Raw genomic sequence first — 72089 nt, forward strand, 5'->3', positions numbered from 1 at the left:
TCCATACTATTAATGATGAGAGTGATTATGCTTATGATATGAAAAGGCCCAAGCTTGGGGATGCTATGTATGATGAGAATGACATGTTTGAGAATTTATTTGTTGCAATTAATGTTTGTCCCAAGCTTGGGGATGTTATGTTTCATGAAGATGATATACTTAACCTTCCCAGTTTTGATATGCAAATTTATTATGATGATAGCATGCCTCCTATTTATGATGGTTATATTGATGAAAGTGGGTTTGGAAGAGTGTCAACTTTAGGAAGTAATGATCCCACTATTTTGGAGGGTGTTGAATCTTATTGTGACAATTATGAAAGTGGATTTGGAGAGGTCGTGACTTTATTTAGTAATGATTCCACTATCTTGGAAGAGGTTTCAATTGATTATGATGAGAACAAAGTTGTTACTTATGATGATTATTGTGATGACACTTATGCTATACAAAGTAGTGATGATTATATTTATAAAACTTTTCATGATTATGATTACCCTTTTTCTGAACATTACTCTTTTAATGTGGAAACAATTTATATTATTCGAGTTTCTTATGATACTCCCACTATTCCGAATGAGAAGAATTCTGCTTATGTGGAGAGTAGTAAAATTTCTATGCTTGTAGATCATGAAAAGAATGCTTTTATGTGATGGTTATATTGTTGAATTCATTCATGATTCTACTGAAAATTATTATGAGGGAGGAATATATGCTTGTAGAAATTGCAATAATATCAAGTTTCCTCTCTATGTGCTTAAAATCTTGAAGTTATCCTTGTTTTACCTTCCTATGCAAGTTGATTCTTGTTCCCAGAAGTTGTTTGCTCACAAATTCTATATGCATAGGAAGTGGGTTAGACTTAAATGTGCTAGTCATATTCTTCATGATGCTATCTTTATGTTTCAATTCTTATCTTTTATGTGAGCATCATTGAAATCATCATGCCTAGCTAGGGGCGTTAAACGATAGCGCTTGTTGGGAGGTAACCCAATTTTATTTTTGTCCCTTGTTGTTTGTTCCTGTTTAGTAATAAATAATTCATCTAGCCTCTGTTAAGATTGTGTTTTTTATGTTTTAATTAGTGTTTGTGCCAAGTAAAGCCTTTAGGATCTTCTTGGGTGATTATCGTTTGATCTTGCCGATAAAAACAGAAAGTGTGCGCTCACGAAAATAATTTTCATATTTTAATAGAGAGCGATGAAATACCAACTACAACTGATGTAGATCAATATACAAATTTTCCTCGTCTTCCTAATTTTCCAGAATTTTTTGAGTTACATAAGTATTCCAAACCTCCAGATTGCTATAGACTGTTCTATTTTCGACAGATTCTGTTTTCTATGTGTTGTTTGCTTATTTTGATGAATCTATGAGTAGTATCGGATGGTATGAACCATAGAGAAGTTGGAATACAGTAGATCTTACACCACTATGAGTTTAGAAAGAGTTCACAACAATACCTAAGTGGTGATTTATTTTCTTATACTAACGGAGCTTACGAATTTTCTGTTGAGTTTTCTGTTGTGAAGTTTTCAAGTTTTGGGTAAAGATTGATGGACTATGGAACAAGGTGTGGCAAGAGCCTAAGCTTGGGGATTCCCAAGGCACCCCAAGGTAATATTCAAGGACAACCAAGAGCCTAAGCTTGGGGATGCCCCGGAAGGCATCCCCTCTTTCATCTTCGTTCATCGGTAACTTTACTTGAGGCTATAATTTTATTCAGCACATGATATGTGTTTTGCTTGGAGCGTAATTTTATTTTTGTTTTGTTTTGCTTGCTGTTTGAATAAAATACCAAGATCTGAAATTTTTAAATGTTAGCGAGTCTTCACATAGTTACATAATTATTCGACTACTCATTGATCTTCACTTATATCTTTTGGAGTAGTTTGTCGTTTGCTCTAGTACTTCACTTATATATTCTTAGAGCATGGTGGTAGTTTTATTTTGAAGAAATTCTTGAACTCTCATGCTTCACTTATATTATTTTGAGAGTCTTAAACAGCATGGTAATTTGCTTTGGTTATGAAACTAGTCCTAATATGATGGGCATCCAAGTTGGGTATAATAAAAACTTCCATGTAAAGTGCATTGAATACTATGAGAAGTTTGATTCCTTATGATTGTTTTGAGATATGAAGATGGTGATATTAGAGTCATGCTAGTTGAGTAGTTGTGGATTTGAGAGATACTTGTGTTAAAGTTTGTGATTCCCGTAGCATGCACGTATGGTGAACCGTTATGTGATGAAGTCGGAGCATGATTTATTTATTGATTGTCTTCCTTATGAGTGGCGGTTGGGGACGAGCGATTGTCTTTTCCTACCAATCTACCCCCCCCCCTAGGAGCATGCGTGTAGTACTTTGTTTCGATAACTAATAGATTTTTGCAATAAGTTTGTGAGTTCTTTATGACTAATGTTGAGACCATGGATTATACACACTCTCACCCTTCCACCATTGCTAGCCTCTCTAGTACCGCACAAATTTCGCCGGTACCATAAACCCACCATTTACCTTCCTCAAAACAGCCACCATACCTACCTATTATGGCATTTCCATAGCCATTCCAATATATATTGCCATGCAACTTTCCACCGTTCCGTTTATTATGACACGCTCCATCATTGTCATATTTATTTGCATGATAATGTAGTTGACATCGTATTTGTGGCAAAGCCACCTTTCATAATTCTGTCATACATGTCACTCTTGATTCATTGCACATCCCGGTACACCGCCAGAGGCATTCACATAGAGTCATATTTTGTTCTAAGTATAGAGTTGTAATTCTTGAGTTGTAAGTAAATAAAAGTGTGATGGTCATCATTATTAGAGCATTGTCCCATGTGAGGAAAGGATTATGGAGACTATGATTCCCCCATAAGTCGGGATGAGACTCTGGATGAAAAATAAAAAAAGAGAAAATAGTGGCCATAAAAAAGAGAAGGCCCAAAAAACAAAAAATGAGAGAAAAAGAGAGAAGGGGCAATCCTACTATCCTTTTACCACACTTGTGCTTCAGAGTAGCACCATGATCTTCATGATAGAGAGTCTCCTATGTTGTCACTTTCATATACTAGTGGGAATTTTTCATTATAGAACTTGGCTTGTATATTCCAATGATGGGCTTCCTCAAAGTGCCCTAGGTCTTCGTGAGCAAGCAAGTTGGATGCACACCCACTTAGTTTCTTTTTGAGCTTTAATACACTTATAGCTCTAGTGCATCCGTTGCAGAGCAATTCCTACTCATTCACATTGATATCTATGGATGGGCATCTCCACAGCCCATTGAGACGCCTAGTTGATGTGAGACTGTCTTCTCCTTTTTGTCTTCTCCACAACCACCATTCTATTCCACCTATAGTGCTATGTCCATGGCTCATGCTCATGTATTGCGTGAAAGTTGAAAAGGTTTGAGAATATCAAAAGTATGAAACAATTTCTTGGCCTATCATCGGGGTTGTGCATGATTTAAATATTTTATGTGATGAAGATAGAGCATGGCCAGACTATATGATTTTGTAGGGATAACTTTCTTTGGCCATGTTATTTTGAGAAGACGTGATTGCTTTGTTAGTATGCTTGAAGTATTATTATTTTCATGTCAATATTAAAATTTTGTCTTGAATCTTATGGATCTGGATATTCTTGCCACAATAGATAAGATTACATTGATGAATATGTTAGGTAGCATTCCACATCAAAAATTCTGTTTTTATCATTTACCTACTCGAGGACGAGCAGGAATTAAGCTTGGGGATGCTTGATACATCTCCAACATATCTATAATTTTTTATTATTCCATGCTATTATATTATCCATCTTGGATGTTTTATATGAATTTATATGCTATTTTATATGATTTTTGGGACTAACCTATTAACCTAGAGCCAAGTGCCAGTTTCTGTTTTTTCCTTGTTTTTGAGTTCTACAGAAAAGGAATACCAAACGGAGTCCAATTGATGTGCCAATTTTTGATGATTTATTATGGACCAAAAGAAGCCCCCGGAATAAAAGAGTTGGGCCAGAAGAGTCTCGGGCCGTCCACAAGGGTGGGGGCGCGCCCTACCCCCCGGGCGCCCCGCCCTATCTCTTGGACGACTCGGGGACCCCCTGACTTGTTCCCGACGCCAAAACTTCCTGTAAATACATAAACCTCTTTAAAATAACCTAGATCGGGAGTTCTGCCGCCGCAAGCCTCCGTAGTCACCGAAAACCAATCTAGACCCGTTCCGGCACCCTGTTGGTGGGGGGAATCCCTCTCCGGTAGCCATCGTCATCATCCCGGCGCTCTCCATGACGAGGAGGGAGTAGTTCACCCTCGGGGCTGAGGGTATGTACCTGTAGCTATATGTTTGATCTCTCTCTCTCTCGTGTTCTTGATTCGCATGATCTTGATGTATCGCGAGCTTTGCTATTATAGTTGGATATTATGATGTTTCTCCCCCTCTACTCCCTTGTAATGGATTGAGTTTTCCCTTTGAAGTTATCTTATCGAATTGAGTCTTTAAGGATTTGAGAACACTTGATGTATGTCTTTCATGTGCTTATCTGTGGTGACAATGGGATATTCACATGATCTACTTGATGTATGTTTTGGTGATCAACTTGCGGGTTCCGTGACCTCATGAACTTATGCATAGGGGTCGGCACACGTTTTCATATTGACTCTCCGGTACAAACTTTGGGGCACTCTTTGAAGTTCTTTGTGTTGGTTGAATATATGAGTCTGAGATTGTGTGATACATGTCGTATAATCATACCCACGGATACATGAGGTGACATTGGAGTATCTAGGTGACATTATGGTTTTGGTTGATTTGTGTCTTAAGGTGTTATTCTAGTACGAACTCTAGGATAGATTGAACGGAAAGAATAGCTTCGTGTTATTTTACTACGGACTCTTGAATAGATCGATCAGAAAGGATAACTTTGAGGTGGTTTCGTACCCTACAATAATCTCTTCGTTTGTTCTCCGCTATTAGTGACTTTAGAGTGACTCTTTGTTGCATGTTGAGGGATTGTTATGTGATCCAATTATGTTATTATTGTTGAGATAACTTGCACTAGTGAAAGTATGAACCCTAGGCCTTGTTTCCTGGCATTGCAATACCGTTTACGCTCACTTTAACCACTTGCTACCTTGCTTTTTTATATTTTCAGATTACAAAAACCTTTATCCACCATCCGTATTGCACTTGTATCACTATCTCTTCGCCGAACTAGTGCACCTATACAATTTACCATTGTATTGGGTGTGTTGGGGACACAAGAGACTCTTTGTTATTTGGTTGCAGGGTTGTTTGAGAGAGACCATCTTCATCCTACACCTCCCACAGATTGATAAACCTTAGGTCATCCACTTGAGGGAAATTTGCTACTATCCTACAAACCTTTGCACTTGGAGGCCCAACAACATCTACAGGAAGAAGGTTGTGTAGTAGACATCAACAATCTCCTTCTAGCTACCCCCCTCTCTCACTCTTCCCCTATATCCCCGAAACCAATAAGACCATCCCTTCGTTTAATTCCCGCCTACATGCACCATCGATATATAGTAGTCTTCCTCGGTGTCTCTCGAACAAACACATTCTCTAGATGTCGACTCCTCTCACAGACACACGCCTTCTCTTCCCTCTCTACGGGCCTTCTCTCTCTCGCACCCCCTCGTTGGTGGCCCCTGTCATACACTATCATGAAGCCACACACACTTAAATTACATCCGCCACTGTGGACCCCGCGTCACACACACAAACACACGCACCCCCCACCCCCCACCCCCCACACACACACACTAAGACTCCATCTCACACACACATGCTCTAGGCGGAGCATTTGTTCCTACCACCCTTCGTCCAACCTTACCTGTATGATAAGCAATCACCTTAATTTACTTGTATAACATGGACAAATTCCACTTTACTTCAGTAGTTAGCAAACTTATCATCTCTACTCTTATAAAAACGAGTTGGTGGTGATGGTGTGCCTGCCATATTGTAATATAGACCGTCTGATCTATATCTGACGGATAGAAAGCAAACTATGACAATTTTACAAAAGATACCCGCACCTCTCTCCACATTTACAGACAAGGCCTTGCCTCGTTCATTGTCCTTATCTCCCACAACCTCATTGCTGAGCAAGTAAAAAAGGAAGTCTCTGGAACAATCTAGCATGGTGGCCGTTGCCGCCTGCCGGCGCCGTCCATCCCCATGCCTCCGCCCAGTCCGACCACCAATCACCACCATGCTTCACTCCTCCTCACCTTATCTCTCATCTTTCATTTGTTTGATGATATTGTCGAGATACCAGTTTTCCGATAAAATTCTCGTGATATCATTAGTTTTTACACATGGAATTACTCCTGCATGGGTCAATCACAACAGGTGTTTTGTAAAAAAATGCATATTGATGTTCCGTGCAATGCACGAGCATCTTGCTAGTAATTATATAACACAAATCATGAGCAGGAAGTGACATTTTTTACACAACCACGTTAACATGGCCACGTAAATCACTAGCTAAAGTGTAATACCATTATACTTATAACCCGATGCAAAAGGTTGAGTATATGTCCGAAGACTAGAGTCGCACACACGCACTCTGTCTCTCAGAATCTCTCACACACACCAGTTACGTGACGCCCACTTAAGCAGATACGTATGTTACAATTTGTGCACCCGCGGGTACACGTGATGGTGCGCATTTATTTAAGCCAGATGGCGAACCCAAACAGTAGCTGCATTCGCCTCTTCTCTAGTCGTTGTAGCCCGGTAGCCATGGCCCGGCCAAAGGTAACGACATACGCCATACTCCGGACGGAGCGACGCTTTAATCTGGAAATTTTAGTGGTCATGCATGCATCTTTTTGTGCTAGCACTCCTATATAAGGGTTAACCGGTCGCTTCCCGCAGAAGTGCGCGGGCGGTGGAAGAGGAAGGATAAGGGAAGCGGGCTGTGGAGTACCTTTTTTACCACATTTTCTTAGGAAACTAAGTGCAATAATTGAGTAGTTTTGCAAACTACCAGTACTACACCTGAAATGATTCAAAACCAATACCACCACCACGCCCGCGTCTGACCGCCTTGGCTGCCCCAACCCCCCTCCCTTGCTGACGTGCGCTTCCTGCGTGAAACGGTCAGCGTCACCCCGGAATGTCAGCACAGCATTAATGCCCGGCCAGAGCGAAGGCGACCTCTCACCGGCATCGTCTTTGAAGCAGCGCGACGGTCGAGAGAGCGTTGCTTCCCGGTGCACGCGACTGCTCTGCGTCGAGGCTGGCCATAGTTTGGATGAGTCCCCATCATGGGGAGCCACACTAACTGCCATGATATGGACTCCCGTTGCCCACAGTTATGGATCGTTCCATTTATGAAGAACACGTGGGACTGGAACTACGAGACGGGCATGTACCCAGGAGTGGACGTACGAACCTGAGTAATGTAGCGCAGTAAGTGAAGTAGAAAGGCACAAATAGTATGAACATGCGTGGCATATAGGCATTTGTCTCTTACTACCACTAAATGTTGTACATGCAATGCCCGGTGATGTTATGGGGTACGTGCCTAAGTACTCTACTACTACTATATTAATTGGAGACACATATTAGGTTTTATATTTGTTTACCTGTATGCCCCGAGACCTTCCAACTAGACATCTCTTTCTCTCCGGTTCGCACTTTGTATCGTTCATACCACTAGTACTACTACGTGTGGTCTCCGACCCAGAAGTGGAGATGCTCTACCACGTTGTTCATGTCCCACTCCTTTCGCTGACGTGTGGGACATCCAGCACGTGTCGTGTTTGGCACTACTTCGTCGTAAGAGTTGAAACGCTAGCATTCATCAGAAATAAAAAATAAATATAAATCAGCAGTGATACTATACCACGCGGTTTCCTTGCTCCTCGATATCGGAAAGAATACTTCCGTTCGCCGACATGTGGGACGTCAACCATTCTGGTCCACTTGCCATGCCCGCAGAACTCCAAGGAGAGTCACCCCAGTCGTCGCGCCGCAGTAATTACTAATGAGCCATCAAATCACAGGTCCAACCTTTCCCACTGTGAAGTTGCTCGGACGAAGGAACCATCATGACTTCGTTGAATTCCACTTATTGAAGAAAACTACTGTACCAACAGTACTGCTATCTATAGTAGTTACTCCAGCAGAGGCCTCCTTTGGTTCATAGGATAGGAATTTTATAGGAATATGAAAATCATAGGAAGTGATATGACATGCATCTCAATTCCTATAGAGAAAGAGATGCCATTTGATGCATAGGATAGGAATTTTTCCATTGAGTCTAGGCTAATGTATTGGTAATTTGCTCTAAAAACTACAGTAGTAACTAGTAGTACTAGTACATGCTCGTAATTAATTAAACAAACGTACGGGCGACACAGACACAGACACACACTAACTACTAGTACTACTACTTCTCACATGCTGGCCAGACGCCGTCGTTCTCCTTCCCGGCTTTGTCGGCGACACCCCACCATTCTTGGATCTCCGTCGACCTCTCCGTAGCAGCGCATGCGTCCTTTTCTTTCTTGAGGTGGCGGGCCTCTCTTTTCTTGAGTGCTTTCTGACTTTTCCGCTCCCTCTGTGTGGCTTTGGCCACCTATTTCTCTACCGCCCATTCAGCCTTAGCAGCTTCAAATTTCGCCCACATAGGTGTGAGGTCGCGAGCGGCGATGAACTCGACACGGCGGGATGCCATCGCTTCCTTACCATTCTGTGTGCGGTCGTGGGCGGCGAGGAACTCGGCACGGCGTGATGCCATTGCTTCCTTACCGGTTAGTGTGCGGCGCGGTGGCATGAACGGCGCTTGGTGATAGCTCTAGGTTGGAGTGGCCGGACAACCGTAAAGTGCATTGGTTTGTCAAGAGCTCAAGGACAGAAGACGAAGGAAATTTGGATTCCCCTTCAATCTTGGTCATTTATTACCGAGTAAAATGCATTGGCGGTCATCGAACTTGTCTTGATTGCTCACTTTGATCATTGTATACGAGATATGGTGATTATACGGTCACTGGCTTAGCGTATAGCTCCGTATTTGTCTGGTTGACCAGTCAAACAGTCCGCATGCGCCTCATCATCTCGTGTTCTTTATCTATCCATATATGCGGGCCTACCTGTCAGTGGAGAAAGAAAGAAAAACCAAAATTATGCTTATGTGAGGAATCAAACCACGGACTCGTCGCTGCAACGCACACCCGTCAGCCAAATGAAAATGAAATACTTTGCGTTAAATGCACAAACAAATTTTTTATATTACACGTGATGCATAGATTAGTGCACACCGTCCATAGAGGCAAGTAGCATGTACGTGTGCAGACAGCCAGACACTCATGCTCACACTGTCAAACCATGCTAGTGCATGCATGTCGCCCTCTCAATCAATGTCCTGCTCATGGCGCAACGCAAACAACGAGCTCGTCACCTGCGTGCCCCGGCAGTGCGTGACATTAGTGTTTATACGTTTGTTGGAGGCCTCCGTGAACACCGAGCATGTATTCACCTGGATCAACACCAACGGTCATACTCGTGACTCGGCGCCTTGCTCATGTATATCGTCCATCAGAACGACAAACTATAAAACAGCCTAGCTAGAGAGGGTACTATGGTACGGAGTATGTACTATCATGAGCAACCGATCATAGTGCCACTTCACACGAGTATGTGTCTGATCGATTCGTCCATTATTCGTAAGTTATGCATGGTTGTCTGGTGTCTAATGGTGGTCGTCGAAGGCTAGCTGGCAACTAGAGTGGTTGCAGGGACGCCTGGTTGTCAATACGTGCAGCATACGCTTCAAAGGCTCGTCATCCATGAGTTCACATTTTACCACCACGCCAGCGTCTGACCGCCCTGGCCTACCGAAACCCCTTTCATCGCTAGCGCGTGCTTCCCGCCTGAAACGGTCACCGTCTCTCCAGAACGTCAATGCCGCATTCACCGGACTTAAATGCAGGTGAAGTTGGTGTGTCACTCACATGCGGGCCAGATGCCCGTTGGGCCCACATGTCAGTGATCCAATGCACCTGTAGTTAAGTCACTAAAGCAGCGTCCGCATTCACGCCCTACGCAACCTCTCACTGGCGCCGGCATTGCAGCAGCGCGACGGCCGAGAGAGCGCCACCCGCGCGGCATCCCGGTGCAAGTGATTGTTCTGCGTTAACGACACCACGGCTATCCTTCCATCTGCCGGCCACATTAATGACACGCGACTGCCGACGAACCTACTCCGGCGCCAGCCGTCCATCTGTCTGCCGCGGCTCATTACCATTCGCCTGCTATATTAACTTGAGCCCCAACTCCCAGCCATAGCCAAAGACCCACACTCATTCTCCTTCTGTTGGCACCAATACAACCATGGCCTCCTGGCGCTCCAAAGCTCTCTTGGACATACTATCGCAGGAGTAGATGAAGGACATCGGCGGCTCCGCTCCGGGCGCACTCCACAGCTCTCTTGGACGTACTATCACAGGAGCAGACAAAGGAGATCGCCGGCTCCCCCCGGCCGTCCTCCGCCGCCACGACCATGAAGCCGATGCGCGTGTGCGGGCGTAGCTAGCAGCGAGGAAGAGTAGTACACTGTAGATGGCCGCCGCTCTGGTCCCAGGAAGGCCACTGCTCCTCCACTCATACGACGCCAAGCTTGGTGGGATAAACATCGGCGGCCGATTAGCCTCTTGACGGCGACGTGGAGGCAGAAATCTTCAGAACCTTGTGCTCCGAAGGAGGAGGTTATCGAGGCGGATGAGGAGGGGGCAAAGGCAATGGCCGGCTTTCTCGGGTTCATGGCCGGACATGGTGGTCGGGCGCCGGCGATTGTTTAGATTAGGTTTACAGTAGGTTTTAGTATGGTTTGTGCGAAATATGTAATGAATTTCGTCCAGTTTATAGGAAAAGTTTTCGTAATGTAATGAATTTCATACGGTTAATTTGAAAATTGCTTTGTTTGCATGAATTTCATCCGGTTAGTTCATATAGTTGTCGAAAGGTATGCGGGCAGCATTGGATGGCATCCATCAGTGTCCTCGGACAGATGCCGGTGTAAATTTGAGGGCCAGCGCTGGAGATGCCCTAACTTTCATGCTATAATCGCTAACAGTGCTCCATTATTTCGCAGGAACAATTATCCCTCGATCAAAATCAGATCCGCCAAGTTTCGCACTCCTCCCACGTAAGAGTGTAGACTCTCGCTTACATAAAAAAGGAGCAAGTGTACGGCTCTATAGCACGTCATATCACTCAAACTAGCCCGCCTAACCCACGGGAAAGCACCGCCCTCGTCATTTTGTTCTGGATTTCTATGATCGAGCACAGGAAACAAGAAATCAAGCCCGCATGCAGCGGTGTGAGCCTGCGCTCCTCTCCTTTCCACCAACGAGCATGTGTCTTGTTTCCTTCTTTCACATGCAAGCATTAAATGCCAGTAGTTAGTTTATAGCCCATCTATTATATGGCAATTAATAGGTTAGTATCTTAGGTGGCCTTATTAATTGCCATGCATGACACAAAGTAGTACAACATTTAATATGATACGGTATCATGATATGATACCACACCCTCTTTTTCCTTATTTAATTGTGTGCCACATCATCCAAAAAGTCTAGTTGGCTTGCATGATACCGCTTGGACTAGTCACAATGGAGAGTAACATACACTAGTAACATACACATATTTCTAGACTATGTTACTACCTTCATAGTGGGTAGTAACATAAGTGTAGTGTCATGCAAAGGTTCATTTATTAGATTATAGACTCATATTGCATTGGAACATGTGATGTTACAGTAACTAGCTAAGTTACTGTAACTATCTCTCTCCTCATTAACTCATTGCCACATAAGCAAATTTGTTGAGTTGGACTCGATGTTACTACTCAAGTTACTCCCACTGTGGCTAGTCTTATGATACTTCCATTATGACCAGCCTACTAGTTGGCTATTATGAAGGCTTCATGTGACATGGCAGTGGTATATAGCCAGCAGCAGGCTTTCTTATTAACCATGCTCTAAGTTGGTCGGACGAAGGAGCCATCATGACTTTGTTGAATTCCGCTTCTTCAAGAAAACTTATTGTACCCGCAGTACTGCTACCACACGCGAAGACTGGACGACACTATACTACGTCATATCACTGAAACCCACTAGGCCAAACTAGCCCGCCTAGGATTTGTACTCCCTCCGTTTCAAAGTTAGTAGTACAAAGTTGAGTCATCTATTTTGGAACAGAGGGAGTACGTCTCTGTACTGCTATGATTTTGTGTTGTACATCTCTGTACTTTTGCTACAATTTTCCTACACTATGAACCAAATGAGGCATGAATGTATCTGTGTCGACTATTGTCTGATCGATCACTAAGCCTACAATTTTAGGAGCTTGGGTTATTGGTTGATCGACGATGGATCAGTATAAGCGTACCACAAACTCATCATCCCCGACGTTTCTCTTCGATGGCTGTTTTGCAAGTACTATAGCTCGCACAGTAGCTAGCCTACTAACACCAAGAATCATCAAACAAGCCCTGCTAATATGATAAACAGTTCAAACTTACATCTAAGCATGCCATATATTACATCAAAAGCTGGTGAGGATACATCTGTTTCCACAACTCGGAGAGGGTTCGCATGATTCACTATCAAACAAAAGTAGCAAGTACCACCCACACAAGACAGTGCACTATCCCTAAGAGGGTTTGATAACACGCATCGTTCTCATAATTAAATACAATGCAAACTACCCTAAAGGATTAGCGTGACCAACTATTTCTTGTCATCGATCTCTCGGGCAATGAGCACAGCACGGACAGCGGCATGGGAATCGATCTCTGGGGCGATGTCCACCGTGACATCGGAATCGATCTCCGGGGCGATGTCTGGTACGTCTCCAACGTATCTATAATTTTTTATTGTTCCATGCTATTATATTATTTCTGGGACTAACCTATTAACCTAAGGCCCAATGCGAATTGCTGTTTTTTGCCTATTTCAGTGTTTCGCAGTAAAGGAATATCAAACGGAATCCAAACAAAATGAAACCTTCACGGGGATCTTTTTTGGAACAAACGCAATCCAGGAGACTTGGAGTGGACGTCAAGGAAGCATTGAGGCGGCCATGAGGTAGGGCGGCGCGCCCCCCACACTCGTGGGCCCATCGCAGCTCCACCGACCTACTTCTTTCGCCTATATATACTCTTATACCCTAAAAACATCCAGGGGAGCCACGAAACCACTTTTCCACCGCCGCAACCTTCTGTACTCGTGAGATCCCATCTAGGGACCTTTTTCGGCGATCTGCCATAGGGGGATTCGATCACGAAGGGCTTCTACATCAACAATATAGCCTCTCTGATGATGTGTGCGTAGTTTACCACAGACCTTCGGGTCCATAGTTATTAGCTAGATGGCTTCTTCTCTCTCTTTGGATCTCAATACAAAGTTCTCCTCGATGTTCTTGGAGATCTATTCGATGTAATTCTTTTTGCGGTGTGTTTGCCGAGATTCGATGAATTATGGGTTTATGATTAATATTATCTATGAACAATATTTGATTCTTCTCTGAATTCTTATATGCATGATTTGATATCTTTGCAAGTCTCTTCGAATTATCAGTTTGGTTGGCCTTCTAGATTGATCTTTCTTGCAATGGGAGAAGTGCTTAGCTTTGGGTTCAATCTTGCGGTGTCCTTTCCAGTGACAGCAGGGGCAGCAAGGCACGTATTGTATTGTTGCCATCGAGGATAAAAATAATGGGTTTATATCATATTGCTTGAGTTTATCCCTCTACATCATGTCATCTTTACTAATGCGTTACTATGCTCTTATGAACTTAATACTCTAGATGCATGCTGGATAGCGGTTGATGTGTGGAGTAATAGTAGTAGATGCACAATCGTTTCTATCTACTTGACACGGACGTGATGCCTATGTTCATGATCATGCCTAGATATCATCATAACTATGCGCTTTTCTATCAATTTCTCGGTAGTAATTTGTTCACCCACCATAATATATGCTATCTTGAGAGAAGCCACTCGTGAAACCTATGACCCCCGGGTCTATGTTACATCATATTATTTCCCGTCAACTAGCTATTTCTGTCGTCGTTTATTTTGCAATCTTTAGTTTTCAATCTATACAACAAAAATACCAAAAATATTTATCTTATTATCTCTATCAGATCTCACTTTCATAAGTGACCGTGAAGGGATTGACAACCCCTTTATCGCGTTAGTTGCGAGGTTCTTGTTTGTTTGTGCAGGTACTAGGCGACTTGCTTGTAGTCTCCTACTGGATTGATGCCTTGGTTCTCAAAAAATGAGGGAAATACTTATGCTACTTTGCTGCATCACCCTTTCCTCTTCAAGGGAAAACTAATGCATACTCAAGAGGTAGCAATGTCCACAGGATGGACAGTGGCATTGGAATCGATCTCTGGGGCGATGTCAACAGGACGGACCATGACATCGAAAACGATCTCTGGGGGGTTATCCATAGGACAGGCCACGACATCGGAATCATCAAGGACGTCCACTAGCACCTGCACAACCCTAACATATTAGCAAACACATTGCAAATAATCAAAAACCACAACTATGGTAAGCCATTATTTTTTACCTTGTGCAACTCACCGGGGGATCCCATCCCTCCGGGGGCCATCTCCTCGTCCTCGATGAGGGCCATCACCTTGCCAGGGGAATACTGCTTCTCAACGGCGACTATCTCCTCAAACTCGGCCTTGAGCCTCGCATAGGTGGCCATTAGAGTTTTTGGGGTAGGCACAGTGGGGCCCTTGCTGTTCTTCCAACTTTCTTTGAGGAGTTCGTCCGCCAACGTCGTCAACTCTTTGGCCAGTGCTTGTTTCTTGGAGTTCTTCGTCTCCATGGGTTGGCCCGCCAACATGGTCAACTCGTTGGTCGGTGCTCGCTTCCTGGAGAGTGTTGTATCCAGTGGGTTGTCTGCCGGAAAATCTTTGCCTAGTGCTACAGGATCCATCAATGAACTGACAAACAAAAAGCAATCGAAAGGAAACCACAATTGCAATGAAAATGGGAAAAGAATAGGCTGTGAGAATCGGTCGGTGCTTCGCAAAAATAAGATTCTTGGAATGAAAATATAGTAGAATCACTGATTCACCCACCTTTCCTTCGTCGGTACAGAAGAAAAATGGCAGAAGTGAGTAGCCTGGAGTGAGGTTTTTTCAAGAAAGGGGAGAAAGGGCTTCAACGAGCGTTCCAGTGAAATGATGGTTGCTTCGTCCAGTCCAACTTCGAGGCCACTTTACCACTGCCGGTAAAGGTGTGGGTTTTGTGATATGATGGGTCATGACGGTCACACCGAGGTGACCGGTGAGTCTCGACTATAGCACCTTGTTGTGATTTGGTGGATGGCATGCGGGCCCGGATGCTTTGATGTTTGGTCGGGTGTATGAAGGGTGCATGAGTCCACACTATCTTAACATAAATACACCAGGAGCATGCATGAAGAGGGGTGCTGGGATGAGCATGCACGAAGAGGGAACAACTATGCTGAGATGAGAATGCAACCAAACACACTGTGGCGAGCGTTTGCAACTGCCACGTTCGGGTTGCGCTTGGCTCTTCGCCTCTTCGAGAAGACGAACAATGATGTTACTACTACTTATACAGTATCGAATCCACTGTTGCATGTTCGTCCACCCTGTGTGGCAGGGATAGCTTGTTGTATACTCTATATTTGTTGCAACCTCTAACATTTACCCCACCACAAATTAAAATATATATTCCTGTCTTGATCAGATGAACGTGCAAACTACAATCACTAGGATGACAGGTAGGGGGAGAAGATTATTCTAATAAAAAAAGCATGGAGCCGACCCCAACGATTTTAAGCTTACATGCACGATACACGCTATCCTAGACTACTCTACACATGAAACTGCCACACGAGCGTATGGGCTGCACTTGGCTCTTCGCCTGTTCGGGAAGTCGAACAATGATGAAGTACTACTGTAGTGGAGGAGTACTACAGTATTCTTCTGGCCATCTGGCACCGATTGAACTGCTACATGTCCACCGCGTGCGGGAGGGAGAGCGTGTAGCGAATGAAAGCTTCTCTTAGTCCTGCCAGCCACCACGCTCATGGGCGAGGGAGGGATGCAGCTTCATTGACTTACTGCTCCTGCCTTTGCGTGTATGACAGGTGGGCCCAACAGGTGGGTGGCCCACCTGTCATGCAGCCAAAGGCAGGTGCGCGAGGGAGAGGGCGTTGCAGTAATCAAACTTCTCGGTCTTGTACGAGTTGACGCGACACATCAAAGCACTGGACTCGATATATTTCAATAATTTACGTTTACTGATGCATTAATTACAACTCATGCATGCATGCGGTGACTCTCCTTTTGATACTTGCATGTGTTGATTTAATGCACCTTGCCAAATTTTGACTATAAATTTAACTAACCAAATGTTCATGCATGCCACAAAAAATTACATAATTGAAAACTATGTTCAAATACGAATCAAACGATATAATTTTTGTTAACATGCACTAACATGTTGTCAGTTAAATCTTTGGTCAAATTTTAACACCAATTACAAAGGGGCCTAATAAATATTGTACTCTCACGTTTTGTTTTGAGGATACTCCCACATAGAAAATATAAATAATAATCCATGTTGGGGCAGCCCACGTTTCCCATAATTTTAGTCGTGGGCTTGTTCACAAATTTTACAAGGGGGTGGTTGTTCATTTAATGTAGGGACTTCTATCAGACTTACAAAGTGTGACCTGGCACACCGTAACACCACTTGGAATAAGAGGGTAGCTATCTCAAAAAACAATCAACAACTCAAAAAAACGGCGACCTGGCACGTACATAATTTTAAACGATTGTTTTGATGGAGTGAAAAAGGAAAACTACCCCACTATGTATATATAGGTCGGAGCCTCCACGCTTGCTTGCTAGGGTTGCTCTATTCACACACTCTCATCCTCTCCAAATCTAAACAAGATAGCAGTGGTAACACTGTCTTTCTCCCTTCAAAAAACACTGTCTTTCTATCCTCACTGCTGGTTACAGATCCAGACGGATCCCCCTCCACAGGTGAAGGGGAGGAGGGGCAGCGTTTAGGCCATCGTCAATAGCGAGGGAGGAGACCCACTGCCGGCCACACCGTTATCTCTGGCCGAGCGCCGGCGCGGGAGGTCCTCCAAACCCTTCGTCGTTGCCCTAGTGTGGGCGGATCCAGCCTCCCACCGCCCACATATCCACGTTCCGACGACCTTCAGGTATATCTTCCTTCGAAACCACCCTAGCTCTACTTACCCAGCTCGTTACGTCGCTGCATGTGCATCATTTTCTACCTCTCAGCCCCTCTCGATCGGATGGTCCAACGACACATATTTTTTCTTCTATTGTTAGAGGTAAAGCTACTTCATGGAGTAGAATCTTGTACTTGGTTCAAACAAGAAATAAAGTGGGGGTGGGGGAATTTAGTATGTACATCAGACTTGGTACAAATAGGAAGGAAGGGGTGAAAGTAGCACAGACTGGTCATCCAACCGGTCTCTTGGTCGAAAAGGGGAATATAGGGGAAACGCGATACACAGTGGTGTATGACTAGGACTAGATTTGCTATCCACACATAAGATGGCTGCATGCGTCATTTTTTTGAACATCAGTACAGACGCAAGCGCTCATACATACGTGCAGGCCGAGGGCACGCCTCCATTTCCGAAAAAACATAGGAGTAGGTGGCTAGAGTGAACAAAAATGGGACCAACCCAGATATGTTTCTTGGATGTTTGTTTCTCGGGGCAACAAACTCTGAATCACCACTTTATGCCCCGGTTTAGGTACATGGTGTTGGACTGTTGGTGCACCCACTGTCCCATGCCCTTACACCAAATATTTAGTTGTTCTTAATCTAATGCCCCTGGTAAAATGAAGCCATGCCACTGTTATAAGCCATGACAAGTTTAGCCAAATGTTTTGCCTATAATTGTTTGAGACTCTGACTGTTTCCTCTGTAGCTATTGTGACCTTTTGGTGCACTGCACAAAACAGGGATATCCATTTCACCTGGTTGCTGTTGTGACCTTTTGGTGCACTGCACAAAACACTTCTTAAAAGAAGTGACTTTTGTGTTGTTTAACTGGAATGTCAGAATGGAACAGTTGATTCATTTCGGTGGAACTGCACAAAGGGAGATCTGTGTTCCGATCCTCATCATCCATATTGGCACCATAACCGTCCTTTAGGTAAGAATGATATTTAATGCATGTGTTCATCTCTATTTTGCGACTGCCATGAGAAAATAATGCTATTGTTTACTATAGTACACTTGCACTCCCTCACTGACAAAACCAATTCTGAAATAGAAGACCAATCATGTACTTGGTTTCACCAACTGGTGAGGAGAAAGAGAAACAGGATCATGAAGAGGAAGAAGAAGAGTAAACAGTGCCAAGGTGATATTGCTGAAGCCGATGCCTTAGTCGAGGCCATTCAAGGGCTCCGGCAATGTCTACCTTACATGTGAGACAATCCTCCAGGGAGCCCTTCCACTTCTGCCTATTGTTCATGATGAATTTGATGCTACTGTTAGAGTAATATGCTAATGTCTTTCTATCCTTTCTCACTAAGCTAATGAAGGTTTCAGCTTGTTCCTACTTGTGCAAGCAGGGATCATGTTGTGTTAATCATACATTTTAGTGGAACTACACAAGACAATACAATGAACTGTATCCCAACCAGTGCTTTAACTCTGCTGGAAGTTCTTGATAATCTTTCGATATAATCTCAGCATTGGTAAACAAGAGTGATTTCAACCATACATTTGAAGTGCACAAAAATATATACTATTGTGTGATTCCAGTGAGTGCTTTATCATCTCTTCTGGGACTACATGAATAAGCTTTTTGCTCAGGTTGGTACCGGCCTAAGGCCTTCATCCATGTTAGTTTGTTGTCATCTCTATTTGTATCGTGCTACTGTCATGAGAAACTCCTTTATCTTTGCACGTTAAAGTTTTGCAACCTATGATACATGGAAATGCTTTGAGTGTTGACCTAATTGGCACTGATTAGATAAACTAATACCTCTCTTTAAGCAAGACTACTATGTTGCTAACTTTACCCATTAAGATAATGAGGGTGCTTCTATTTGTTAGTGTATGTTTCATCAACTAGTGCCACTATTATAGTAATCTCACTCTCAATATATGTGCCAATAGCGATGCTCGATTTTGGTGGAACTGCACAAAAACTTTGGGTGCTTCATTGCCTCAACAGCTTCCTTCCTTTCCTGTCAGTCGCTAATCTGGGCTTGCTTCCTTCCTTTGCTGTCAGTCGCTTGGCTTATCTCGGCTTCCTGTCAAAAGAAATAGTAATTGATATGCTACCTCACACGGGTTGGTACTGGTCTTTATCCTGATTATTGTGCTTGTCATATGTATTGGTAATTTGGTATTGTGCTACTGTTTGCGGATTTCATAAAGGAGTAACTTGGAGCCTGAACTTGCAGACAAATCATTACATTGGGTGATTTCAGTAGAACTGCACAAAAAGATCAGATGGACATATACTTATGCTGCTGCTATGTACTCCAAAGTTCACTCAGACAAGCATCGATGTTGACAAGAAGAAGTGCCTATATTCATTCGAGTATCAACCGGCGCCAACCAGTTGTCAAACTCCAAGTATTAGGAGAGTTAATGCCAAAAATATTGCTTGGCGCATAACCTAGAAAAACACAGTCCAGTATTTGGTCCCAACTTGTGCCTTTTGGTTATCGGCACATATGGTAGCGAACTGTATGGCATGGAGTCTAAAGATTCTAGACAAGTTGGTCGACGCGTATATTCATCTGGCACTTAATCAGTCTGCACGCCAGGGATGCGCCATTTCAGTTGAACTGCACAAAAAATTTGGGTGGTTCATTTTCTCAACCGCCGCCTTTCTTGTCTGCAATGTAGAATTTAGGCGAGCTACAGGACCAAGATGAGCCATTAAACTAGTTGGATGAAAGTAGTGGCCAAGTTGCTCAAACCTCCCTCGGCACGAGGCCACTATTTGAGGATAAACCTACAAGCAAAGTTCAGATTGTCTGTGCTGCCTCTTATGTACTCGAAAGTTTACTCGTACAAGCATTAATTTTAGCAAGAAGTACCTCCGACTGAATACCATTTACCAGTCTGTACCCTAGGTAATTAAAGTTTGTCCATGGATGATACTGGTTGTGATCTCAATCATTTGGTTGCATAAACATACTGAACATGTGTATATCTGAATCTTTTTGTGATTTATCTATGAATATTGTTGTGTGATCTATCAATCATTTGGATGCATAGACATGATGAGCTTGCGTACATATGAATCTTTTGAGTTGTTGATTGTGAATGTTGGCTATGAATATGAACGTGTCCCATGAACCTGAGTTTGATACGAATGTTTACCTGTTCTATTGTATTTGTGTGTGAACTTGTTAGTATGTCTACTGTGGGATTTGTGATGTGTGGGTGTCAATGGCACACCTTCTTCCCGAGAAGAATTGCACCTGCTTTGTTAGGGTAGCAACAGCGCATCAGCTCTTTTTAATATTTTTGCTCTGTCTTCCCCCTCCCCCGCTCAACCCCTGCCGTATGTTTTCAGCCTCAAAAGAAGCAAAGTATTGCGTTGTTTTTGGGGCTTGATGAAAAATCGAGTGTTGGTTTCTGTAGGTTGGCCCGCCCAGCAAATGGGCTGCTGGTCCACCATGGACTGGAAGGCTAAAAATACAAGTTGTATGGTGCAAAGGCAAGTAAAAAACGCCATTGAGAGCCATCCACTAAAGAAAAATAAATCGCGTCTGATGTGCTTCTTCAGCGGGGCCGCCGACCCTCTCTTTAATCCAGTTCGCTCGGGGATCTAGCTTTTTTTTAGGGATGAACAAAAAAATTATTCATCAAAAACCACAGCTTGTGGGATACATGCTAGATCGTGGGGGTGTAAAAGCCACATGTGGCGCCCCTGAGCTATTCTAAGGGAGTATTTGTCTAAGCTATGCGCATCGTTATTAGAACGACGCCCTTCATACAAGACATTGCTGTTAAAACTCTTTGCCCTCTTCCTGATCTCATGAATGATCGTGCCATAAGTGCCCCTGGCGTTCTTGTTAATGTCCTCCACTAACTGCTTAGCATCAGAGGCAATGTTGAAATTATGGAGCGCCAGGTCTTCTGCCAGAGCATATGCTTCACGGCAAGCGATTGACTCAAGAATAGTTGGGTCCTGGATACCGAGAACCACCAGTGAGGAACTACCCATGCTCGTCGCGGCAGACTGTTGCGGCCGATCCTTTTCTATGGGCAGTTGAAACACCCGCGTCAACATGAATCTTCACAAAGCCTGTTGGTGGTGCTCTGGGTCTCACCCTCCCTGTAGGGCCTTGCTGGTTGTAGACTCTTGATAATTTCTAGGTCCATCAAGTACATGCTAATGAAAGCATGTGTTGCCGCAGGACTCTGAAATTCCCCTTCGTATATGGATTTCCTTCTAGCTGTCCAAGTTGCCCACAATGTCACAGCCAGCTTTAGGAATGCAGCATGTGATAATGACTGAATCATCGAAAACAACCATGGTTTGGCCGTTGTTTCAGAGGTAGCCCTCAGCTGGTACTATCATTTTTTCCACAGGGCGAACAAGTATCAGCTAGGCCTAGGTATGTGTAGCCCACGACATACGGAGACAGTGGTTTCAGCTTATTTTTTGAGGTCCATACCGGCCTATGGGCCTTCCACCGTAGGTTTTACTTTTTCTTAAAGATCGGCAACATAATGTATTTTCTTAATAAAACGCAGATCTCTGTTCTATTTATCTATATATAAGAATAATAATGTTGTGTCCAATTTATGTTTTCCCTTCTAACCACATTATATATACTTATATTATTACTATTATCGTATATTTTATAGAGACTTATATATACATTATAAAAACATCCCACGTGTTATTAACTCATAAAAGTAAATGTTTAACAGAAGTTGGCAAGGAAAATCCTGGTTGTTTTTGACTCACAGGTAGGAAAATCCTGGTGATTGCGTACAAAAGCTTGCGAAGATTTTAAGGACCAATGTAATAATAACGCGCTCATTTTTATTTTGAGCAATAACTCGCTAATTTGTTGATTTTATATATAAAAATGTGTCACAACGGTTTATTTTTTGATATTAATTGCTCCTTCTAACCTAACATTATATATAGAACGAGCCCAGCTAATTCGTGTATTTTAAGAAAGTACAAATGAGCTGGGATTTATTAGAAAATATTAAATGGGCCGCATTGACATGAAATTATTTGTTCACCCAGCCCAACAAATGGACTGTACATTCTAGAAAACATGGGTTAAATATATGCCAGATTTTTGCAGGCTGACATGTGGGACAATAGGTCGAAGCCTACGTAGGGCGTTGTCAACTTGGTCAACAAATGATTATGACATCCACAGCCATTGGATTTATATGCAATGGCCGACATGCACCTTTAATCTCTCGTCTTCTTCCTCCAGCGTCGCTGGGACCGCCTGGTCCGACCTCCGGCGGCTAGCGGCTCTGCTTAGCACGCATTGCTGCGAAGCGCTACCCCGCCACCAGCCAGGCTATCCCTCCACCCCTCCACACCTCCTGTTATTCTCCACTGACTGCAGCCCCACGCCACACCAGAACCAGTTATAACCTTTGTACTCCTCTCAATCTATGACTCCACTACCGCGTCTTCCCATCTCCGGGTCGTTCCCATCAGGGGCCTCGCCGTCGCCCACTGCCTCACTGCGCTCGGCGCGGTGTGGTCAACAAATGAGAGTCATCGGAAGAGGACTGTACGTGGAGAGCCTGATGGCTGGGACCCACTAGGTCCATGGTCGCACGCAAGGAAAGTTCCTCCTTATTAAGATGAAAAAAATGTTTCCTCCCCCTGACAGCCAGGACCCACCGGCTGTATCTTCGCACGGAAGGAAGTGCCTCCTTGTTATGCGAAAAAACTATTCCTCTCGTTGACAGCTGTGACCCGTCAGATTTGGTGGCTAACTTGTGGGCCTACTAAGCGGATGTGTACACAGGGTTTTGTCAACTTAGTCAATAAATGATTCTACCAGCTGGACCGTTGGATGTTAATCCAACAGTTGTGCTCCTTCTTCAACCTCTGTTCTTGCTCTTGTCTCCCGTGGGCGGCAGTGCTGCCGCGCACCCGAACCAGTCAAGTTTCCCACTCTTCTCCATCTGTGACTCCACTGCCGCGTCTCCCCCATCTTCGGGTCGTTCCAGTCTGGGGCCTCGTCGTCGTCCACCGGCCTTGGTGCGCTCGGCACGGTCTGGTCAACGTGGTCAACAACCGAGAGTCATCGGAAGATGGTTGTACGTGAGAGGCTGACAGTGGGGACGCACCACGCCATGGACGCATGCATGCAACTGCATCCTTTTTACCCTGAAAAGTAATGTTTTCTTCCCCTGACTGTTGGGACCCACCAGCTACATCTTCGCACGCAAGGAAGTGCATCCTTATTACGCCAAAAAGAATGAATACTACCGCTGACAGCTCGGACCCACCAGCTATATCTTCGCACGGAAGGAAGTGCCTCCTTATTACGCAAAAAATGAATACTCCCCCTGCTAGTTGGGACCCAACATAGTGGGAGGCTGACCTGTGGGCCTACTAAGTTGATGGGACGGAGGGCTTTGTCAACTTAGTCAATATGAACGATTCTAGCTCCAGTGACCGTACGATGTCCATCCAACGACCGTAGTGCTTCTTCAACCTCTGGTCTTCTTGCTCCAGCCGCCCAAACAAGTGTCGGCCATGCCGCCTGCTCCTGCCTCCCGTGTCTAGCTGCGCTGCCACCGCTGGCCATGTCATCCCTCTATACTCACCCACACCTCCTGTTATTCTTCGGCGACGGCAGCCTCACATCGGAGCCGAAGCAGTCAACCCACGTACTCCCCTCCGCGTGGGCATCCACTACCGCGTCTTCCCCGGCTCCGCGTCGTCCCCTTCCTAGGCCTCGCCGTCGTCTACCGCCCTGATGCTCTCGGCGCGGCGTGGTCAACGTGGTCAGGGAATGACTTCCATCGGAAGAGTACTATACATGGAGAGGCTGACAACTGGGTCCACGGCAGCAGCAAGTGCCTCCTTATTACACGGAAAAAATGATTCCCACACCTAACAGCAGGGACCCACCGGAAGGGCCACAGTATTTCACGAAAAAAACGTTTCGCCCCTGACTGCTGGGACCCACCAGCTACATCTTCGCACGCAAGGAAGTGCCTGACAGTCGGGACCCACCTGGTCGAAGCGTACGTAGCGTTGTCATTCTGGTCGCGAACATGTACATACATACTGGTCGATGTAGAGGCGTGCATGTGTTGTAGTACAGGCCCGCACGTAGCATGTACATGTACGTACAGCGGTCAGGGTGCAAGAAAGAAAATACGGCCACGTATGTACATACGGGCGGGTCTCGAACGCCTACTCACGCACACGTACGGCCAGGGCTCGTGTACATGGCTGGGTCGGAACGGAGAAGCTACGCCATCGTCGTGTTCATGGGGAGGCAACAGAATGTGTCATGTTCATCGGGAGGCAACGGAACGCGTGCTGTTCATCGGGAGCCAACCGGCTTGGACAGAACAGTCGATGGAAACGAGGCCTGGCGTACCGCAAAACGGAGGAAACGGCCTTGTGTTCGACAGGCCACGATCAAAACGGGATCCAGTTCATCGGGAGGGGTTTGGCGTACCGCAAAACAGAGAAAACAGACCTCCTATGGTGGAAACGGGGTCCTGTTTATCGAGGGGTGTGGCGTACCACAAAACGGAGGAAACTGACTTGTTTTGGAGCGCTACGATCGAAATGGGGGGTCCTATTCATCGGTAGGGGTGTGGTGTATCGCAAAACGGGACTCCACGGGATACTGTTCATCTCCACCGTCGACTGCCTCCATGGGCTATTGTTCATCCACCGTCGACCTCCTCCAGCCTCCACCTGCAAGTGTTCATCCACGGGCTCCTGTTCATCCAGCCTCCACCATGCGCTCCTCCACCGGCTACTGTTCAACCAGCCCTCTCCACGGGGTCCTGTTGAACCACCCCTCCAAGGGCTACTGTTCATCCAGTCCTCCACCGGCTACTGTTCAACCAGCCCTGCACCAGCTACTGTTCATCCAGCCCTCCACGGGGTCCTGTTCATCCAGCCCTCCACGAGGTTCTGTTCATCCACCGGCTCGATCGATCGGGGTATTGTTCATCCAGCGGCAACGGCCTCTACTACCACGGGTCCTGTTCATCCAACCCCCCATTGGGAACTGTTCATCCAACCCCCCCCCCCACCCCAACAACGCTCACTGTTCATCCAGAGGCAGCATCGATCGGCTTCAGTTAGCAGCAGTAGCGAAGGAATCACTTGGGTTTAGTTAATAGCAAGGGATTGATCGATCGCTTGGGTTTAGTAATGCGTAGCCTGCAGTGCAATCGCTCGGGTTTAGTTAGAGCCCAACGCCTCGCTCGGGTTCAGTTAGAGCCCAACGCCTCACACACATGCGCGTACGTATGACAGAAACGTGCATCGCTCGGCCCCTGACCACCCACCGTAACCGGGAACTCCCCGATATTTTCCTCGCCCTCGCTTCTACCATGTTTTTTCCGTCATGGTTGGCCCAAAGAATGTCATGCAACTGCATCTCCAGCCCGCCCAGGACAAAAAGGCCATTTTCTGTCATGATTTTTTGTCATAGAAGTAGGACCCCACCACATCTATGATGATACCGGGTTTTGTCACAATTATCGTCATAAAAGTGTCATAAGTATGACAGAAAAAAATTCGTTCGGCCCAAAATGTCACGGATCTGTCTTTTTTTGTAGTGCGAGGGGGCACAACCCACTAGGGCACGCCTGGCGGCCCACGCGCGCCCAGGTGGCTTGTGTCCACCTCGGTGGCCTCTCGCACCCCCTCTTCGCCCTATAAATTCCTAAATATTCCAAAAACACTCGAGGGGTCAACCTAGATCAAAAGTTCCGCCGCCGCAGGCCTCTATAGCCACCGAAAACCAATCTAGACCCTGTTTCGGCACCCTGCCGGAGGGGCGAATCATCTCCGGTGGCCATCTTCATCATCCCGGCGGCCACCACGATGAGTAGGGAGTAGTCCACCCTCGAGGATGAGGGTTTGTACCAGTAGCTATGTGTTTAATCTCTCTCTCTCTCTCTCGTGTTCTTGAGATGTCATGATCTTGATGTATCGCGGGCTTTGTTAATATAGTCGGATCATATGGTGTTTTCCCATCTCTATCTTGTTGCGATGAATTGAGTTTTTTCCCTTTGATATTTTGTTGTTATTGGATTGAATACATTCATGGATTTGAGAGCACTTGATATATGTCTTGCATATGAATACTCATGGTGACAATGGGGTATCATATTGATTCACTTGATATGTGTTTTGTCATTCAACTCGCAGATTCCCGCGGTGACATTGGGGTAATCTATGCATAGGGGTTGATGCACACTCTCGTCTTTTGTTCCTCCGGTAGAAATATTGGGGCACTCTTTGAGGTTCTTTGTGTCGGATTGAGTATTATGAATCTGAAATTATTTGGTGTTATTTTAGTACGAACTCTTGGATAGATCAATCGGAAAGAACAGCTTCGAGGTGGTTTCGTACCCTAGAAACGATTTCTTCGTATGTTCTCCGCTAGATAGGAACTTTGGAGTGATTCTTCGTTGCATGTTGAGGGACGGTTATATGATCCAATTATATTAGCATTGTTGAGAGATTGCACTAGCGAAAGTACGGACCCTAGGCCTCATTTTCAAGCATTGCAATACCGTTTTTGTGCCCGTTTACTATTTGCTACCTTGCTATTTTTATTTATTCATATTATAAAAATATATTTCTACCATCAATATTACACTTTTATCACCATCTCTTCGCCGAACTAGTGCACCTATACAATTTGCCATTGTATTGGGTGTGTTGGGGACACAAAAGATTTCTTGTATTTGGTTGCAGGGTTGTTTGATAGAGACCATCTTCATACTACATCTCCCACGGATTGATAAATCTTAGGTCATCCACTTGAGGGAAAATTGCTACTGTCCTACAAAACTCTATGCTTGGAGGCCCAACACGAGTCTACAAGAATAAAGTTGCATAGTAAACATCAAGATCTCACAGCAGCTGCGCCTGGGAGAGCTTACAACAACTCGTGGCCAGTCGGAGAGCACCTAGCGTCTTGCACGAGGGATACCAAAGGATGTTGGGGACGGACGGGGAGAAGAGGGAGATGCTCTCATGTGAGTTGTAGCAAGAGGAGTGGCTAAGCTCGCGGAGAAGGGGTGTGAGAGAGAGGAGAGGGTCGGCCAGGCCGGAGAAGAAACTGCAAAAGGGAAGAGAAGCAGAGAGGATAAGGTACGGACCCGAGAGTAAGGATAAGGACGAGGGGCGGAAGCGGTGGCGCATGCCTGCGTCCACAAGGACACGTGTAAGGAGTACGACGCGGCTTATGCGAGGTGAGAAATCAGTCGGTTGGAACGAAGACTTTCCATGTAGTTTATTATTACTAAACTAGTATACGGTAGAAATATAATCTAAATTATTTATTTTGTTCCATGTAGGTCTTATATATAAAATAGTTAGATTATTAATTATTCTCTGTATTTACACATTAACCCTAGAGTTTTTCAGACATAGTTTTTTGGTCCGTAAAACAACTTGGCCCTGATTTTTTTAAATGGCCATAACGTTTTACTCCTTTATCCAAATTAGATGAAACCAAGGACTAGATTTTTGTCTTGATCCCACCTATCTAGTGAAACTATCAAATCAACCTATTGCAACTTCCGAAATTTCAAAATTTGTTCAGGTTCATATTCAAACTTCTTTTGATCATATTGTTTATCCATAGCTCCATTTCCGATGAATCCAATTGCATCACATTTGTATTGAATAAATCTTTCCGTTCATGCAAGTTTCAATAATCCTTTCAACATAAGCTTATATAGCGATAGGTCATCATCCATTTACTCTATTGAGTTGATTCTTTTCACCTTTTCACCTTATCCACCATAAGAACATATTTTATCTATTAAACTTTTTTATGTTGTTCTTGTTTGTGCTATGCCATATATTGTTTTTATGTTCTTTTGGTTCTTCTTTTTAGCGTGGATGTTTATTTTATTTTATTCATTACGATATATATCTTGGAGTGTGACGAGTAGAACTATCAGGATTTGTGAGAGCGATACAACTTCACCAACTACTACCAGGCAAGTTCACTTTGATCATATTTTGCATACCTATGATTTTATTGCATTAGTGCCACTTTTCCTCTTGCATTCAATAGGAATATTGAAACTTGTAGCTTGAGTAGAATCATGAGGTAGGAACTCATACCCTTGTCACCAAGCCCCGAGAATCGTTGTTAAGTTAGTTACAGCTATGCTCCAGTAGACGGGGATTGGCATGAGTGTTTAATGTGAGATGTGAGTGTGATAATAATATTTGGATCAACTTCAAAACTACAAGACTTCAAGAATTCAATACACGTCTAGGTGGATGACTTGCAAGAAGAGGGGATCCTAGGGATTGACTAGTAATCATACGGTTCTACAGATTCAAGAGGGGATCCTAGGGAGTGACTAGTGATCACCCGGATCTACAGGGTATCCTAGGGAGTGACTAGTGATTACCCGTGTCTACAGGGGGGATCCTGGGGACTGACCATTGATCACTCAGTTTTTACCAGGGGATCTGGGGGATTGACCAGTGATCACCCAGTTTTACGGAAGGCCACCCAGGCTCAAAGAGGTTGATAGATCTTTCAAGACCAGAAGCTTCCATGTGCAGACGCAAGCTATTATGGGCTCTAGCATAGTTGAGTACTTCGGAAAGACTGTGTCTCGGACATCCTGTTCTCAAACACCAGGCAGTGCGAGGACTTCAAAGTAGGCGACCGAGTCTTGCGGGTGAAGTGCACAAAACTTTGCAGAGTGTTAAACTAACTAATTAGCCGTGTCCCTGGTTACGGACAATTTGAGCAACTGGAATTGGATGGTCAGGATATCCTCAACACTGTTACCGATTAAATGAATTTTGGTTTTATTAGTAATTGGGATATGAGAATTCGTTTGCGGAACCATTTCATTAACAACCAACTTTTGTAGTAATTTTGCATCGAACTCCTTGGTTGTAAGGGAAAAAATCAGCTTTTCACAAAAAAATATAAACTTAGAACTACCACAAAAACCATATTGCATATAGTATAGTCTTCTCATCTGCTTTCTATTATGATCTTGCCGGTACATTCAATGCACCGACCTACACGGCTGCAACGTCTCATGTTGCGGATACTTTTTCGACGAGTAAGAGTTGCGATATAGGGTTACGGTCTACACTCAACTTGTCGTTGGCGTTGATGGGACTCCACACCGGTTTGACGGTTTTAGCTGAGACATATGAGGTATATATCAGTTTTACATTACTTATACATGTGATTGCACTTTGATATATACATTGATGTACTGTGTGTGCCAGCATATTGATCTAGGGATGGCACAGATACACAGGGACTTGGCCATTTTCGGGGCGGGTCGCTATGTTGGGGAACGTTGCAGAAAACAAAAAATTTCCTACTCGTTTCACCAAGATCTATCTAGGAGTTCATCTAGCAACGAGTCATCAGATGCATCTACATACCTTTTGTAGATCGCGTGCGGAAGCGTTCTAAGAACGGTGATGATGTAGTCGTACACGACGTGATCCAAATCACCGATGACCAAGCGCCGAACGGACGGCACCTCCACGTTCAACACACGTACGGGATGGGAGACGTCTCCTCCTTCTTGATCCAGCAAGGGGAGAGGAGAGGTTGATGAAGATCCAGCAGCACGACGGCGTGGTGGTGGATGCAGGGCGTCACAGTAGCAGGGCTTCGCCTATACTACAAACGGGAGACGTAACGGGGAGAGAGGGAGGCGCCAGGGGCTGGTGTATGAAGTCCCTCCTCTCCCCCACTATATATAGGAGGGCCAAGGGGGGGTGGTGCGCAGCCTAGGAGATCTGATCTCCTAGGTGCGGCGGCCAAGGGGAGGATTCCCTCCCCCCCAAGGCATCCAGAGGTGCCTTCCACCACTTGGACTCCTCCCCCATGGAAACCCTAGGCGCATGGGCCTAGTGGGGCTGGTGACCTTGGCCCATGTAGGCCAAGGCGCACCCCCTACAGCCCATGTGGCCCCCCGGGACAGGTGGCCCCACCCGGTGGGCCCCCGGGACCCCTCCGGTGGTCCCGGTACAATACCGATAACCCCGAAACTTGTCCGATGGCCGAAACAGCATTTCCTATATATAATTCTTTACCTCCGGACCATTCCGGAACTCCTCGTGACGTCCGGGATCTCATCCGGGACCCCGAACAATATTCGGGTTACTGCATATACATATCTTCACAACCCTAGCGTCACCGAACCTTAAGTGTGTAGACCCTACGGGTTCGGGAGACAAGCAGACATGACCGAGACGATCTCCGGTCAATAACCAACAGCGGGATCTGGATACCCATGTTGGCTCCCACATGCTCCACGATGATCTCATCGGATGAACCACGATGTCGAGGATTCAATCAACCCCGTATGCAATTCCCTTTGTCAATCGATATGTTACTTGCCCGAGATTCGATCGTCCGTATCCCAATACCTCGTTCAATCTCGTTACCGGCAAGTCACTTTACTCGTACCGTAATGCATGATCCCGTGACCAGACACTTGGTCACTTTGAGCTCATTATGATGATGCATTACCGAGTGGGCCCGGTGATACCTCTCCGTCATACGGAGTGACAAATCCCAGTCTTGATCCATGTCACCCAATAGACACTTTCGGAGATACCCGTAGTCTACCTTTATAGTCACCCAGTTACGTTGTGACGTTTGGTATACCCAAAGCACTCCTACGGTATCCGGGAGTTACATGATCTCATGGTCCAAGGAAAAGATACTTTGACATTGGAAAACTCTAGCAAACGAACTATACGATCTTATGCTATGTTTAGGATTGGGTCTTGTCCATCACATCATTCTCCTAATGATGTGATCTCGTTATCAATGACATCCAATGTCCATAGTCAGGAAACCATGACTATCTGTTGATCAACGAGCTAGTCAACTAGAGGCTTACTAGGGACATGTTGGTGTCTGTTATTCACACATGTATTACGATTTCCGGATAACACAATTATAGCATGAATAAAGACAATTATCATGAACAAGGAAATATAATAATAATGCTTTTATTATTGCCTCTAGGGCATATTTCCAACAGTCTCCCACTTGCACTAGAGTCAATAATCTAGTTACATTGTGATGAATCGAACACCCATGGAATTCTGGTGTTGATCATGTTTTGCTCTAGGGAGAGGTTTAGTCAACGGATCCGCTACATTCAGGTCCGTATGTACTTTACAAATCTCTATGTCTCCATCTTGAACATTTTCACGAATGGAGTTGAAGCGACGCTTGATGTGCCTTGTCTTCTTGTGAAACCTGGGCTCCTTGGCAAGTGCAATAGCTCCAGTGTTGTCACAGAAGAGCTTGATCGGCCCCGACGCATTGGGTATGACTCCTAGGTCGGTGATGAACTCCTTCACCCATATTGCTTCATGTGCTGCCTCCGAGGCTGCCATGTACTCCGCTTCACATGTAGATCCCGCCACGACGCTTTGCTTGCAACTGCACCAGCTTACTGCCCCACCATTCAAAATATACACGTATCCGGTTTGTGACTTAGAGTCATCCAGATCTGTGTCGAAGCTAGCGTCGACGTAACCCTTTACGACGAGCTCTTCGTCACCTCCATAAACGAGAAACATTTCCTTAGTCCTTTTCAGGTACTTCAGGATATTCTTGACCGCTGTCCAGTGTTCCTTGCCGGGATTACTTTGGTACCTTCCTACCAAACTTACGGCAAGGTTTACATCAGGTCTGGTACACAGCATGGCATACATAATAGAACCTATGGCTGATGCATAGGGGATGATGCTCATCTCTTCTATATCTTCTGCCGTGGTCGGACATTGAGCTGAGCTCAATTTCATACCTTGTAACACAGGCAAGAACCCCTTCTTAGATTGATCCATATTGAACTTCTTCAATATCTTATCAAGGTATGTGCTTTGTGAAAGACCTATGAGGCGTCTCGATCTATCCCTATAGATTTTGATGCCTAATATATAAGCAGCTTCTCCAAGGTCCTTCATTGAAAAACTCTTATTCAAGTAGGCCTTGATGCTGTCCAAGAGTTCTATATCATTTACCATCAAAAGTATGCCATCTACATATAATATGAGAAATGCTACAGAGCTCCCACTCACTTTCTTGTAAACGCAGGCTTCTCCATAAGTCTGCGTAAACCCAAACGCTTTGATCATCTCATCAAAGCGAATGTTCCAACTCCGAGATGCTTGCACCAGCCCATAAATCGAGCGTTGGAGCTTGCACACCTTGTCAGCATTCTTAGGATCGACAAAACCTTCCGGCTGCATCATATACAATTCTTCCTTAAGGAAACCATTAAGGAATGCCGTTTTGACGTCCATTTGCCAAATTTCATAATCATAAAATGCGGCAATTGCTAACATGATTTGGACGGACTTCAGCTTCGCTACTGGTGAGAAAGTCTCATCGTAGTCAACCCCTTGAACTTGTCGATAACCCTTAGCGACAAGTCAAGCTTTATAGATGGTCACATTACCATCCGCGTCTGTCTTCTTCTTAAAGATCCATTTATTTTCTATGGCTCGCCGTTCAACGGGCAAGTCAGTCAAAGTCCATACTTCATTTTCATACATGGATCCTATCTCGGATTTCATGGCTTCTAGCCATTTGTCGGAATCCGGGCCCGCCATCGCTTCTTCATAGTTCGAAGGTTCACCGTTGTCTAACAACATGATTTCCAAGACAGGGTTGCCGTACCACTCTGGTGCGGAACGTGTCCTTGTGGACCTTCGAATTTCAATAGGAGCTTGATCAGAAGTATCTTGATCATTATCATTAACTTCCTCTCTAGTCGGTGCAGGCACCTCAGGAACATATTCTTGAGTTGCGCCTTTTTCCGGTTCAAGAGGTAATACTTCATCAAGCTCTACTTTCCTCCCACTTACTTCTTTCGAGAGAAACTCTTTCTCTAGAAAGGACCCATTCTTGGCAACAAAGATCTTGCCTTCGGATCTGAGGTAGAAGGTGTACCCAATAGTTTCTTTTGGGTATCCTATGAAGACGCATTTTTCTGACTTGGGTTCAAGCTTTTCAGGTTGAAGTTTCTTGACATAAGCATCGCATCCCCAAACTTTTAGAAACGACAGCTTAGGTTTCTTCCCAAACCATAATTCATACGGTGTCGTCTCAACGGATTTCGACGGATCCCTATTTAAAGTGAATGCGGCAGTCTCTAAAGCATAGCCCCAAAAAGATAGCGGTAAATCGGCAAGAGACATCATAGATCGCACCATATCTAATAGAGTGCGATTACGACGTTCGGACACACCGTTACGCTGAGGTGTTCCAGGCGGCGTGAGTTGTGAAACTATTCCATATTTTCTTAAGTGTGCACCAAATTCGTGACTCAAGTATTCTCCTCCACGATCTGATCGTAGAAACTTGATTTTCCTGTCACGTTGATTCTCAACCTCATTCTGAAATTCCTTGAACTTTTCAAAGGTTTCAGACTTGTGTTTCATTAAGTAGACATACCCATATCTACTCAAGTCATCAGTGAGGGTGAGAACATAACGATAGCCACCGCGAGCCTCAACACTCATCGGACCGCACACATCAGTATGTATGATTTCCAATAAGTTGGTTGCTCGCTCCATTGTTCCTGAGAACGGAGTCTTGGTCATTTTACCCATGAGGCATGGTTCGCACGTGTCAAATGATTCGTAATCAAGAGACTCTAAAAGTCCATCTGCATGGAGCTTCTTCATGCGTTTGACACCTATGTGACCAAGGCGGCAGTGCCACAAGTATGTGGGACTATCATTATCAACCTTACATCTTTTGGTACTCACATTATGAACATGTGTAGTAATATGCACGAGATTCATTAAGAATAAACCATTCACCATAGGAGCATGACCATAAAACATATCTCTCATATAAATGGAACAACCATTATTCTCAGATTTAAATGAGTAGCCATCTCGAATTAAACGAGATCCCGATACAATGTTCATGCTCAAAGCTAGCACTAAATAACAATTATTGAGGTTTAAAACTAATCCCGTAGGTAAATGTAGAGGCAGCGTGCCGACGGCGATCACATCGACCTTGGAACCATTCCCGACGCGCATCGTCACCTCGTCCTTCGCCAGTCTCCGTTTATTCCGTAGCTCCTGCTGTGAGTTACAAACAGGAGCAACGGCACCGGTATCAAATACCCAGGAGTCACTACGAGTACTGGTAAGGTACACATCAATTACATGTATATCAAATATACCTTTGGCGTTGCCGGCCTTCTTGTCCGCTAAGTATTTGGGGCAGTTCCGTTTCCAGTGACCCTTCCCTTTGCAATAAAAGCACTCCGTCTCAGGCTTGGGTCCATTCTTTGGCTTCTTCCCGGCAGCTTGCTTGCCGGGCGCGGCAACTTCCTTGCCGTCCTTCTTGAAGTTCTTTTTACCCTTGCCTTTCTTGAACTTAGTGGTTTTATTGACCATCAACACTTGATGCTCCTTCTTGACTTCTACCTCCGCTGACTTCAGCATTGAGAACAACTCAGGAATGGTCTTTTGCATCCCCTGCATGTTGAAGTTCATCACAAAGCTCTTGTAGCTTGGTGGAAGCGACTGGAGGATTCTTTCAATGACCGCATCATCCGGGAGATTAACTCCCAGCTGAGACAAGCGGTTATGCAACCCAGACATAGTGAGTATGTGCTCACTGACAGAACTATTTTCCTCCATCTTATAGCTGAAGAACTTATCGGAGACTTCATATCTCTCGATCCGGGCATGAGCTTGAAAAACCATTTTCAGCTCTTCGAACATCTCATATGCTCCATGTCTCTCAAAACGCTTTTAGAGCCCCGGCTCTAAGCTGTAAAGCATGCCGCACTGAACGAGGGAGTAGTCGTCAACACGTGTCTGCCAAGCGTTCATAACGTCTTGGTTCTGTGGGACGGGTGGATCACCTAGCGGTGCTTGTAGGACATAATCTTTCTTGGCAGCTATGAGGATGATCCTCAGGTTCCGGACCCAGTCTGTATAGTTGCTGCCATCGTCTTTCAGCTTGGTTTTCTCTAGGAACGCGTTGAAGTTGAGGACTACGTTGGCCATTTGATCTACAAGACATATTGCAAAGATTTTAGACTAAGTTCATGATAATTAAGTTCATCTAATCAAATTATTAATGAACTCCCACTTAGATTAGACATCCCTCTAGTCATCTAAGTATTACATGATCCGAGTTGACTAGGCCGTGTCCGATCATCACGTGAGACGGACTAGTCAACGTCGGTGAACATCTTCATGTTGATCGTATCTTCTATACGACTCATACTCGACCTTTCGGTCTTCTGTGTTCCGAGGCCATGTCTGTACATGCTAGGCTCGTCAAGTTAACCCTAAGTGTTTTGCATGTGTTCTGAGGCCATGTCTGTACATGCTAGGCTCGTCAACACCCGTTGTATGTGAACGTAAGGATCCATCACACCCGATCATCACGGCGTGCTTAGAAACGACGAACTTTAGGAACGGTGCACAGTTAGGGGAGAACACTTCTTAAAATTGTTATGAGGGATCATCTTATTTACTACTGTCGTTCTAAGTAAACAAGATGCAAAACATGATAAACATCACATGTAATCAAATAATTAACGTGACATGATATGGCCAATATCACATAGCTCCTTTGATCTCCATCTTGGGGCTCCATGATCATCTTGTCACCGGCTTGACACCATGATCTCCATCATCATGATCTCCATCATCGTGTCTCCATGAAGTTGCTCGCCAACTATTACTTCTACTACTATGGCTAACGCGTTTGGCAATAAAGTAAAGTAATTTACATGGCGTTTCTTGATGACACGCAGGTCATATAAAAGAATAAAGACAACTCCTATGGCTCCTGCCGGTTGTCATACTCATCGACATGCAAGTCGTGATTCCTATTACAATAGCATGAACATCTCATACATCACATATAGATCATTCATCATTCATCACAACTTTGGCCATATCATATCACAAACCACTTGCTGCAAAAACAAGTTAGACGTCCTCTAATTGTTGTTGCAAGTTTTACGTGGCTGAGTTAGGGTTCTAGCAAGAACGTCTTCTTACCTACGTTAAAGCCACAACGTGATTTGTCAACTTCTATTTACCCTTCATAAGGACCCTGTTCATCGAATCCGCTTCAACTAAAGTGGGAGAGACAGACACCCGCCAGCCACCTTATGCAACTAGTGCATGTTAGTCGGTGGAACCGGTCTCACGTAAGCGTACGTGTAAGGTTGGTCCGGGCCGCTTCATCCCACAATACCGCTGAAGCAAGAAAAGACTAGTAATGGCAAGAAAGTTGACAAATCTACGCCCACAACTAATTGTGTTCTACTCGCGCAAGAAGAACTACGCATAGACCTAGCTCATGATGCCACTGTTGGGGAACATTGCAGAAAACAAAAATTTTCCTACTCGTTTCACCAAGATCTATCTAGGAGTTCATCTAGCAACGAGTCATCAGATGCATCTACATACCTTTTGTAGATCGCGTGCAGAAGCGTTCTAAGAACGGTGATGATGTAGTCGTACACGACGTGATCCAAATCACCGATGACCAAGCGCCGAACGGACGGCACCTCCGCGTTCAACACACGTACGGGACGGGAGACGTCTCCTCCTTCTTGATCCAGCAAGGGGAGAGGAGATGTTGATGAAGATCCAGCAGCACGACGGCGTGGTGGTGGATGCAGGGCGTCACAGTAGCAGGGCTTCGCCTATACTATGAACAGGAGACGTAACGGGGAGAGAGGGAGGCGCCAGGGGCTGGTGTATGAAGTCCCTCCTCTCCCCCACTATATATAGGAGGGCCAAGGGGGGGGTGCGCAGCCTAGGAGATCTGATCTCCTAGGTGCGGCGGCCAAGGGGAGGATTCCCTCCCCCCCAAGGCATCCAGAGGTGCCTTCCACCACTTGGACTCCTCCCCCATGGAAACCCTAGGCGCATGGGCCTAGTGGGGCTGGTTCCCTTGGCCCATGTAGGCCAAGGCGCACCCCCTACAGCCCATGTGGCCCCCCGGGACAGGTGGCCCCACCCGGTGGGCCCCCGGGACCCCTCCGGTGGTCCCGGTACAATACCGATAACCCCGAAACTTGTCCGATGGCCGAAACAGCATTTCCTATATATAATTCTTTACCTTCGGACCATTCCGGAACTCCTCGTGACGTCCGGGATCTCATCCGGGACCCCGAACAATATTCGGGTTACTGCATATACATATCTTCACAACCCTAGCGTCACCGAACCTTAAGTGTGTAGACCCTACGGGTTCGGGAGACAAGCAGACATGACCGAGACGATCTCCAGTCAATAACCAACAGCGGGATCTGGATACCCATGTTGGCTCCCACATGCTCCACGATGATCTCATCGGATGAACCACGATGTCGAGGATTCAATCAACCCCGTATGCAATTCCCTTTGTCAATCGATATGTTACTTGCCCGAGATTCGATCGTATCCCAATACCTCGTTCAATCTCGTTACCTGCAAGTCACTTTACTCGTAACGTAATGCATGATCACGTGACCAGACACTTGGTCACTTTGAGCTCATTATGATGATGCATTACCGAGTGGGCCCGGTGATACCTCTCCGTCATACGGAGTGACAAATCCCAGTCTTGATCCATGTCACCCAATAGACACTTTCGGAGATACCCGTAGTCTACCTTTATAGTCACCCAGTTACGTTGTGACGTTTGGTATACCCAAAGCACTCCTACGGTATCCGGGAGTTACATGATCTCATGGTCCAAGGAAAAGATACTTTGACATTGGAAAACTCTAGCAAACGAACTATACGATCTTATGCTATGTTTAGGATTGGGTCTTGTCCATCACATCATTCTCCTAATGATGTGATCTCGTTATCAATGACATCCAATGTCCATAGTCAGGAAACCATGACTATCTGTTGATCAACGAGCTAGTCAACTAGAGGCTTACTAGGGACATGTTGGTGTCTGTTATTCACACATGTATTACGATTTCCGGATAACACAATTATAGCATGAATAAAGACAATTATCATGAACAAGGAAATATAATAATAATGCTTTTATTATTGCCTCTAGGGCATATTTCCAACACGCTACATACTCTAAAATCCCAAAAACCCTAGAGGAGTCCACGAAATACTTTTTCCGCCGCCGGAAGTTCCAGAACCATGAAATCCAATCTAGAGGCCTTTTCCGGCACTCTGCCGGAGGGGGTAACGGTCATGGAGGGATTCTTCATCATCCTTGCTGCCCCTCCGATTATGCGTGAGTAGTTTACCAGAGACATGCGGGTCCGTAGTTAGTAGCTAGATTGGTTCTTCTCTCTTTTTGATCTTCAATACAATGTTCTTCTTGATGTTTTTGGAAATCTATTTGATGTAATGACTTTTTGCGGTGTGTTTGTTGGAATCTGATGAATTGTGAGTTTATGATCAGATCTATCCATGAATATTATTTGAGTTTTCTCTTAACTAATTTATGCATGATTGTTATAGCCTTGTATTTCTTCTCTAAATTATTGGTTTGGTTTGGCCAACTAGATTGGTTTTTCTTGCCATGGGAAGAGTTGCTTTGTGATGGGTTCGATCTTGTGGTACTCAATCTCAGTAATAGAAAGAGACATCACACATGTATCATTGAACATATAAACCCTCAAGAACCGCTAGGCACGAGGAAGCCATCCACGTCGCCCCGTATAGCGTTGTGCCGTGTGTAAATTCGCCCCGTATAGCGTTGTGCCACCGCGTGTAAAATCGATGTCCTCCCAGGGGCATTTTCGTCATTTCATGCATTGAACATATAAAGGCCAGACAACGCAGTGAGCGAGCAGAACGAAGCTAGCCCGTGACCTAATCTGCCACCAACCGCAGACGCCTCCGCCTCTCCTGCCGCCACCGCCTCCTCCTCTCCTGCTGCCGCCGCCTCCTCTCCTCCACTTCTCTCCTCCTCCCGTCGAAGACCTAGCGCGTGGTCGTTGTTGCCACTCGCCCCTCTCCTGCTCCCGCATCTTCGACCCCACCCTCGCCAGCTCCCGATGCTCTGTCGAGTGGAGAAGAGGGGTGCGGCAGAGAAGGAGACCAGAGGATGGCGATGGGGGAAGGAGCAGCAGGGTTGGAGCACCTTGGCCATCGTACCCATCCCCAACGCCTCACCCACTTCCTCCGCACCTCGCCCCGTTCCCCTCTTTCCCTGCTCTCCACTACGCCTCCTCCTCTCCTTCAGTTTTCTCTTCGGCGACGCTGCCAAAGAAAATGCACACGAGCGGTGGATCCGTGCCAGAGAAGGGTGGCGGTGACTTCGCTCCGGTCATGGTGGGGTGCAGCCGCCGGGAAGATAAAGTAGGTCTCCCACCCGTCTCCGCCTCTCACCGCGCCCTTTCTTGTTGGTTGCTTGTTGGTTCGCTGATGAGGAATGCTGGATGCAGGGTGGGGACTTGTTGGTGAGCTGCTACTACATCGACTGCGGCATGAACGAGTTCGCAATATTGCCGGCGCAGGTGAGCTACCTATCTGCTTAACTGCTCTTATTAATTCCTTAAGTGAATATTCAGTCATTCGCTGCTTTGCTGTGCTGCTAATGCGTTTATCTGAACTGAATCCGGCGATGCATTATCAGAGGATCCCGCTTTGATTTCTTTATAAATAATCTGATAATCATATACTCCATCCGTCCCATAATATAAGAGCGTTTTTGACACTCGGCCGGAGTAATAGTTTGACTGTACTGAATTCGCTTGTCTGAAATCATTCAGTAACATTTCTTAGCTGAATATTCTGTCATTCGCTGCTTACTTGTGGTGTTAGTTAGTTTGTCTGAACTGAATCTGCCGATGCATTATCTGAACCCACTTTCATGTCTCTCTACACATGGTCATACAATAATTCCCTTGGTTGAATTCTGATTAAACAATTGCCTACTCTGTTTGGTTTGATTGGGATACCCTCATGGATAAAAGGTAGTATTTTATTGATTGGAGCACTTTGTTTGTAAAATGACAGTCTCTTGTGTTCCTACTCCACGGCTGTATTCCAACACCCCTTCAGACTTTCATTTCAAGCTTGAAAGGTGAGCTTACTGCCATGGTTTATTTCTCTTCCTTGCTAATGTTTAGTCCATATCAAATTGTTCAGTTCTAAACTTCACCTTCTACAGTCTAGCACAAGAATTCGGCTCCCTGTCTGAATTCGCGGAGCATCTTGCTGCCAACGTTGACATTGTCTTCCCAGTGATACATGGGAAATTTGGTGAAGATGGTGGTATTCAGGTTCGGAGTTACCAACGAATATTAAATATGCTTTACATGCAAGAGAAAATTATGCTGGTGCCATAGTGCATGCTTGCAGGTATTAGTGCGCTTAATTTGGCACGGAACTGGCATGTAATGCTGACTGTGTCTTGGTTCTTTTATAAGAATCCCACATTGCTGCTGCTTTCTGTTGATGATAAGACGCTAACACCTACCAAATGGCTGCGCTCCGGTCGTGCCGGGGTGCAGCCGCCGGGAAGATAAAGTAGGTCTGCCGCCCGTCTCTACCTCTCACCGCGCCCTTACTGCCTCCATGGCCAAGCGCATGTTTTTTTCTCTGTCCCTCCATAGCGCTCGTTACCGGCGGGATACATTTGACACTATCTCAAATCCAGTTTATTTGACATGTGTTTGAAATGTATATTTAGCATAAAGATAATACTGCATTTCCTTAGGGACCTTAGTTTTGGCTCTGTTCTTGCTCATATTATAAGTAAAATATTAATACTTTATGTCTCCAGCCAGTTCTTGATCAAAGGAAGATGCATTAACAATTCGTGTCTCCAACCAGTTTAGATCATAGGAAACTATGGCATAATGCACTGCTGAATTTTCTTGTTAGTGCTCACTGACAATATTTGTTCTCACGTACGGTAATGCCTTTCGGTTAAACTAGGAATTAGTTCATTATTGAAAGGTTTCATCTGCATTTTTTTGCTTCATTCATTTTTGGTCTATTTATTTTGCATAGAAAACCATCTTTGGTATGCTTTAATAGGGCTTATTTAACACAGTACAAGCAAAATTGGAAGTAATAGCAAACCAGCCATGAAAAGTTTGAGAGACCATGCAAACCACAAGAAATGATGTGCTCCTGTTATTTTGCCATGATCTTGTGGCCCAATTCCAAGGCTCTATAAACTAATGTTAGCTACTTGCTTCTTTGGATGCCTTAATTATAGCCAGCGAGGAAGATGGGGAAGACAGAGCCAGCAAGGAAGATGGCTCGGCCCTGCCGCTGATGCCCACCGGCCACTTCCGTCAGGCTCTGTCGTGGGAGGGGGCGCACCATTTTTGGGTGTTCCTTTCCTACGATCTGTTCAGGTTGATCATTCTTTTTTATCCTGTCATTTTTTTATTTGCTTTGGCAGTGTATTTGGGTTATTTCTTTTTTCTGGAGCTTGGGCATATTGGTTGTCTTGTTGGCTCTTTTTACCAGCAGTCTTTCCTTTTCAGTTTATGGGAGCGATTACTAGCTTACATACATAGTTTAGTTATTAAGTTTCTACGTAAGTTCAGCCTCAGAGTGCAGATTTTGTATCTATTGCTTATTTAATCACTTGAGATCTATTCTCTCCGGTTCATACAATATGCTAGCATTTAACTCGGAAACTGTATGCTTACTTCAAAATTGGAATGTGAATTTTGCTTGCTGATAGATTCAGTTATGACATGGTTGCCTACTACTCAAAATGATTTTATAGCGTATCATAAATTTCAGGAACTGTATCACAACAGATCATTGGCATTGTAGCTTCAGTGGACATGTATGCTGAATATCCCCTCACTGGACAATATTGGATTTTAGTGTATACAAGCCCTCCTCTCAGCTGCTCAGGTAGTTCTTCTTTCTCATTATCAATAAATAAGTTGGTTATAAAATATGCTTGAAGATTGCAACACAGAGAGATTACTTGGCAGACTAAAATAATTGGGAGCTTCTGATTGGACCCTTCAAGCAATAGTGTTGTTAATATGTTAATTATTAGATTATGTTACTAGAATAATTATTGGAGACACACGCATGCACACACACACAAACACAATTATGTCCGTTCATGTATCATATCCTTATATGCAAACTAATTTTTTCCCTTATACACAGGGATTTATGTTCTATGCTGGATGCATATTTTTGCACCCCTTTTGAAATTATTATGGTGCATATGTGATATACCTAGCTTGTACTCATTCCAACCGAAGGGGTGTGTCTTTAATTTCCCTTTTAAGAAGAAACCTTCTGCAGTGATATGTCTCTATATTGGCAAATGATTATGGTAGAAATACCAGGAAACTAATTGGAACTCATAAAGCTCATGAGCATCACGGAGCCAATAGTGTGATAAATTTTATTTTATGTCTGCAACTTTTGGTATCACAAAGCAAGGATGAACCCCCTACACTTTTTTACACCTTTAACTACATTATTTGTTGTGCCATTGTGGATGTACCTACCAGATATTTGAATAAAATTTAGCCATTCAATATACAAACCAGGAAATTTAGACGCTCTTGTTCGTTACAGGCATAAACACCTTACTGCAAATGTTCTTCGTGTCTCGCCTCCCCATCGTGATGGGTGGCTCCTACAGCTTCGCCATGCCAACCATCTCCATCATCTTGGCTGGACGCTACGACGTGTGGGAGATCCTCACGAGGTACTTACTACCCAGCAGAATTGACTTCTTACCACATAAGAGTTGTTGTACGCAAGCTAAGAAATTTGTGTCGCTGCAATAGATAAAACTGGTTCTTTACTAATTAACCATTGTTTGTTTGATGTTTTATTTGTGAAATTTGATTACTAATATTTTGATCTTGAGAAGAACATGGCAGCACCTGCAGATTAAACAACCAGTATATCTCTACTTATTAGCTTCATGATGTGTTATTGCTTCTAGATAGGCATGTCTATTTCTTTCGCTGTCATTGCAGAAACTTTTTTATCGTGTATACTGCAATGTTGAGCTTTCAATTCTTTTACCCAGTTTAACACATATTGGAGGGTGGGAGGATATACCGGTGCAATGGATGAACCAAGACTACCAAGAGGTCAATTGCCTGAGTATATGCCAACTATCTGAATACATATGGCATGAGACTGACGCCGATTAGTTCCTCCCTGAATGCTTGACTGCCAGGTCTTCTTTCATCGGAAATTGTTGTGCACTGATAATTTTGTTAGTTCTCACCCTCCCTATTCAAACAGAATTCAAGCATATTACATGATGTATGTATATAAGAAGCTTAGTCGTGTGTCAGGCTTTGCAAATAAAACTTAGAGCTCAAGTAGTTCAGAATCATACTGAATATCGCGTATCATGTATCTATAATAACAAGCATAACTGACTATGATTTTTTAGGATATTATTTGCAGATTTTAGGAAAGGAAACCTGACAGAGTTCCAGGGAAGTGGAGTGAGTTCCCTATTTACATTTAAATTGTACTCCCTTCCTTCTTGAAAAGAAGGCATATCAGTTTTGGTCAAAGTCAAACAATGTATTGGTTTGCTCTTTTGCTACATGTTCTTAAATTATTGTATGATGCATCTTTAGGCGGTGAGACCAGAAGCTGGGTGATCAAAGCAACTACATGATGCATCTCTGTCTATGTAGCTGTTTACCATAAGCTGGGTGATCAAAGCAATCTACATGATGCATCTCTGTCTATGTAGTTGTTTACCATAAGCTGGGTGATCAAAGCAATCTACATGATGCATCTCTGTCTATGTAGCTGTTTACCATAAGCTGGGTGATCAAAGCAATCTACATGATGCATCTCTGTCTATGTAGCTGTTTACCATAAGCTGGGTGATCAAAACAATCTACATGATGCATCTCTGTCTATGTAGCTTTACTTAGCATAAACTGATCTTAATGACTTTGTTTAAACCTATGAGCCTACCATCTATGTAGCTTCATACCATCTATATAATGTGTCCCTTCCTATCTACTTCCCTTGTGTATCACATTGTAACGAAGCATTTATGTACCAGCAGTAAAGACTTGGGTGTCTGAATATTCTCGCAATTCTTGGCTCCCTCTCGGCCTTTGCGCCATTGGCGCAACGAGTCATCTAGTTGCTATTAAGGGTAACAAGATGGGGTTTATTCATACGTGAGTTTATCTTGTCTACATCATGTCATCTTGCCTAATGCATTACTTTGTTTTTCTATGAACTTAATACACTCAATGCATGCTAGATAGCGGTCGAGTAATAGTAGTAGATGTAGAATCGTTTCAGTCTACTAATCTTGGACATGATGCCGATATACATGATCATGGCCTTGCATATCGTCGTAATTATTTATTTTTCTATCAATTGCCCAACAGTAATTTGTTTACTCACCGTATGCTATTTTCTCGAGAGAAGCCTCTAGTGAAAACTATGGCCCCCGGGTCTATATTTTATCATATAAAAACCCTAAAAATACATTGCTGTAATTTTATTTATTTATTTTATTTTGTGTTTTAGTCCGATCTATTTATCAAATCCTATACAGTTTAATCTATCTCAATACCATTGAGGGATTGACAACCCCTCGACGTGTTGGGTTGCAAGTATTTGTTGTTTGTGTGCAGGTGTTGTTTACATAGTGTTGCTTGGTTCTCCTACTAGATTGATAACCTTGGTTTCGTAACCGAGGGAAATACTTATCTCTACTGTACTACATCATTCCCTCCTCTTCGAGGAAATCCCAACGCAGCTCACAGGTAGCAACAAGCTTCTTGTGATGTTCTATTACCGAGAGGGCTTAGAGATATCTCTCCGCCACAAGGAGTAACAAATCCCAGTCTCGATCCATGCAACTCAATAAATACCTTCAGAGATACCCGAAGAGCACCTTTATTATCACCCAGTTACGAAGTGATGTTTGATAGGTCACAAAGTATTCCTCTGGTATTCGGGAGTGGCGTGATCTGATGGTCTAAGGAATAGATACTTGACATTATGGAAGTTGCGGCAAAGTGAACTTAGTGATACGATCAAATGCTAAACTTATGGTTGGGTCTGTCCATCACATCATTCTTCTAATGATGTGATCCCGTTATCAAATGATAGCTCATGTCTATGGTTAAGAAACCTTAACCATCTTTGATGAACGAGCTAGTCTATTAGAGGTTCACTAGGGGCACAGTGTTATTTATGTATCCACACATGCATTTAAGTTTTTGATCAATACAATTCTAGCATGGATAAACATTTATCATGAATGAGAAATATGATAATATCATCTTTATTATTGCCTCTAGGGCATATTTCCAGCAGAAAATCCCTCGCACCTCACGTTGCGTCCCTAGGGCGATGCCAGGGGGCCCAAACCCTAGCGTCGCCAGCCTCCTTCTAAGCAGAGCTCTTGTCACTGTCGACATTGGCTGTAGTAGCACCCCACGCCATAGGTGCCCGGGCGGGAAGTTTGCAGCGGATTCCCCCTTTGGTGGCTGGGACAGCTCTTTCGAGATGGTCGTGTGCGACCCCTGGCTGTGTGATGGTGGCCGACGACTCCATGGTCGACGAGGTGATCCGGTGGGCTGCCCTACGTGGTGATGGGTGATGACGGTGATCGCGGATTTGGTATGGTATCCCATCCAGATTCATAGCGGCACATAGAGGGGCCGGTGAGGGGCGACCGGAGGATTATAGTGCCTGTGTATGCGGTGTCTGATGGTTTGTTAGACCGGTTGGTGCTCCCGGCGAATTTTGAATACTTTTTAATGTTCGCAAACTTCTCAAATAATCGAACTTTTTTTCTAGGTTTCCAAACTGTTTTCAAAATTTATGAACTTTTTAAAATTTAAGAACATTTTTTTAAAGTAATGAACCTTTTAAAATTAGTGAACTTTTCGAATTCATATTTTTGAGTTCGTGTTTTTTTCAAAATCATGAACTTTTAAAAAAAATATTTTAAAACAATTCATGACATTTATCAAATCCATTAATTTTTATAAATTTGCAAATATTTTTACAAATTCATGAAGTTTTTCCAAATTTGTGAACATTTTCAAATTCATCACTTTTTTTGAATCCGCAAATTTTTTTGGGGTTCGCTCACTCTTTTTCGAATCTAAACCTCTTCAAATATGTGGTCCATTTTTAATTTGTGAACATTTTATAAATTGAAAATGATTTGAGAAAAAAAGCGAGCAAATAAAAACAAGGTGAGCGGATGCACGCGAGGGCAAAGTGAGTGAGCGAGTCGATCGGTCCAGCCTAGGGAGAGAGGGAGCAAACCAGCCACAAATGTACCACGGCTCGCGTCACGGCCGAGCGAGAGCTGCACGATGATTCAGATTTATTTTTTTGAGCTAATGCTGATTCAGAAATGAGATAAACTAGTTACAAAACCCCAAAGCTCAAATGTGCTGTCCATGGGCCTACAAATTCCATCCATGCGCCCTTGCGTCCAGAACAATTAGCAAAAATAAAAATATGCCGAAATCACTAAGTAAGAGTACTTGTTGCAAAGATCACTCCAATTCTCCTAGTTGCGACAAGTAGCGCACATGCAACGCGCCACTTATCGCAACATGAGAGTTTTCCTTTTTTCGTAGATTCGTTTATTTAAAACGTTTTATCTCTCAAACCGTGCGTCCAAATCTCAAACCGTTTTCACCTTTGGATTCGTCGCGTCAAGATCTTCAAAATTAGATCCCATGTTGATAGGTTTTGACAAACTTATTTTTCACGAAAAAAACCGGATGAAAAACATCGGACAGAAAAACCAAACCTGGAGCACGGGGTTTTTCCCTTTTCGAAAAAGGCATGCCCGTGCCTCTCACGGAATCACAATCGTGTCTTTCGCGAAAGCAAAACCGTGACTCTCGCGAAAAAAAAGAGAAAACACGTTTTTTTTTGTTTCCGAGGAGGCACGACCGTGACACTCGTGAAAGCACAACCGTGACTCTTGCGGAAGCAAAACCATGACTCTCGCGAAAGAAAGAAAAAAGAAAAAACGTGTTGTTTTTCCCTTTTCGAGAGGCACGGCCGTGACTCTCGCGAAAGCACAACCATACTTCTTGCGGAAGCAAAACCGTGACTCTCGTGAAAGAAAAAAAATCAGAAAACGCGATTTTTTTTCCGTTTCCGAGAGGCACGACCGTGACTCTCGCGAAAGCACACCTGTGCCTCTCGCGGAAGCAAAACCGTGACTCTCGGAAAAGAAAAAAAACAGAAAACACGTTTTTTTTGTTTTCGAGAGGCACGGCCATGACTCTCGCGAAAACAAAACCGTGCCTCTCGCGAAAGCAAAACCGTGACTCTCATGAAAAAAACGCATTTTTTCGTGCAAAATAATTTTCTTTAAAAAAATTTGATTGAAAACCTAAGGAAGACCAATGAAAAACCAAAACGTCGAAAAAACTGAAAAAAAAAACATTTAAAAAGAAGAAAACGCGTGTGAAAAAAAACCTCGGAGAAAGCGCCCAGAGCACGACATATGGCTGTTAGAAGGGAGAAAGAGGATTGGTGCGGAATATGATGGATGTATTATTGAGCTTCGAGGGCGAGTATATATTGAGTACAAGACTTGGAGGGCAAGAAGCCTCTCCTGAAGATAAGGTAGGAGACGGATTACAAACCCTAGACTACCAAATACAAGTATCCCAAATATATCTCTAACATCCCCCCGTAGTCATAGCAGTAGCGTTGCGAACAACAGGAGCGTCGCGGACGGTCAGACTGGAGAGAATAGCAGCCGACGGACTGACATCCCCCCGCAGTCCTAGCGGGAGCGTCGTGGACGGTGTCGCGTCGCGGACGCGTTGACTGTAGAGGAAGCCGATGAGTTGCTCAAGCGGATGATAGCCCTTTGTGCCGATGTCGATGTAGCCGAGAGCGTAGGGTGCTGTAGCCGTGGTCGAGGTAGCCATGCGAAGAACGTCGTGGTCGATGTTTAGTCGGGTAGCCGGTGTCGAGGGAGTTGCCGTGGAGCCGCGGGCGCAAGGAGGCGCCGAGTTAGTCATGGGCGCAGTGGTGTCGAAGAAGTGATGCGCCAGGAAGGAGAATGGTGTTGACGACGCGTCGCGCCAGGGTTGCCAACCCCGTGGACACATCGTAGACGAAGGCACGCGCCGGTGTTGCCAGCACCGGGCATGCGTAGACGGACGAAGACGAAGTTGACGAAGCGCCGACCAGGCTTGCCAGGCCCGGGGACACGTCGTGGACGAAGGCACGCGGCGGTGTTGCCAGCACCGGGCATGCGTAGACTGGGACCTGCACGAGCTGTACGCCATGTCGAAGAAGTCGGAGAGGCCAGCAGAGAAGAACTCGACGACGATTGCGGCGTCCATCGACGCGGGGCCGATGTCACCAACAGTGGTCGGAGTAGATGAAGTGGTCGGGATAGATGACGGCGACGCTGACGACGGGCTCGTGCTGGACGAAGACGAACGGGGTGGACGGCGGCGGCGACAGCTACGGAGGTAGCAGTGACGGCGGCCAAAGAAGACCGGCGGTGGCGGCCTGACGGCGGCGGCGGCGGCTAGGTTAGGAGTGCGGCGGCGGTGCTCGAAGTAGGCGAAAAACCCGACAGCGTGACGAAGACCGGCGCGGACGGTGGCGTTCCCGCGCCAAAGGGAGACGGCGCGGCGCATACCACGAGAGGTCGACGCGCGGTGACGGCAGAGTGAACCGCGGGCCGCGGCGCTATGGCCCAAAGGGGCGATGCAGCGGCGGCGGGCAGGTCAGGGCAACGGCGAGAAGATCTCGGGGCGGTGGCGGGAACCGCGGGCCGTCGCGCTACAGCCCGAAAGGGCCGGCGGAGCGCGGGTCGGTGCAACCGCGAGGACGGCCTCGGGACGGCGGCGGAGACCGCGTATCGCGACACTACAGCCTGAAAGAGCGACGCAGCGGCGACGCACGAGTTGATACAGTCACAAGAAGAATCACGGGACGGCGATGCTGTGGCCTGACGGGGCGACGCAACGGCAGCCCGATGCTCGATCGGTGAAGAGGGCGCGCTGAACTTAAAATCAATCTTCACAGAACCTGCGGTGGCGCGCACAACCAACTAGCTAGGTCTGTTGCACGACGCGGATGAAGTGGAGCGACGGACAGGTGATCAATCTTGCCGGTCGCAAGATCGAGGACACTGCTCGGTGCGATTATTACGGCCGGGCGCGGCAAAGCGAGCGGCCGCCATACCCAGCGGCGGACTGTCGTAGCAGGAGCGTGCTACCGGCCTGCGCACGTATTATACATGGAGGCTGATTGGGATACAACCATATGAGCACCATGCCCACATGATGCAACGTGCAGCCACACCTTGTACGGACGTGTGGTCTGGGGCAAGCAGCCGGCCACACCAGCGCCAACCACACCCACGTGCCACGCGGTACAGGACGACCGGGGCAGCGCATGCGCTGCCGTCGTACGTAACCTGCTGCATGCAGAAAGCTGGGGCGTCCGAGTTGTGGATGGAGGCGGGGTTGATGCAGAATTCTCGATCGGATGATGGCGACGACAATAGGCGCATAGCCACGGCTGGACGGACCCGCGGACGGTAGCCGCGAGGGGCCGTCGCATCGCGCAAGGTCGCCGAGTCGGAGAAGAGGCCATGTGTCGCGCCGGTGTCGAAGTAGAGGCGTGAGAGTCGACGGCGGTGGTGGGCGACGCAAACCGAATCACATAGACTGAAAAACCAAAAAGTAGACGCCGATCAAAGTGACCGGCGAGAGAGAGAAAAACTGGATCAAAGGATCGGGAAAAAGGACTTTCTAGGGCAGCTGGCCAACACGGCCGGCGGACGAACCTAGGTACGGGCGGCGCGGCCCCCGACGGCGGTCATGGAGGCCGACCGCCTCGGGGGCGGCGCGCGGGTGCGGAAGCGGCGACGGCTAGGGTTTAGGATCGACTTGCGATAGATACCATGTTAGAAGGGAGAAAAAGGATTGGTGCGGAATATGATGGATGTATTATTGAGCCTCGAGGGCGAGTATATATTGAGTACAAGACTTGGAGGGCAAGAAGCCTCTCTTGGAGATAAGATAGGAGACGGATTGCAAATCCTAGACTACCAAATACAAGTATCCCAAATATATCTTTAACAATGGTGAATGATTGAGAGCGCACCAAGTGACGCTGTTTGTTGCGAGGCTTTCAAAAAACGCTCGTTAACTAATTACTCTTAAAATATGCCTATTAGTCCATGCTGTGTTTTTCTGGCGAATGTTTATATCTTGCTTATAGCGAGTATAGCATCCGTCTCACCGGCAGCCCTGCAAGGGACGCGTATGGATCGGCCCAGTAACACACGTGTTCGTGCGTTCTGTTTGATTTATTTGTTTCTTTCTCTTTTTTCATTATTTTTCCTTTTTTCTTTCTCGGTCTACACTTATTGTTTGTTTTATTTTTTAAAATGCTTTTGTTTCTTTCTCAATATCTTTCAGTTTTCTTGTTTCCTTTTCTTTTTTGCACTGTCATTTCTCCTGTTTTCTTGTTTATTTTTTTCTCTTTGGTTTTCTCTGTTTCTTTCTTTGGTTTTTCATGTTTTCTTATCCTTTTCTTTTGTTCAACACATTTTACCAGCGGCATTGAGATGTCTGTGGGGAAGAGGTAACGAAGGAAGTGTTGAGAATAGTAAGAGGGGAAGAGAGTCCCGAATGCATTAATGATACTTTTTTAGTTTTGATCCCAAATGTAATGAATCCAACTCTCCTGACTCAATTCAGACTAATAAGTTTATGCAATGTGTTATACAAGATAGCTTCGAAGGTGGTCTCAAATAGACTCAAGCAAATCCTTCCAGACATCATATCAGAGGAGTAGTTAGCCTTTGTCCCATGGAGACTCATTACTGATAACATCATATCTGCTTATGAATGTTTACATTTTATGAAAAGAAGCAGGTCAAAGGCTAATAGCCATTGTGCCCTAAAGTTGGACATGATGAAGACTTATGATAGGCTGGAATGGACATATTTGGAAGCAATAATGGGCAAACTGGGATTTGCCCTAGCATGGATAAAGTTGGTGATGGGAATGGTGAAATCAGTTCCTTTTGCAGTGTTGTTCAATGGTGAAAAACTTGATCAGTTTAAACCTTCTAGAGGGGTTCGACAGGGAGACCCAATTTCTCCTTATCTTTTCTTGATCGCAACGGAGGGCCTCTCGTGCCTTTTGAAATTCAGTTCTCAGTAATCTAGTTTTGTGGGAGTTAAGGTGGCGCCGACAGCCCCGGTTGTCAACCACCTTCTCTTTGTTGACGATAGCCTGCTGCTATTCAGGGCAAGTAATGATGGAGCAGTTGTAGTATCAAACTTGTTGGATATCTATTGTAATGCGTCTGGCCAGAGGGTGAACAATGGCAAATCTTCTATTTTTTCAGTAAGGGATGCCCTCAAACAGTGCGGGATGGCATAAAGGGAACGCTCAACGTTCACAATGAACAACTTAGCGAGAGGTATTTGGGTATGCCCACTGATGTGGGACACTCGAAAAATGGCACTTTCAAATATTTGAAAGATAGAGTTTGGGAGAAGATTAAAGGGTGGATGGAAAAGTTGTTATCTTATGCTGGCAAAGAGGTTCTGATTAAGGCAATTGCACAAGCTATCCCGGTCTACTCGATGGCCTGTTTCAGATTATCAAGAGGAGTTTGTGAAAGCATAACATCTCTAATCAGAAAGTTTTGGTGGGGCAGTAAGAGAGGAAGGAGAAATCCATGCTGGGTCTCTTGGGACGTGTGCACAAAACCGAAACATCTGGGAGGCTTAGGTTTCCGTGACATGGAGTTGTTCAACCTGTCTCTCTTGGCAAGGCAGGCATGGCGGCTCCTTCAGGAGCCAATGACACTCAGTGCAAAATTTTTGAAGGCAGTTTATTTTCCCGCCACGAGCATTTTAGAAGCAGGCCTAGGCGGTCATCCCTCTCAGGTATGGCGCGTGATCCTAGACGGGCGGGACATCTTGTCTTGGGGCATCATTGGAAGAGTTGGAACTGGAGAAGAAACAATGATCTGGGAGCATAACTGGCCCCTCCGTGAGGGAGTTAAACGACCTTTGAACGCGATGGTTGCTCACCCGCCTGAACTAGTTTCAGAATTAATTGATGCCACTTCAGCCACTTGGAGAGAAGATCTGATACGGGCCGCCTTTAATCCTTATGACGCCCAAAGCATATTAAGGATCCCACTGTGTACTCGTAAGGTTGCTGATTTCTGGGCTTGGGGTGCTGATCACCGTGGGAGGTTTTCAGTTAGCTCGGTTTACAAAATGCTCGTGAAAACAAAACTGCAGAGGGAAAGTTGGCTTGAAAATTCTGAAAGCCCTGCGGATGTTGCAGTGGAGGCGAAGAGGTGGTCTAATCTGTGGCAGATTAAGGTTCCATTGAAGCTCAAGAAATTTTTATGGCGCTTCTGTCAAAATTCATTACCAACAACAGACTTGCTAAGTCACCGTAACATGTCGACTTCTTTGGTCTGCGCTATTTATTCAACTTCTGACAGTTGGAGGCACGCGCTGGTCAATTGCCATATGGCAGGTAGTGTCTGGGCGCTAGCTCCTTCTGAGATGGTGGAGCATATGCAAGCAAACTTGGAGCTGGAAGCGAAGTACTGGTTGTTTCAGATGCACGAAACTCTGGCCCAAAATGATTTCACAAGATTGGTGGTCACCCTGTGGGCAATCTGGAGAGATAGGAGGAAAGCTATACACGAGGAGATTTTCCAAAGTCCGCTGTCAACTTTGTCTTTCATTAACTCTTTTCTGGATGACTTGGAGTCTCTTAAGCAGCCAGCTATTGCTAAGCAAGGAATCAGCCGGCCAAAGCGCAGGTGTGGATCGCATCACCGTTGGAATTTGTGAAACTGAACACCGATGCGGCAGTAACGAGGAATGGAAGCTATGGCTCAGTTGCGGCTTTGTGCCGTGACGCGGGAGGTACTTTTCTGGGAGCTTCATGCATAACATTTAGGAACATTTCGGATCCTGAGATTATTGAGGCTTTGGCAGTAAGAGAAGCCCTGGCTTTGGCGCACGATCTTTATTAGTAAAAAATACATGTAGCATCGGACTGCCAGAATGTGATGCACGGAATAAAGAAAGGATCAACAGCGGAGCGTGGAGCTATAATTCGTGAAATCATAGACCATTTGACCTCGTTTACTTCTTGTAGTATAGTTCACGAGCATAGAGCCTCGAATACCGAGGCTCACATCTCGCTAAGCATGTTTTATCATTAGGGTTTGGCCACCATATATAATTTGGCCAGCCCGGCGATCTTCTTTTTGTATCTGTAAACATTATGGTTACACGAATAAAGTTTGGCGAGACTGTCTTAAAAAAAATGTACCACGGCTCGCGTCACGACCTAGCGAGAGCTGCACGATGATTCAGATTTTTTTTGATAAACTAGTTACAAAACCCCAAAGCTCAAAAGTGCTGCCCATGGGCCTACAAATTCCATCCCTGCGCCCTTGTGTCCAGAACAATTAGCAAAAATGAAAATATGCCGAAATCACTAATTAAAGAGTACTCGTTGCAAAGATCACTCCAATTCCCCTAGTTGCGACAAGTAGCACATGCAGCGCGCCACTTGTTGCAACTTAAGAGTTTTCCTTTTTTCGTAGATTCGTTTATTCAAAATGTTTTATCTCTCAAACCGTGCGTCCAAATCTCGAACCGTTTTCATCTTTGGATTCCTCGTGTTGAGATCTTCAAAACTAGATCCCATGTTGATAGGTTTTGACGAACTTATTTTTCACAAAAAAAACAAGACGAAAACATCGGACAAAAAAACCAAACCTGGAGCACGGGTTTTTTTCTTTTTGAAAAAGGTATGCCCGTGCCTCTCATGAAATCACAACCGTACCTTTCGCGAAAGCAAAACCGTGACTCTCGCGGAAAAAAAAAGAGAAAACGTGTTTTTGTTTGTTTCCGATGAGGCACGACCGTGACACTCGTGAAAGCACAACCATAACTCTTGCGGAAGCAAAACCATGACTCTTGCGAAAGAAAAAACAAAAAAGCGTTGTTTTTCCCTTTCCGAGAGGCACGGCCGTGACTCTCGCGAAAGCACAACCATGCTTCTCGCGGAAGCAAAACCGTGACTTTCGCGAAAGAAAAAAAAAACAGAAAATGCGATTTTTTTCCGTTTCCGAGAATCACGGCCGTGACTCTCGCGAAAGCACATCCGTGCCTCTCGCGGAAGCAAAACTGTGACTCTCGCAAAAGAAAAAAAATAGAAAACGCATTTTTTTCCATTTTCGAGAGGCACGGCCGTGACTCTCGCGAAAGCAAAACCGTGCCTCTCGCGAAAGCAAAACCGTGACTCTCATGAAAGAAAAAAAACGTTTTTTCGTGCAAAATAATTTTCTTTTCAAATTTTTTTGATTGAAAACCTAAGGAAGACCAGTGGAAAACCAAAACGTCGAAAAAACTGAAAAAAAACCGTTTAAAAAGAAGAAAACGCGTGCTAAAAACGCCCGGAGAAAATGCCCAGAGCGCGACATATGGCAAATGATTGAAAGCGTGCCAAGTGGCGTTGTTCGTTGCGAGGCTTCCGAAGAAGCGGTCGTTAACTAGTTACTCTCAAAATATGCCTATTAGTCCACGCTGTGTTTTTCTCATGAACGTTTATATCTTGCTTACAGCGAGTATAGCATCCGTCTCACCGGCAGCCCTGCAAGGGACGCGTATGGATCGGCCCAGTAACATATGTTTTCGTGCGTTTTGTTTGATTTATTTGTTTCTTTCTCTTTTTTTCACCTTTTTTCTTTTTTTCTTTCTTGGTCTACACTTATTGTTTGTTTTATTTTAAATGCTTTTGTTTCTTTCTCGATATTTTTTCAGTTTTCTTGTTTCCTTTTCTTTTTTGCACTGTCATTTCTCCTGTTTTCTCGTTAATTTTTTTCTCTTTGGTTTTCTCTGTTTCTTTCTTTGATTTTCCATGTTTCCTTTTCCTTTTCTTTTGTTCAACACATTTTGTTACACATTGTACATTTATTGTAATATGTTAAGAACATTCTTTTAATACAGGTTTTAATATTTTTCAAATACACGATTAACATTTTTTTTCAAATAAATGTTTTGATGTCTATTGTCTTCATATACATTGTACATTTTTTATATACATCTAATACATTTTTTAATACAGGTCTAATATTTTTCATCTATATGATTAACATTTTTAACAAATATTGATACTAATGTCTACTTTTCTTTGTACACACCATTCACTTTTCTTATACAACTGTTACTTTTTTATACATATTTAATTTTCTATACATTCATGTTTAACATTTTCCAAACATGATTAAACTTTTTGAAATATGTATTTATGGATGTCTACTTTTTCATACACATTGTACATGTTCTGTAGACACTAGAAACATTTTTTATATACATGTTGAACATTTTCCAAATACATGATTAACATTTTTGATAACTTATACTATTTACATTTTTGTATACATTTTAAAATACATTGAAATATTTTTGTATACACATTTAACATTTTCAAATGCATGAATAACACTTTTCAAAAATTTATGTTAAGTGTTTTTTATAATATATATATTTAGAATATTTGGAAGTATAAACAGAATTTTAAAAATAAAGCAAAAGTGAAAGCAAAAAAGGGTGAAAAACTGAAGAAGAAAAACGAGAAAGTCGCCTCCCCCAGGCTGGACCTCCCGTTTTTCCCTCGAAAAGAAAAAGTCGTTTTTCTTCTTCAGTTTTTCACCTTTTTTTATTGTTAGACTAAAAAAACACGCAGATCTCCAAGTAGATCAGATGGTTTTGGAGGTTGACCGAGAAACTCAAATGTCAATTCTGATTACGAAATTGTAGTTTTGTCACACAAAAATTACTTCTGCCGTGAATCAAAATGCGTATAAGTTTGTCTCCTGACCGCCCGTAGATGAGATCCATACTGGTGCTGTTTTATAGTGTGAAGTGCTGTTAATTAATATTCCATCCACCTCTCAGTTTATTGTTTAGTTTTGTAAGCATTAGGATTTAGGACAGTCCCAATGGATCGTATGTCATCTTGTACTAGCATTTCATTGGTGTATGGATATAATTCTCCCTGTGGATCGTATTTTACTCAGCGAAGGACAGGAGTTCATCTATCTCACAAGTCACAAGTATATTTACTGAGGTCTAATCAGCTCAACTGGCACTATCACACGTACTGTAACAAGAAGAAGAAGAACACGATTAATTACTCGATGGATATTTTAATTAACTCTATCAAATCCAATCAAGAAGACGAATAAGCCGACGAGGAATCGGGTGAGGCAACGCCGGCAGCCATAGGTGTCATGTCCATGGGGTAGCTCCCGAGCACCCGCAAGAACGACGTGAACTCCTGGACCTCAGCAAGTGCATTCTGCACGCGCGGGTCGGCCAGGGAGGCCTGGAAGTCCACGTAGAACATGTACTCGAACTGCTTCGGGGCGGTGCCGCTGTCGGCATCGTCGGCAAGGCGGATGGGCCGGTGCGGCCGGCTCTCGATCTTGGTGAGGCTGATGTCACGGAAGGCGAAGGCGGAGAGCACCTTGAAGAGCACAGAGGTGCCCTCCTTGTCGTGCGCGAACACGATGCTGGTCTTGAATGGCCGGTCCATGCGCGGCACGATGGGCTCCCGGGCCAGCATCACGAACCGCGTGACGTTGCCGGAGTCGTCCTGGATGCCGTCGGCGAGCACCTCCATGCCGTACAGCTCGGCGGCGCGGGAGGACGCGATGGCAGCCGTGTCGCGGAGGCTGTTGGCGGCCACGTGCTCGGCGGCGCCGGCCGTGTCGTCGAAGGCCTCGCGGGCAGCGTTGAGGCCGGGCATGCGGGTGAGCGTGTGCTCGCACTGCGCCAGCGCCTGCGGGTGGCTGATGACGCGGGTGATGTCCTCCTTGCGCACGCCCGGGAGCACGAGGAGGCAGTGGTGCACGGGGAGCTGCACCTCGCCGACGATGTGCAGGCGGTGGCGGAGCAGGAGGTCGTAGTTGCGGTGGATGCTGCCGCCGAGCGAGTTCTCCACGGGGAGCACGGCGCGGTCCGCGATCCAGTTCTCCACGGCCTGGAACGCCACCTCGAACTGGTCGCACGGGATGGCGTCGGAGCCCGGGTAGGCTTTTCCGGACGCCTTCTCGCTGTACGCCCCAGGCACGCCCTGGTACGCCACGCGCAGCTCCGAGCCGTGCATGGGCGCCGGGGACAGGTCCGCGATCCGCAGGGGCGCCGGCAGGTGGCGTGCGCTGCCATCAACAGTCTCCAGAGGGATCAAGTCCAGCACCGCGCCGTTCGAAGCCGCCACCGCCAGCGCGAGGTGGCTGTTGGTGGAGTGGGGGGCGAGCGCGGCCACCTTGCTGGAGAGCACCGCGCAGCTGGTCAGCCACTCCGCCCTGTTCCCGACGACGGCGCCCTGCAGCGAGCTCCTGACCACGCCGCTGCCCCTCCTGGGAGTACGCCCCTGTAGCTTTGGGCTCTGCCCAATGTGCGCCTTGACAAAATTCACGACAGCCATGGCTAACCGACCACACCAATCAGCTCTTGATCCTCTGTTGCTATTGCTGCTAGAGTAACTAACGAGAAAACTGAAACTGGTAGCTGGAGCGGCTTCGAAAGCGAGAAGCTGAGAGGGGAATGGGATGTGGAAGGGCATATTATAGGCAGCCCTTGGTTTGGCGTGGGTCTCCGGTCCTTTGTTTATTCGAATGATTCAATCCACTCGTGGGTGATGCCCCCCCGCGAGGCCGTGACAATGCATCTGCCCTGGCCCTGCTTCCGGGAAATAGGACAAAACATTATTATTCAGGCATACCCCACGTTTTTGTCGAAGAACAAGTTAAGATCCCCACGTTTGTGCATACGTTTGCTCCGGTGTAGAATTATGTAGTGTTTGGACTTGTATATATACCTGTAAACCACACTGAGCTTCGGACCAGTTTGGCGTTTCTGTGCCGGAAAAGTATAGTTTAGGAGACGTTGTGTGTTTGTAGTCTTAGAGAATGAAGGATCCCAAGCCGCTCAATTGTAGCACATGGTCGATGTTAATACTTTTTGTTATGGGCCGAGTTTAGATTTGACCACTTATGTTAATGCCAGTCGACCTCTTAATTCAACAATTGCAACCTGATTCAAACTTTACATTAGGTACCGAATTGATTTAGTCAAAATGGTATGAAAACGACGTGGCACCAATCTCACACACTATGCACGCAAAATGAAAAGTTGAAGAACTTTGTTAGAGCAGGTCCAGCGACCGTGTCCTCCTCGGAGCCGCGTACTCTGCCACATAGAGTCATGCCCGACCTGAAAAGGAGGTGTGGGACTGCAGTGAGGAGGTCGAGGAAGATGGTGGCACCCGAGAGATAGGTGGTAGTCGAGGAGGTTGAGGAAGATGGTGACATCGAAGAGATGGGAAATGCCAGGGAGGAGGAAGATATAACACTAGTCGGTGGGAGGAACAGAGTCCGAGAGAGGAATAGAGAGATATGAAGGTCGAGAGAGATTGAAGTGAACATTGCGTATGAATATTTTGATTATGTGAATTGTTGCTTTGTATCAAATTGTGTTGTGTAGATGTTGTGCCAGAACTAGTGGGGGATCGAGATTTAGAGAGTGGGTTGGAGTACACAAAGAAATAAATGGGAGGATCATTTGGTGTGTACACTCAAATGAGAATTGGATGATTGGTATTTGAGGATTGAATTTGACTTGTTATTTAATACAAACAAAATACAATTATGTTTTTAAGAATAATAGGGGAACACAAGAGAATTGTTTTAGATTGTTTGTGAGCTTTTTTGATTTCATTAGTTTTCTTGTAATGTTTTTTAGTTTCCTTCCTTGCTACATTTTATCAATTTCCCTTTTTAGAGTCTTCTTTATTCATTTGCTTCTCGATCACTACACCACGCATATTTCAATTTAGTGAAGAAAAGAGGTATAAGGACACGAAACATGCGTTCCACCTGAGAGCACCTCTAGCAGATTAACAAAAATCGGACACTTGTGTACTTTTCCCCAAGGGTTTGACCTAAGGTTCTTTAATCCTCTCGGCGCGCCGTCGTGAGTTCCCTCCCTTTGGCTTATACCCGATTATCCCCATAATCCACACTCGCTCGCTCCCTTCCCCAGTCAGGTTTCTATCCAACCTTGGTTGGTGTCTCAGGCGGCCTAGGGTTTTGGGGTTTGAAGTTGGACCAAGATCGCGGGATCAGGGCAAATCTTGCAGAAAGTTCAGGATCGCGTGGGATTGGTGATGAAGATCAAAGCAAACTCCTGGAGCGACTGCACCTACAAGACAAGGAGATTGACGGTCTCATGTAGGAAGATGGAGTATATGCAACGGATGAGAAGCCCAAGTGGCTTTCCCTGGCCATATTGCTGGAGGGAAATAATTTTAGCCAGAGTCCTTTGGTTGCTACCATGAAGGGGCTTGGAACCCAACTCAGGATGTCGTGTGGAGAGGGATCATTCCAAACCTTTATCAGTTCAGTTTCATTGCTTGGCATATTGGAACAAAGCTATGCACCAAGGACTATGGGACTTTAAAGGATTGTCCCTTGCGATTGCTATGTATAATGGATTTACAAACCCTGAGAAGGTTAAGTTGTATTTTCTAGTGATTACTTTCTTTGGTGATCCAAAAATGGAGCATAAAGGATTCTTGCCTTTTCCCCAGAGGTGACCCTGAGTTATCGAGCCCATGGGAGGACGGTGCCCTTTAAGCTAGGGTCTCAAACAAGCTTTTTTCCAAAGAATTAAATTCAGCTTTGTACCGGATCGTAAATCAATTTGACATTGAAAGAACACTTATAGTAAAAATAGGCATGGTTACGAGGTTTTATGCTTACAATCATATATTTGTGTCAGGACCAGATATGGTCTTAATTTGTGCTCTGGAAGTCACCCATCAAGACGTTCTAGTTGAAGATTCATTTATCCAATTGAAGGCCCTATCCATCTAAATTATGTCTTGACCGGCACGCGTCCTGCATGAAGATTCATTTATCCAATTGAAGGCCCTATCCGTCACGCGAGGTTGCCTCGGTAATTACTGCAATAATTAGATAAATGCATTGGGTGTTTAATGACTACACCTCTTGAATCCGTGGTGACCAACAAGTATAGGGGATCAATTGTAGTCCTTTCGATAAGTAAGAGTGTCGAACCCAATGAGGAACAGAAGGAAAGGACAAGCGGTTTTCAGCAAGGTATTTTCTGCAAGCACTGAAATTGTCGATAACAGATAGTTTGATAGCAAGATAATTTGTAACAAGCAAGTAATAATAACTATAACAAAAGTGCAGCAAGGTAGCCCAATCCTTTTTGTAGCAAAGGCCGGGCTGGAACAGTCTCTGATAAAAAGTAAAACATTCTCGAGGACACACTGGAATTTCATGTAGTCACTTTCATCATGTTGGTTTGTTTCGCGTTCGCTACTTTGATAATTTGGTATGTGGGTGGACCGGTGCTTGGGTGCTGATCTTACTTGAACAAGCCTTCCACTTATGATTAACCCCTCTCGCAAGCATCCACAACTACAAAAGAAGAATTAATATAAACTCTAATCATAGCATTAAACATATGGATCCAAATCATCCTCTTACAAAATAGCGCATAAACTAGGATTTAACCTTCTGTCACTCTAGCAACCCATCATCTAATAATTACTCCACAATGCATTCCCTTAGGCCCAAAGATGATGAAGTGTCATGTAGTCGACGTTCACAAACACCACTAAGCGAATCACAACATACATATCATCAAAATATCAAATTCACATGATTGCTTGTAACATCACTTCTCCCGTGTCATCAAGAACAAAAGCATCTACTCACAAATCATAATCATGCTCAATATCAGAGGAGTAATAAATATCATAATGGATCTGAACATATAATCTTCCACCAAATAAACCAACTAGCATCAACTACAAGGTATAATCTTCCATCTTGCAGCTATAGAACTTATTGGAGACTTCGTATCTCTCAATCCGGGCATTTGCTTGAAATATTAACTTCAATTCCTGGAACATCTCATATGCTCCATGACGTTCAAAACGTCGTTGAAGTCCCGATCCTAAGCCGTAAAGCATGGCACACTGAACTATCGAGTAGTCATCAGCTTTGCTCTGCCAGACGTTCAAAACATCCGGCGTTGCTCCTGCAGCAGGCCTGGCACCCAGCGGTGCTTCCAGGACATAATTCTTCTGTGCAGCAATGAGGATAATCCTCAAGTTACGGACCCAGTCCGTGTAATTGCTACCATCATCTTTCAACTTTGCTTTCTCAAGGAACGCATTAAAATTCAACGGAACAACAGCACGAGCCATCTATCTACAATCAAACATAAACAAGCAAGATACTAATCAGGTACTAAGTTTCATGATAAATTTAAGTTCAGTTAATGTACTTAAAGAACTCCCACTTAGATAGACATCCCTCTAATCCTCTAAGTGATTACGTGATCCAAATCAACTAAACCATGTCCGATCATCACGTGAGATGGAGTAGTTTCATTGGTGAACATCTTTATGTTGATCATATCTACTATATGATTCACGCTCGACCTTTCGGTCTCCGTGTTCCGAGGCCATATCTGTATATCCTTGGCTCGTCAAGTTTAACCTGAGTATTCCGCGTGTGCAACTGTTTTGCACCCGTTGTATTTGAACGTAGAACCTATCACACCCGATCATCAGGTGGTGTCTCAGCACGAAGAACTTTCGCAACGGTGCATACTCAGGGAGAACACTACTTGATAATTTAGTGAGAGATCATCTTATAATTCTACCGTCAATCAAAGCAAGATAAGATGCATAAAAGATAAACATCACATGCAATCGATATAAGTGATATGATATGGCCATCATCTTGTGCTTGTGATCTCCATCTCCAAAGCACCGTCGTGATCACCATCGTCACCGGCGTGACACCTTGATCTCCATCGCAGCGTCGTTGTCGTCTCGCCAAGCTTGTGCTTCCACGACTATCGCTACCGTTTAGTGATAAAGTAAAGCATTACAACGCGATTGCATTGCATACAATAAAGCGACAACCATATGGCTCCTGCCAGTTGCCGATAACTTGGTTACAAAACATGATCATCTCATACAATAAAAATCAGCATCATGTCTTGACCATATCACATCACAACATGCCCTGCAAAAACAAGTTAGACGTCCTCTACTTTGTTGTTGCAAGTTTTACGTGGCTGCTACGGGCTTAAGTAAGAACCAATCTCACCTACGCATCAAAACCACAACGATAGTTTGTCAATTTGACTCTGTTTTAACCTTCGCAAGGACCGGGCGTAGCCACACTCGGTTCAACTAAAGTTGGAGAGACCGTCGCCCGCAAGCCACCTATGTGCAAAGCACGTCGAGAGAACCGGTCTCGCGTAAGCGTACGCGTAATGTCGGTCCGGATCGTCTCGTCCAACAATACCGCCGAACCAAAGTATGACATGCTGGTAGGCAGTATGACTTATATCGCCCACAACTCACTTGTGTTCTACTCGTGCATATAACATCAAACCATAAAACCTAGGCTCGGATGCCACTGTTGGGGAACATAGTAATTTTAAAATTTTCCTACGCACACGCAAGATCATGGTGATGCATAGCAACGAGAGGGGAGAGTATGATCTACGTACCCTTGTAGATCGCAACGGAAGTGTTGACACAACGTAGAGGAAGTAGTCGTACGTCTTCTTCCCGATCCGACCGATCCAAGCACCGTTACTCCGGCACCTCCGAGTTCTTAGCACACGTACAGCTCGATGACGCTCCCCGGGCTCCGATCCAGCAAAGCTTCGGGGATGAGTTCCGTCAGCACAACGGCGTGGTGACGATGATGATGTTCTACCGACGCAGGGCTTCGCCTAAGCACTACAACGATATGACCGAGGTGGAATATGGTGGCAGGGGGCACCGCACACGGCTAAGGAACGATCACAAGGATCAACTTGTGTGTCCTAGGGTGCCCCCCTGCCTCCGTATATAAAGGATCCAAGGGGGGGGGTGCGGCCGGCCTAGAGGAGGCGCGCAGGAGGAGTCCTACTCCTACCGGGAGTAGGACTCCCCTCCTATTCCTTGTCCAACTAGGAGAGGTGGAGGGAGAGAAGGAAAGGGGGGCGCCGCCCCTCCCTCCTTGTCCAATTCGGACTAGGGGGAGAGGGGGCGCGCGGCCTGCCCTGGCAGCCCCTTCCTCTTCTCCACATTAGGCCCATAAGGCCCATTAACCCCCCGGGGGGTTCCGGTAACCCCCCCCCCCCCCGGTGCTCCGGTTTTATCCGAAACTTCCCCGGAACCCTTCCGGTGTCCGAATATAGTCATCCAATATATCAATCTTTATGTCTCGACCATTTCGAGACTCCTCGTCATGTCCGTGATCACATCCGGGACTCCGAACTAACTTGGGTACATCAAAATGCATAAACTCATAATAACTGTCATCGTAACGTTAAGCGTGCGGACCCTACGGTTCGAGAACAATGTAGACATGACTGAGACAAATCTCCGGTCAATAACCAATAGCAGGACCTGGATGCCCATATTGGCTCCTACATATTCTACGAAGATCTTTATCGGTCAGACCGCATAACAACATACGTTGTTCCCTTTGTCATCGGTATGTTACTTGCTCGAGATTCGATCGTCGGTATCCAATACCTAGTTCAATCTCGTTACCGGCAAGTCTCTTTACTCGTTCCGTAATACATCATCTCACAACTAACATATTAGTTGTAATGCTTGCAAGGCTTATGTGATGTGCATTACCGAGAGGGCCCAGAGATACCTCTCCGACAATCGGAGTGACAAATCCTAATCTCGAAATACGCCAACCCAACATCTACTTTTGGAGACACCTGTAGTACTCCTTTATAGTCACCCAGTTACGTTGTGACGTTTGGTAGCACCCAAAGTGTTCCTCCGGTAAACGGGAGTTGCATAATCTCATAGTCATAGGAACATGTATAAGTCATGAAGAAAGCAATAGCAACATACTAAACGATCGGGTGCTAATCTAATGGAATGGGTCATGTCAATCATATCATTCACCTAATGATGTGATCCCGTTAATCAAATAACAACTCTTTGTCCATGGTTAGGAAACATAACCATCTTTGATTAACGAGCTAGTCTAGTAGAGGCATACTAGTGACACTCTATTTGTCTATGTATTCACACATGTATTATGTTTCCGATTAATACAATTCTAGCATGAATAATAAACATTTATCATGATATAAGGAAATAAATAATAACTTTATTATTGCCTCTAGGGCATATTTCCTTCAGTCTCCCACTTGCACTAGAGTCAATAATCTAGATTACACAGTAATGATTCTAACACCCATGGAGCCTTGGTGCTGATCATGTTTTGCTCGTGGAAGAGGCTTAGTCAACGGGTCTGCAACATTCAGATCCGTATGTATTTTGCAAATCTCTACTTCTCCCACCTGGACTAGATCCCGGATGGAATTGAAGCGTCTCTTGATGTGCTTGGTTCTCTTGTGAAATCTGGATTCCTTTGCCAAGGCAATTGCACCAGTATTGTCACAAAAGATTTTCATTGGACCCGATGCACTAGGTATGACACCTAGATCGGATATGAACTCCTTCATCCAGACTCATTCATTTGCTGCTTCCGAAGTAGCTATGTATTCCGCTTCACATGTAGATCCCGCTACGACGCTTTGTTTAGAACTGCACCAACTGACAGCTCCACCATTTAATGTAAACACGTATCCGGTTTGCGATTTAGAATCGTCCAGATCAGTGTCAAAGCTTGCATCAACGTAACCTTTTACGATGAGCTCTTTGTCACCTCCATATACGAGAAACATATACTTAGTCCTTTTCAGGTACTTCAGGATGTTCTTGACCGCTGTCCAGTGATCCATTCCTGGATTACTTTGGTACCTCCCTGCTAGACTTATAGCAAGGCACACATCAGGTCTGGTACACAGCATTGCATACATGATAGAGCCTATGGCTGAAGCATAGGGAACATCTTTCATATTCTCTCTATCTTCTGCAGTGGTCGGGCATTGAGTCTTACTCAACTTCACACCTTGTAACACAGGCAAGAACCCTTTCTTTGCTTGATCCATTTTGAACTTCTTCAAAACTTTGTCAAGGTATGTGCTTTGTGAAAGTCCAACTAAACGTCTTGATCTATCTCTATAGATCTTAATGCCTAATATGTAAGCAGCTTCACCGAGTTCTTTCATTGAAAAACTCTTATTCAAGTATCCTTTTATGCTATCCAGAAATTCTATATCATTTCCAATCAGTAATATGTCATCTACATATAATATCAGAAATGCTACAGAGCTCCCACTCACTTTCTTGTAAATACAGGCTTCTCCAAAAGTCTGTATAAAACCAAATGCTTTGATCACACTATCAAAGCGTTTATTCCAACTCCGAGAGGCTTGCACCAGTCCATAAATGGATCGCTGGAGCTTGCATACTTTGTTAGCTCCCTTTGGATCGACAAAACCTTCTGATTGCATCATATACAACTCTTCTTCTAGAAATCCATTCAAGAATGCAGTTTTGACATCCATCTGCCAAATTTCATAATCATAAAATGCGGCAATTGCTAACATGATTCGGACAGACTTAAGCATCGCTACGGGTGAGAAGGTCTCATCGTAGTCAATCCCTTGAACTTGCCGAAAACCTTTTGCGACAAGTCGAGCTTTGTAGACAGTAATATTACCGTCAGTGTCATTCTTCTTCTTGAAGATCCATTTATTCTCAATTGCTTGCCGATCATCGGGCAAGTCAACCAAAGTACATACTTTGTTCTCATACATGGATCCCATCTCAGATTTCATGGCTTCAAGCCACTTTGCGGAATCTGGGCTCACCATTGCTTCTTCATAGTTCGTAGGTTCATCATGATCTAGCAGCATGACTTCCAGAACGGGATTACCGTACCACTCTGGCGCGGATCTTACTCTGGTTGATCTACGAGGTTCAGTAGTATCTTGTTCTGAAGTTTCATGATCATTATCATTAGCTTCCTCACTAACTGGTGTAGGTGTCATAGAAACAGTTTTCTGTGATGTACTACTTTCCAATAAGGGAGCAGGTACAGTTACCTCGTCAAGTTCTACTTTCCTCCCACTCACTTCTTTCGAGAGAAACTCCTTCTCCAGAAAGTTTCCGAATTTGGCAACAAAAGTCTTGCCTTCGGATCTGTGATAGAAGGTGTATCCAATAGTCTCCTTTGGATATCCTATGAAGACACATTTCTCTGATTTGGGTTCGAGCTTATCAGGTTGAAGCTTTTTCACATAAGTATAGCAGCCCCAAACTTTAAAAAACGACAACTTTGGTTTCTTGCCAAACCATAGTTCATAAGGCGTCGTCTCAACGGATTTTGATGGTGCCCTATTTAACGTGAATGCGGCCGTCTCTAGAGCGTATCCCCAAAACGATAGCGGTAAATCAGTAAGAGACATCATAGATCGCACCATATCCAGTAAAGTACGATTACGACGTTCGGACACACCATTACGCTGTGGTGTTCCGGGTGGCGTGAGTTGCGAAACTATTCCATAATTTTTCAAATGTACACCAAACTCGTAACTCAAATATTCTCCTCCACGATGAGATCGTAGAAACTTTATTTTCTTGTTACGATGATTTTCAACTTCACTCTGAAATTCCTTGAACTTTTCAAACGTTTCAGACTTATGTTTCATTAAGTAGATATACCCATATCTGCTTAAATCATCTGTGAAGGTGAGAAAATAACGATATCCGCCACGAGCCTCAGTATTCATCGGACCACATACATCTGTATGTATGATTTCCAATAAATTTGTTGCTCTCTCCATAGTACCGGAGAACGGCATTTCAGTCATCTTGCCCATGAGGCACGGTTCGCAAGTACCAAGTGATTCATAATCAAGTGGTTCCAAAAGTCCATCAGTATGGAGTTTCTTCATGCGCTTTACACCGATATGACCTAAACGGCAGTGCCACAAATAAGTTGCACTATCATTATCAACTCTACATCTTTTGGCTTCAACATTATGAATATGTGTATTACTACTATCGAGATTTAACAAGAATAGACCACTCTTCAAGGGTGCATGACCATAAAAGATATTACTCATATAAATAGAACAACCATTATTCTCCGATTTAAATGAATAACCGTCTCGCATCAAACAAGATCCAGATATAATGTTCATGCTCAACGCTGGCACCAAATAACAATTATTCAGGTCTAATATTAATCCCGAAGGTAGATGTAGAGGTAGCATGCCGACTGCGATCACATCGACTTTGGAACCGTTTCCCACGCGCATCGTCACCTCGTCCTTAGCCAATCTTCGCTTAATTCGTAGTCCCTGTTTCGAGTTGCAAATATTAGCAACAGAACCAGTATCAAATACCCAGGTGCTACTGCGAGCATTAGTAAGGTACACATCAATAACATGTATATCACATATACCTTTGTTCACCTTGCCATCCTTCTTATCCGCCAAATACTTGGGGCAGTTCCGCTACCAGTGACCAGTCTGCTTGCAATAGAAGCACTCAGTTTCAGGCTTAGGTCCAGGTTTGGGTTTCTTCTCTTGAGTAGCAACTTTCTTGCCGTTCTTTTTGAAGTTCCCCTTCTTCTTCCCTTTGCCCTTTTTCTTGAAACTAGTGGTCTTATTGACCATCAACACTTGATGCTCCTTCTTGATTTCTACCTCCGCAGCTTTCAGCATCGCGAAGAGCTCGGGAATAGTCTTATTCATCCCTTGCATATTATAGTTCATCACGAAGCTCTTGTAGCTTGGTGGCAGTGATTGGAGAATTCTGTCAATGACGCAGTCATCTGGAAGATTAACTCCCAACTGAATCAAGTGATTATTATACCCAGACATTTTGAGTATATGCTCACTGACAGAACTGTTCTCCTCCATCTTGCAGCTATAGAACTTATTGGAGACTTCGTATCTCTCAATCTGGGCATTTGCTTGAAATATTAACTTCAATTCCTGGAACATCTCATATGCTCCATGACGTTCAAAACGTCGTTGAAGTCCCGATTCTAAGCCGTAAAGCATGGCACACTGAACTATCGAGTAGTCATCAGCTTTGCTCTGCCAGACGTTCAAAACATCCGGCGTTGCTCCTGCAGCAGGCCTGGCACCCAGCGGTGCTTTCAGGACATAATTCTTCTGTGCAGCAATGAGGATAATCCTCAAGTTACGGACCCAGTCCGTGTAATTGCTACCATCATCTTTCAACTTTGCTTTCTCAAGGAACGCATTAAAATTCAACGGAACAACAGCACGAGCCATCTATCTACAATCAAACATAAACAAGCAAGATACTAATCAGGTACTAAGTTTCATGATAAATTTAAGTTCAGTTAATGTACTTAAAGAACTCCCACTTAGATAGACATCCCTCTAATCCTCTAAGTGATTACGTGATCCAAATCAACTAAACCATGTCCGATCATCACGTGAGATGGAGTAGTTTCATTGGTGAACATCTTTATGTTGATCATATCTACTATATGGTTCACGCTCGACCTTTCGGTCTCCGTGTTCCGAGGCCATATCTGTATATGCTTGGCTCGTCAAGTTTAACCTGAGTATTCCGCGTGTGCAACTGTTTTGCACCCGTTGTATTTGAACGTAGAACCTATCACACCCGATCATCAGGTGGTGTCTCAGTACGAAGAACTTTCGCAACGGTGCATACTCAGGGAGAACACTACTTGATAATTTAGTGAGAGATCATCTTATAATTCTACCGTTAATCAAAGCAAGATAAGATGCATAAAAGATAAACATCACATGCAATCGATATAAGTGATATGATATGGCCATCATCTTGTGCTTGTGATCTCCATCTCCGAAGCACCGTCGTGATCACCATCGTCACCGGCGTGACACCTTGATCTCCATCGCAGCGTTGTTGTCGTCTCGCCAAGCTTGTGCTTCCACGACTATCGCTACCGTTTAGTGATAAAGTAAAGCATTACAACGCGATTACATTGCATACAATAAAGCGACAACCATATGGCTCCTGCCAGTTGCCGATAACTTGGTTACAAAACATGATCATCTCATACAATAAAAATCAGCATCATGTCTTGACCATATCACATCACAACATGCCCTGCAAAAACAAGTTAGACGTCCTCTACTTTGTTGCTGCAAGTTTTACGTGGCTGCTACGGGCTTAAGTAAGAACCAATCTCACCTACGCATCAAAACCACAACGATAGTTTGTCAATTTGACTCCGTTTTAACCTTCGCAAGGACCGGGCGTAGCCACACTCGGTTCAACTAAAGTTGGAGAGACTGTCGCCCGCAAGCCACCTATGTGCAAAGCACGTCGGGAGAACCGGTCTCGCGTAAGCGTACGCGTAATGTCGGTCCGGATCGTCTCGTCCAACAATACCGCCGAACCAAAGTATGACATGCTGGTAGGCAGTATGACTTATATCGCCCACAACTCACTTGTGTTCTACTCGTGCATATAACATCAAACCATAAAACCTAGGCTCGGATGCCACTGTTGGGGAACGTAGTAATTTTAAAATTTTCCTACGCACACGCAAGATCATGGTGATGCATAGCAACGAGAGGGGAGAGTATGATCTACGTACCCTTGTAGATCGCAACGGAAGTGTTGACACAACGTAGAGGAAGTAGTCGTACGTCTTCTTCCCGATCCGACCGATCCAAGCACCGTTACTCCGGCACCTCCGAGTTCTTAGCACACGTACAACTCGATGACGCTCCCCGGGCTCCGATCCAGCAAAGCTTCGGGGATGAGTTCCGTCAGCACAACGGCGTGGTGACGATGATGATGTTCTACCGACGCAGGGCTTCGCCTAAGCACTACAACGATATGACCGAGGTGGAATATGGTGGCAGGGGGCACCGCACACGGCTAAGGAACGATCACAAGGATCAACTTGTGTGTCCTAGGGTGCCCCCCTGCCTCTGTATATAAAGGATCCAAGCGGGGGGGGGGGTGCGGCCGGCCTAGAGGAGGCGCGCAGGAGGAGTCCTACTCCTACCGGGAGTAGGACTCCCCTCCCGTTCCTTGTCCAACTAGGAGAGGTGGAGGGAGAGAAGGAAAGGGGGGGCGCCGCCCCTCCCTCCTTGTCCAATTCGGACTAGGGGGAGAGGGGGCGCGCGGCCTGCTCTGGCAGCCCCTTCCTCTTCTCCACATTAGGCCCATAAGGCCCATTAACCCCCCGGGGGGTTCCGGTAACCCCCCCGGTGCTCCGGTTTTATCTGAAACTTCCCCGGAACCCTTCCGGTGTCCGAATATAGTCATCCAATATATCAATCTTTATGTCTCGACCATTTCGAGACTCCTCGTCATGTCCGTGATCACATCCGGGACTCCGAACTAACTTCGGTACATCAAAATGCATAAACTCATAATAACTGTCATCGTAACGTTAAGCGTGCGGACCCTACGGTTCGAGAACAATGTAGACATGACTGAGGCAAATCTCCGGTCAATAACCAGTAGCGGGACCTGGATGCCCATATTGGCTCCTACATATTCTACGAAGATCTTTATCGGTCAGACCGCATAACAACATACGTTGTTCCCTTTGTCATCGGTATGTTACTTGCTCGAGATTCGATCGTCGGTATCCAATACCTAGTTCAATCTCGTTACCGGCAAGTCTCTTTACTCGTTCCGTAATACATCATCTCACAACTAACATATTAGTTGTAATGCTTGCAAGGCTTATGTGATGTGCATTACCGAGAGGGCCCAGAGGTACCTCTCCGACAATCGGAGTGACAAATCCTAATCTCGAAATACGCCAACCCAACATCTACTTTTGGAGACACCTGTAGTACTCCTTTATAGTCACCCAGTTACGTTGTGACGTTTGGTAGCACCCAAAGTGTTCCTCCGGTAAACGGGAGTTGCATAATCTCATAGTCATAGGAACATGTATAAGTCATGAAGAAAGCAATAGCAACATACTAAACGATCGGGTGCTAAGCTAATGGAATGGGTCGTGTCAATCAGATCATTCAACTAATGATGTGATCCCATTAATCAAATAACAACTATTTTGTCTATGGTTAGGAAACATAACCATCTTTGATTAATGAGCTAGTCAAGTAGAGGCATACTAGTGACACTCTGTTTGTCTATGTATTCACACATGTATTATGTTTCCGGTTAATACAATTCTAGCATGAATAATAAACATTTATCATGATATAAGGAAATAAATAATAACTTTATTATTGCCTCTAGGGCATATTTCCTTCAGGTACCTCAAGGGTGATGTCAACATAGTAACTCACGATCACTCATATCCAAGTGGATATATGTGCTTAGATCTTTCCCTACCACATGATGCTTGAAAAAGAGAAAAATAAAAAGGAATAGAGGAGAACACTATTGACTCTTGCATAAAAAGTAAATACATAAAAGTAAAAGATAGGTCCAGAATTTCAGCTGCCAGTATTCTCCCTCTTTGTGTAAACCATGCATATTATGAGAGAAAAGGCATTAGAATTACTCCACAAAGTGTTATATTGAATAAAAACACTATAAATAATAGTAGAAAAAGCATTAGAATTACTCCACAAAGTGTTATATTGATGCAAAATGGACGTATCAATCCCAGGATATGATTCGTGTTACCGTACTAAACATTTCTTTTCCTGATGTTTAGAATAACACTTTATGGTCTCCCTACCGTTAGCCTCTCCATAGCTCGTTCTCCAAGATCCTGGGTAGCTGCAGGGATGAAGAACGCGAACGAGCCAAGAGACACTACGGAATAATTTTATGTTACACATACGTGACATTAA

General features: G+C 44.9%; 2 protein-coding genes across 4 annotated transcripts; one reads left to right on the top strand and one right to left on the bottom strand.

Moving 5' to 3' along the window:
• Window positions 1-39799: 39799 nt before the first annotated feature.
• Window positions 39800-44339, top strand: LOC125526501 (uncharacterized). 3 transcript variants are annotated; one of them, XM_087544148.1, is made up of 6 exons: window positions 39800-40348; window positions 40436-41633; window positions 42031-42147; window positions 42835-42967; window positions 43298-43361; window positions 43451-44339. In XM_087544148.1, the coding sequence occupies exons 3-6, from the start codon at window positions 42075-42077 to the stop codon at window positions 43589-43591; spliced, it is 411 nt and encodes a 136-aa protein (XP_087400274.1). In that variant the 5' UTR covers window positions 39800-40348; window positions 40436-41633; window positions 42031-42074; the 3' UTR covers window positions 43592-44339. The 3 variants fall into 3 exon arrangements, with proteins under 3 accessions (XP_087400274.1, XP_087400273.1, XP_087400275.1); XM_087544147.1 differs by having other exon boundaries at window positions 39804-40348; window positions 43298-43370; XM_087544149.1 differs by having other exon boundaries at window positions 39834-40348; window positions 43298-43594.
• A 12034-nt stretch (window positions 44340-56373) lies between these two features.
• LOC125541506 (arogenate dehydratase/prephenate dehydratase 6, chloroplastic) lies at window positions 56374-57921 on the bottom strand. Its single transcript, XM_048704899.2, has one exon. It carries the CDS (start codon window positions 57904-57906, stop codon window positions 56509-56511), a length of 1398 nt encoding a protein of 465 aa, XP_048560856.2. The 5' UTR covers window positions 57907-57921; the 3' UTR covers window positions 56374-56508.
• Between the last annotated feature and the right edge of the window lie 14168 nt (window positions 57922-72089).

The sequence above is a fragment of the Triticum urartu genome, chromosome 2A (assembly GCF_056163025.1).
Source record: "Triticum urartu cultivar PI428250 chromosome 2A, HENAU_Tu73, whole genome shotgun sequence".
Classification (NCBI taxonomy): Eukaryota; Viridiplantae; Streptophyta; class Magnoliopsida; order Poales; family Poaceae; genus Triticum; species Triticum urartu.

Coding starts and splice junctions, on each gene's coding strand:
- LOC125526501 (XM_087544147.1), top strand. CDS start 42,075: ATGTATGCTGAATATCCCCTCACTGGACAATATTGGATTTTAGTGTAT. Junction 42,968..43,297: donor GTGTGGGAGATCCTCACGAG/GTACTTACTACC, acceptor TCTTTTACCCAG/TTTAACACATATTGGAGGGT. Junction 43,371..43,450: donor ACTACCAAGAGGTCAATTGC/CTGAGTATATGC, acceptor CTTGACTGCCAG/GTCTTCTTTCATCGGAAATT.
- LOC125541506 (XM_048704899.2), bottom strand. CDS start 57,906: ATGCCCTTCCACATCCCATTCCCCTCTCAGCTTCTCGCTTTCGAAGCC.